This window comes from Streptopelia decaocto (genome assembly GCF_964273445.1).
Source record: "Streptopelia decaocto genome assembly, contig: HAP1_SCAFFOLD_896, whole genome shotgun sequence".
NCBI lineage: Eukaryota > Metazoa > Chordata > Aves > Columbiformes > Columbidae > Streptopelia > Streptopelia decaocto.
In genome coordinates this window covers 1-51,316 of record NW_028117148.1, presented here as the reverse complement: position 1 = coordinate 51,316, position 51,316 = coordinate 1, and the positions used below count along the sequence as shown (strand labels likewise).

The window sequence follows — 51,316 nt, the reverse complement described above, 5'->3', positions numbered from 1 at the left end:
CTTCCCTTGACCCCCCGAAGCCGTCGCGGGGACCCCCCGGCTCCCCCACAATCCCCTGGGGGGTTCCCCCCCCAAATTTTTGGGGGTATCCCCCATATTTTTGGGGGGGTCCCCCCCATTTTTGGGGGTTTCTCCGGGCGCGCAGCCGCCCCTGAAGTTCCCGCAGCTCCTGGTCCTGCTGCGCCCGTAACGTCACCACCTCCCGAATGTGCCTTTTTGGGGGGGTTTTGGGGGTTCAAGGGGGGGTCCCCCAAAATTAGGGACCCCCCCAACCCTCCCCCCGCCCCCCCAAAACTTACTTTTCCCGTAATTTGCGTAATTCCGCCCGTAAATCTTCATCTTCGGGGTCCGTGTCCCCGTCGCTGCTCATGGGGGACGATGGGGACCCAGGGGGGGGGACACCCCAAAATCCACCCCCCCCGCTTTCACTTTCCGAACTGGGGTCCCCCCAGTCGCTTCGGGGGGGGGTGCTTAATTTGGGGTTCGTTAGCGGCTGGGGGGGAGGGATAAATATGAATGGGGGGGATTTGGGGGTAACTGGGAGTAATTTGGGGGTCCTGGGGGGGGTCTGGGGTCCCTGGGGGGGAGTTGGGGTCCCTGGGGGGGGCTTTGGGGATCCTGGGAGGGGTGTGGGGTCCTGGGGGGGGATTTTGGGGGCCCTGGGGGGGAGTTGGGGTCCCTAGGGGGGTGTCCCCCCAAAAACCCACCTGGCAGTGCTGGGGGGGGTCCCCGAGTTCCGCCGTGTCCCCTATTGGGGGGGGACACAGGGTGTGAGTGGGGGGGTGAAAAATGGGGGTGATAAATGGGGGGGTAGAAATGGGGGGGCTAAAGATGGGGGGGGCTAAAATGGGGGGGTATAATTGGAGGTGATAATTTGGGATAAAATGGGGGGGGGGCTATAAATGGGGAATTAAAATGGGATAAAATGGGGGGGCTATAAATGGGGGATAAAAATGGGATAAAATGGGGGGGCTATAAATGGGGGATAAAAATGGGATAAAATGGGGGGGGCTATAAATGGGGGGGCTATAAATGGGGGGGTGACAGTACCTGTTCTGGGGGGGCTCCCCATGGCGGGGGGGGGCAGGCGCAGGCGCTGGGCCCAGCGGCGGATCCGGCGGCCCCACGGCCTCTTGTCACCGGGGGCGGGACAGGGACAGGCCGGGGGGGGCACCTGTGGAAAGGGGGGGGGGGTCAGCGGCACCCCCAAAAATGGGGGGGACACCGGGGACTTGGGGACAATGGGAGTTGGGGTATCAAGGTCTTGGGGTTGGGGACATCAAGGGTTGGGGACATCAAGGTCTTGGGGTTGGGGACATCAAAGGTGGGGGACATCAAGGTCTTGGGGTTGGGGACATCAAGGTCTTGGGAACAACAAGGCTTGGGGACACGAAGGTCCTGGGTTGGGGACATCAAGGGTTGGGGACAACAAAGTTCTGGGGTTGGGGACAGCAAGGGTGGGGGACATCAAGGTCTTGGGGTTGGGGACATCAAGGGTTGGGAACAACAAGGCTTGGGGACATCAAGGTCTTGGGGTTGGGGACATCAAGGTTTGGGGACATCAAGGTCTTGGGGTTGGGGACATCAAGGGTTGGGGGTTGGGGACACCAAGGTTTGGGGACACCAAGGTCTTGGGGTTGGGGACACCAAGGTCTTGGGGTTGGGGACATTAAGGTCTTGGGTGTTGGGGACATCAAGGTCTTGGGGACATCGAGGTTTGAGGACATCAAGGTCCTGGGGTTGGGGACACCAGGGTTTGAGTGTTGGGGACACCAAGGTTGGGGGACATCAAGGTCTTGAGGTTGGGGACATCAAGGGTTGGGTGTTGGGGACATCAAGGTCTTGGGGTCGGGGACATCAAGGGTTGGGGACATTAAGATCTTGAGTTTGGGGACATCAAGGTCTTGGGGACATCAAGGTTTGGAGACACCAAGGTCCTGGGGTTGGGGACACCAAGGGTTGGGTGTTGGGGACACCAAGGGTTGGGGACACCAAGGTCTTGGGGTTGGGGACATCAAGGTCTTGGGGACATCAAGGTTTGGAGACACCAAGGTCCTGGGGTTGGGGACATCAAGGTCTTGGGGTTGGGGACACCAGGGTTTGGGTGTTGGGGACATCAAGGTCTTGGGGACATCGAGGTTTGAGGACATCAAGGTCTTGGGGTTGGGGACATCAAGGGTTGGGGACATTAAGATCTTGAGTTTGGGGACATCAAGGTCTTGGGGACATCAAGGTCTTGGGGACATCAAGGTCCTGGGGTTGGGGACATCAGGGTCTTGGGGTTGGGGACATCAGGGCCTTGGGGTTGGGGACATCAAGGTCTTGGGGACATCGAGGTTTGAGGACACCAAGGTCCTGGGGTTGGGGACATCAAGGTCTTGGGGTTGGGGACATCAAGGGTTGGGGACACCAAGGTCCTGGGGTTGGGGACATCAGGGTCTTGGGGTTGGGGACACCAGGGTTTGGGTGTTGGGGACATCAAGGTCTTGGGGACATCGAGGTTTGAGGACACCAAGGTCCTGGGGTTGGGGACATCAAGGTCTTGGGGTTGGGGACATCAAGGGTTGGGGACACCAAGGTTTGGGGACACCATGTCCTGGGGTTGGGGACAGTCACCTCTGGTCCTGTGGGGGTGTCCTGCTCCCCAGCTCCGGTGACAATTGTCCCTTGTCCCTGAGCTTTGGGGACAACGGTCTCTGCTCCTTGGTGGCCATCGAGCTCTTGAGCTTTGGGGACAAGGACATCGGGTTGGGCAGGTCCCTCCTGCTCCCCAGAGCTGGTGACAATTGTCCCCTGGTCACAGGCTTTGGGGACAATCATCTCCTGTCCCCCAGGGCCACCAAGCTCTTGGGCTTCGGGGACAATTGTCTCTTGTCCCTTGGGTGCGTCCAGGTCACCGGGTTTGGGGACAATCGTCTCCTGGTCTTGAGGGCCACCCAGGTCACCGGGTTTGGTGACAATCGCCTCTTGTCCTCCAGGGGCAGCAGGGTCTTGGGGACCGGTGACAACCATCCCTGGTCCTTCAGGGACGTCACCACCATGCGATGTCCCCAAGGTCCTCTGGGTGGGTTGGGGTCCCCCAGGACCTACAAGGAGATGCCACCACCACATGGGGGAGGTGACACCAGCGTCCCCTCCACGTGGGGGAGGTGACACCAGTGTCCCCGTGTCCCCTTTTCAGGTGACCCACCGGTGACATCGCGGTTCCTGATGGTCTGGTTGATACAAAACCTCCAGCGCCCCACAGGTGACAACTGGGGGGGACATTCTGGGGAGGGGGAGGGGGGCGGGGTCAGGGTGGGCGGGGTCAGAGTGGGCGTGGCCACCCCGCCCCACCTGTCACCACTCACCGCCACCAACTTGCTCCAAAGGTGCCACCTACAAGGAGACACATGGGGGGGACGTGGTCAAATTGTGGACCCAGGCGTCCGGGGGTGGGGGGACACACTCACATGGAGGTGGGGAAGGGACCCAGGCATCCGGGGTGGGGGGACACACTCACATGGAGGTGGGGAAGGGACCCAGGCGTCCGGGGTGGGGACACACACACATGGAGGTGGGGAAGGGACCCAGGCGTCCGGGGTGGGGACACACTCACATGGAGGTGGGGAAGGGACCCAGGCGTCCGGGGGTGGGGGGACACACACACATGGAGGTGGGGAAGGGACCCAGGCGTCCGGGGTGGGGACACACACACATGGAGGTGGGGAAGGGACCCAGGCGTCCGGGGTGGGGACACACACACATGGAGGTGGGGAAGGGACCCAGGCGTCCGGGGTGGGGACACACACACATGGAGGTGGGGAAGGGACCCAGGCGTCCGGGGGTGGGGGGACACACACACAGGGAGGTGGGGAAGGGACCCAGGCGTCCGGGGGTGGGGGGACACACTCACATGGAGGTGGGGAAAGGGACCCAGGCGTCCGGGGTGGGGACACACACACATGGAGGTGGGGAAAGGGACCCAGGCGTCCGGGGTGGGGACTCACACACATATGGAGGTGGGGAAGGGACCCAGGCGTCCGGGGTGGGGACACACACACATGGAGGTGGGGAAGGGACCCAGGCATCCGGGGTGGGGACACACACACACACATGGAGGTAGGGAAGGGACCCAGGCGTCCGGGGGTGGGGAAGGGACCCAGGTGTCCGGGGGTGGGCGTGGCACCTGGGTGTCCACGTGGGGGCCACCGAGGAGCCCCCTTGCCCGGGTGACAATGGCCTTGAGCTCCTCCACGAACTTCTCCCGCTCAGCCTCCAGCACGAAGTTGTCCTCAACCTTCACGGGGACAAGTTTAGGGGGGTGACATTAATTGTGGGCGGGGTTTGGGGGCAGGGGGAGGAGTTTTGGGCTTCGGGGGACACGGGGGTGTCACCATGTAACACGCGATGTCCTCAGGGGCGTCCCCATCGGCGTCGAACTTGAACGTCACCATCTTGCTGTCGTGGGTCTCCAGTTGACACTCGACCGTGTTGTCCCCGGGGGACGAGACCTATGGGGTTGGGGACATGAGTTATGGGGCGTCACCACGTGTCCCCTCCCCAAAGTGTCCCCACCCTCCCAAATTGTCCCCTCCCACCTGGAGGACGGTGAGTTGGAAGCGAGGAACCTTCTCGGGGCGCGGGCAGGACGGGCGGCGTAGTCGGCAGCGCTCGGGTTTGGCGTCGGGGACAATGGCGGTGGCCTCGGGGACAATGGTGGTGGCCTCGGGGACGTGGAGGTGGGACACGGGGTCTGCGGGTTCGGTGGGGGGTGGCATCCCTGGCGTTGGTGGCATCCCTGGGGGTGGTGGCATCATGGATGGAGGTGGCACCATCATGGTTGGTGGCATCTCGGATGGAGGTGGCATCGCTGGAGCTGGTGACATCCCTGGGGGTGGTGGCATCATGGATGGAGGTGGCACCATCATGGTTGGTGGCATCTCGGATGGAGGTGGCATCGCTGGAGCTGGTGACATCCCTGGGGCTGGTGACATCCCTGGGGCTGGTGGCATCCCTGGGGCTGGTGGCATCATTGGGGCTGGTGGCATCCCTGGGGCTGGTGGCATCATGGATGGAGGTGGCACCACCAGAGTTGGTGGCATCTCTTGGGCTGGTGGCATCCCTGGGGCTGGTGGCATCCCTGGGGCTGGTGGCATCATGGATGGAGGTGGCATCACTGGGGCTGGTGGCATCACTGGGGCTGGTGGCACCACCATGGTTGGTGGCATCACGGATGGAGGTGGCACCTCCAGGGTTGGTGGCATCTCTTGAACTGGTGGCATCACTGGGGTTGGGGACACCCCTGGGGCTGGTGGCATCATGGATGGAGGTGGCACCATCATGGTTGGTGGCATCTCGGATGGAGGTGGCATCGCTGGAGCTGGTGACATCCCTGGGGCCGGTGGCATCAAGGATGGAGGTGGCACCACCAGGGTTGGTGGCATCTCTTGAGCTGGTGGCACCACCACGGTTGGTGGCATCACAGATGGAGGTGACATCCCTAGGGCTGGTGGCATCATGGATGGTGGTGGCACCACCAGGGCTGGTGGCATCTCTTGGGCTGGTGGCATCTCAGATGGAGTTGGCATCACTGGAGCTGGTGACATCCCTGGGGCTGGTGGCACCACCATGCTTGGTGGCATCATGGATGGAGGTGGCACCACTAGGGTTGGTGGCATCTCTTGGGCTGGTGGCATCACCAGGGTTGGTGACATCCCTGGGGCTGGTGGCACCACCATGGTTGGTGGCATCTCGGATGGAGGTGGCATCGCTGGAGCTGGTGACAACCCTGGAGCTGGTGGCATCTCGGGCGGAGGTGGCACCATCATGCTTGGTGGCATCTCCTGGGCTGGTGGCATTGCCATGGTTGGCGGTGGCATCACAAGGGCTGCTGGTGGCATCTCTGGAGCTGGTGGCATCCCCAGAGCTGGTGGCATCAATGCCCACGGTGGCATCTCCATGGCTGGTGGCATCTCCATGGCTGGTGGCACCTCTGCACCTGGTGGCATCTCAACTCCTGGTGGCACCTCCATGGCCGGTGCCATCTCCAGTGCTGGTGCCACCACCCCTTGTCCCCACATCACCCCGACCCCCATCATCTCCCCATCGCCCACCGCGGTGGTGGCACCTCCGCTGACATCCCCCGACGTCCCATCTCGGGGGGGTCCCGCCGTCCCCAAGCCACCACCCCCAACCTGCACGGTGGCCTCGGTGACATCGGCGGTGGCCCCGTTCTCATCCGCTGTTGAGGAACAACCCAACGATGAGCGAGTTGGCGGGGCGGGGAGGTGACGTTTTGGGGACGGGGTCTCACCGGGGGGACGTCCCGGCGGTTGGTGGCCCCGCTGGTCGCCCTCGGGGTCCTCGGCGTTGGGTCGCGCTCGGTTCTTCTCCCTCATCTTCCTCACCAGGGTCAGGCGGTCGCGGATGGATTTGGCCACGGCTTTGGAGTCGCTCTCGTGGAAGAACCCCGACTTCACCTGGGTCGGGAGGGCAAATACGGGGGGGCCCGGCAACGTGAGGGACCCACATGAGGGCTGATGATGAATTTTGGGGTGTCCTTGGCTTTGGAAGGGGTTCAAGACCAATTTGATGGATCAACTGTTGGGTTCAAGATGAATTTTGGGGTGTCCTTGGCTTTGGAAGAGGCTCAAGATCAATTTGAGGGACCAACCATTGGGTTCAAGATGAATTTTGGGGTGTCCTTGGCTTGTTAAGGGGCTCAAGCTCAATTTGAGGGACAAATCGTTGGATTCAAGATGAATTTTGGGGTGTCCTTGGCTTTGGAAGAGGCTCAAGATCAATTTGAGGGACCAACCATTGGGTTCAAGGTGAATTTTGGGGTGTTCTTGGTTTTTAATGGGGTTCAAGACCAATTTGAGGGACCAGCCATTGGGTTGATGATGAATTTTGGGGTGTCATTGACTATGTAAGAGGTTCAAGATCAATTTGAGGGACCAAGCGTTGGGTTCAAGAGGAATTTTGGGGTGTCCTTGGCTTGTTAAGGGGCTCAAGATCAATTTGAGGGACAAATCGTTGGATTCAAGATGAATTTTGGGGTGTTATTGGCTTTTTAAGTGGTTCAAGATCAATTCAAGGGACCAACTGTTGGGTTCAAGATGAATTTTGGGGTGTTATTGGCTTTTTAAGTGGTTCAAGATCAATTCGAGGGACCAACCTTTGGGTTCAAGATGAATTTTAGGGTGTTCTTGGCTTTGGAAGAGGTTCAAGATCAATTTGAGGGACCAACCATTGGGTTCAAGACCAATTTGAGGGACCAACCATTGGGTTCAAGATGAAATTTGGGGTGTTCTTGGTTTTTTATGGGGTTCAGGATTGATTTGAGGGACCAACCATTGGGTTGATGATGAATTTTGGGGTGTTCTTTACTTTGGAAGAGGTTCAAGATCAATTTGAGGGACCAACCATTGGGTTCAAGATGAATTTTGGGGTGTCCTTGGTTTTTTAAGTGGTTCAAGGCCAATTTGAGGGACCAACTGTTGGATTGATGATGAAATTTGGGGTGTCATTGACTATCTAAGAGGTTCAAGATCAATTTGAGGGACCAAGAGTTGGGTTGATGATGAATTTTGGGGTGTTCTTTACTTTGGAAGAGGTTCAAGATCAATTTGAGGGACCAACCATTGGGTTCAAGACCAATTTGAGGGACCAACCATTGGGTTCAAGATGAATTTTGGGGTTTTCTTTGTTTTTTATGGGGTTCAAGACCAATTTGAGGGACCAACCATTGGGTTCAAGATGAATTTTGGGGTGTTCTTGGTTTTTTAAGTGGTTCAGGATCAATTTGAGGGACCAACCATTGGGTTGATGATGAATTTTGGGGTGTTCTTGGCTTTGGAAGAGGTTCAAGGCCAATTTGAGGGACCAACTGTTGGATTGATGATGAAATTTGGGGTGTCATTGACTATCTAAGAGGTTCAAGATCAATTTGACGGACCAAGCGTTGGGTTGATGATGAATTTTGGGGTGTCATTGACTACCTAAGAGGTTCAAGACCAATTTGAGGGACCAACCATTGGGTTCAACATGAATTTTGGGGTGTTCTTGGTTTTTTATAGGGTTCAAGACCAATTTGAGGGACCAACCATTGGGTTGATGGTGAATTTTGGGGTGTCCTTGGTTTTTTAAAGGGTTCAAGACCAATATGAGGGACTAGCTGTTGGGTTCAAGACCAATTTGAGGGACCAACTGTTGGGTTCAAGATGAATTTTGGGGTGTTCTTGGTTTTTTATGGGGTTCAAGACCAATTTGAGGGACCAACTGTTGGCTTCAAGATGAATTTTGGGGTGTCCTTGTCTTTTTAAGAGGTTCAAGACCAATTTGAGGGACCAACTGTTGGCTTCAAGATGAATTTTGGGGTGTTCTTGTCTTTTTAAGAGGTTCAAGGCCAATTTGAGGGACCAGCCGTTGGGTTCAAGATGAACTTTGAAGGTTCCTCAACCTCGTTGAGCCCCAAACCCACCGGAACCCCCATCCCGCGCCGTATTCGCGTCTCACCATCTCCATGGCCACCTCCTCGGGGACGTCGACGTCCAGGTTGAACTTGAACTCGATGGCCTCGTTGTCCTTGTGCTTGCCCTTGAGCTTCCTGGGGTCCTCCACCCAGAGGCGCAGCGCCAGGGCGGCTCCGTCGCCCCGGTCGGGCTCGGCCAGCGCCACGCGCAGCCCCGTGTCCTCCGAGAAGAACACGTGGCCCAGCAGGTCGCGGATGGACAGCCTGGGACACGTTCAAATGGAGGGTTTGGGTTTAAAATGGAGAGTTTGGGGTTCAAAATGGAGGGTTTGGGGTTTAGAATGGAGGATTTGGGGTTTAAAATGGAGGATTTGGGGTTTAAAATGGAGGTTTAAAATTTTCCTAAATTTCAAAAATTTCCAACATTTCCAACAATTTTTCCAAAATTTTCCTAAATTTCCAAAATAGCCTAAATTTTCCCAAATTTTTCAAAATTTCCTAAATTTTCCAAAATATCCTAAGTTTTCCAAAATATCCTAAATTTTCCAAATTTTCAAAATTTCCTAAATTTTCCAAAATATCCTAAGTTTTCCAAAATATCCTAAATTTTCCCAAGTTTTCCTAATTTCCCAATTTTTTCCAAAATTTTCCTAAATTTCCTAATTTTTCAAAAATTTTCCAAAATTTTCCTAATTTCCCAGTTTTCCCAAATTTTTCCTAATTTCCCAATTTTCCCAAATTTTTCCTAAATTTCCCAATTTTTCCTGAATTTTCCAAAATGTTCCAAAATGTTCCTAAATTTTCCTAAATTTCCCAATTTTCTAAAATTTTCCTAAATTTCCAAAATTTTCCTAAATTTCCCAATTTTTCCAAAATTTTCCTAAATTTTCCTAAATTTCCCAATTTTTCAAAAATTTTCCCAAATTTTCCTAAATTTCCAACATTTTCCTAATTTCCCAATTTTCCCCAAATTTTCAAAAATTTCCCAATTTTTCCTGAATTTTCCAAAATTTTCCTAAATTTCCCAATTTTTCTAAATTTTTCCAAAATTTTCCTAAATTTCCAAAATTTTCCTAAATTTCCCATTTTTTCCAAAATTTTCCTAAATTTTCCTAAATTTCCCAATTTTCCAAAAATATCCTAAATTTCCCAATTTTTCCAAAATTTCCCAATTTTTCCTGAATTTTCCAAAATTTTCCCAAATTTCCCAATTTTCCAAAATTTTCCAAAATATCCTAAATTTTCCCAAATTTTCCTAAATTTCCTAAATTTTCCAAAATTTTCCTAATTTCCCAATTTTTCCAAATTTTTCCTAATTTCCCAATTTCCCCAATTTTTCCAAAATTTCCTAAATTTTCCCAAATTTTCCTAATTTCCCAATTTTCCCACATTTTCCTAATTTCCCAATTTTCCCAAAATTTTCCAAAATTTCCCAATTTTCCCTAAATTGTCCAAAATGTCCCCAGATGTCCCAGGACCCCGCTGCGCACCGCTCGTCCTTGTTCTGCCGGATGCAGCCCTCGATGATCTCCTTCACCTCGGGGTCCGTCACCTTCTCGAAGCTGGCGGGTTTGATGCCCTGCGAGGAGGAGGAGGAGGAGGAGGAGGGTGCTGACCCGGCGCCGCAGCCGCAGCCGCAGCCGGAGCCGCGCGGTACCCACGCTGGTGACTTTGCGGTAGATCTGCGCGGCGTTGCGGCACTCGGCGTAGGGGTACTCGGAGGTGCCCATCTCCAACATGCACATCCCGAAGGCGTAGACGTCCACCGACGCGTCGTAACGCTCCTCGTACATCTCGGGAGCCATGAACTCCGGCGTCCCTGCGGGCGGCAACGGCCCGCGGGTGACAGTAACCCACAGGGTGGTGGCAACGACCCCCGAGGTGGTGACAATAACCCACAGGGTGGTGACAACGACCCACTGGTGACAATAACCCCTGGGGTGGTGGCAACGACCCACTAGGAGGTGACAATAACCCATGGGGTGGTGACAACGAGCCACGGGTGACAATAACCCACGGGGTGGTGGAAACAACCCACGGGGTGGTGACAATAACCCATGGGGTGGTGACAACGAGCCACGGGTGACAATAACCCACGGGGTGGTGGAAACAACCCACGGGGTGGTGACAATAACCCATGGGGTGGTGACAACGAGCCACGGGTGACAATAGCCCACGGGGTGGTGGAAACAACCCACGGGGTGGTGACAATAACCCATGGGGTGGTGGCAACGACCCACTGGTGACAATAACCCATAGGGTGGTGACAGGAACCCGCAGGTTGGTGAAAATAACCCATGGGGTGGTGACAATAACCCACTGGTGACAATAGCCCACAGGGTGGTGGAAACGACCCACAAGGTAGTGACAATAACCCACGGGGTAGTGACAACAACCCCTGGGATAGTGCCAATAACCAATGGGGTGGTGACAACAACCAATGGGGTGGTGACAACAATCTACTGGTGACAGTAACCCACAGGGTGGTGACAACAACCCACGGGGTGGTGACAATAACCCATGGGTGACAATATCCACGGGGTGGTGAGAACAACCCCTGGGGTGGTGACAACCATCTATTGGTGACAATAACCCATGGGGTGGTGACAACAAGCCACTGGTGACAGTAACCCATGGGGTGGTGACAACAACCCACGGGGTGGTGACAACAATCTACTGGTGACAATAACCCACGAGGTGGTGACAACAACCCGCGGGGTGGTGACAACAACCCACTGATAACAACAACCCACAGAATGGTGACAACAACCCATGGGGTGGTCATAACAACCCACTGGTGACAACCCACAGGGTGGTGACAACAACCCACGGGGTGGTGACAACAACCCACAGGATGGTGACAACAACCCACAGGATGGTGACAACAATCTACTGGTGACAACCCACAGGATGGTGACAACAACCCACTGCTGACAACCCACAGGGTGGTGACAACAACCCGCGGGGTGGCGCCAACAACCCACTGGTGACAACCCCCGTTGATTGGTCACCGCGAGTGCCGCCGCCGGCCCCTCACCGATGACGCTCTTGGCGAACGACGTCCGCATCAAGGTGGCCAGGCCCAGGTCGCCGATCTTCACCGAGCCGGTGGGGCCGGTGATGAAGATGTTGTCGCACTTGAGGTCGCGGTGGATGATGGGCGGCGTGCGCGTGTGCAGGAACTGCAGCCCCTTCAGGATCTGCCGGCACCAGCTCCGCAACACCTTGGGCTTCATCACCTTGAACCTCTTGAGATACCTACGGCGTGGTGGGAACCCATGGAGACGTCGGCGTTTCTTCTCCTCCGGGTGCCACCCCGTGGCGTGACAATAACCCACAGGGTGGCGGAAACAACCCACAAGGTGGTGACAATAACCCATGGGGTGGTGACAACGACCCACTGGTGACAATAACCCATAGAGTGGTGGAAACAACCCAAAAGGTGGTGACAATAACCCATGGGGTGGTGACAACGACCCACTGGTGACAATAACCCATAGAGTGGTGGAAACAACCCAAAAGGTGGTGACAATAACCCATGGGGTGGTGACAACGACCCACTGGTGACAATAACCCATAGAGTGGTGGAAACAACCCACGAGGTGGTGACAATAACCCATGGGGTGGTGACAACGACCCACTGGTGACAATAACCCATAGAGTGGTGGAAACAACCCACAAGGTGGTGACAATAACCCATGGGGTGGTGACAATGACCCACTGGTGACAATAACCCATAGAGTGGTGGAAACAACCCACAAGGTGGTGACAATAACCCATGGGGTGGTGACAACGACCCACTGGTGACAATAACCCATAGAGTGGTGGAAACAACCCACGAGGTGGTGACAATAACCCATAGAGTGGTGGAAACAACCCACAAGGTGGTGACAATAACCCATGGGGTGGTGACAACGACCCACTGGTGACAATAACCCATAGAGTGGTGGAAACAACCCACAAGGTGGTGACAATAACCCATGGGGTGGTGACAACGACCCACTGGTGACAATAACCCACAGGGTGGTGGAAACAACCCACGAGGTGGTGACAATAACCCATGGGGTGGTGACAACGACCCACTGGTGACAATAACCCATAGAGTGGTGGAAACAACCCACGAGGTGGTGACAATAACTCATAGAGTGGTGGAAACAACCCAAAAGGTGGTGACAATAACCCATGGGGTGGTGACAACAACCCACTGGTGACAATAACCCATAGAGTGGTGGAAACAACCCACGAGGTGGTGACAATAACCCATAGAGTGGTGGAAACAACCCACGAGGTGGTGACAATAACCCATAGAGTGGTGGAAACAACCCACGAGGTGGTGACAATAACCCATAGAGTGGTGGAAACAACCCACTGGTGACAATAACCCATAGGGTGGTGGAAACAACCCACAAGGTGGTGACAATAACCCACGGGGTGGTGGAAACAACCCACGAGGTGGTGACAATAACCCATGGGGTGGTGACAACGACCCACTGGTGACAATAACCCATAGAGTGGTGGAAACAACCCACGAGGTGGTGACAATAACCCATGGGGTGGTGACAACGACCCACTGGTGACAATAACCCATAGAGTGGTGGAAACAACCCACGAGGTGGTGACAATAACTCATAGAGTGGTGGAAACAACCCACAAGGTGGTGACAATAACCCATGGGGTGGTGACAACGACCCACTGGTGACAATAACCCATAGGGTGGTGGAAACAACCCACGAGGTGGTGACAATAACCCATAGAGTGGTGGAAACAACCCACAAGGTGGTGACAATAACCCATAGAGTGGTGGAAACAACCCACGAGGTGGTGACAATAACCCATAGAGTGGTGGAAACAACCCACGAGGTGGTGACAATAACCCATGGGGTGGTGACAACAACCCACTGGTGACAATAACCCATAGAGTGGTGGAAACAACCCACGAGGTGGTGACAATAACCCATGGGGTGGTGGAAACAACCCACGAGGTGGTGACAATAACCCATAGAGTGGTGGAAACAACCCACGAGGTGGTGACAATAACCCATAGAGTGGTGGAAACAACCCACTGGTGACAATAACCCATAGGGTGGTGGAAACAACCCACAAGGTGGTGACAATAACCCACGGGGTGGTGGAAACAACCCACGAGGTGGTGACAATAACCCATGGGGTGGTGACAACGACCCACTGGTGACAATAACCCATAGAGTGGTGGAAACAACCCATGAGGTGGTGACAATAACCCATGGGGTGGTGACAACGACCCACTGGTGACAATAACCCATAGGGTGGTCATAACAACCCACGAGGTGGTGACAATAACCCATAGAGTGGTGGAAACAACCCACGAGGTGGTGACAATAACCCATGGGGTGATGACAACGACCCACTGGTGACAATAACCCATAGAGTCGTGGAAACAACCCACGAGGTGGTGACAATAACCCATAGAGTGGTGGAAACAACCCACAAGGTGGTGACAATAACCCATGGGGTGGTGACAACGACCCACTGGTGACAATAACCCATAGAGTGGTGGAAACAACCCACGAGGTGGTGACAATAACCCATGGGGTGGTGACAACGACCCACTGGTGACAATAACCCATAGAGTGGTGGAAACAACCCACGAGGTGGTGACAATAACCCATAGAGTGGTGGAAACAACCCACGAGGTGGTGACAATAACCCATGGGGTGGTGGAAACAACCCACGAGGTGGTGACAATAACCCATGGGGTGGTGACAACGACCCACTGGTGACAATAACCCATAGAGTGGTGGAAACAACCCACGAGGTGGTGACAATAACCCATGGGGTGGTGACAACGACCCACTGGTGACAATAACCCATAGAGTGGTGGAAACAACCCACGAGGTGGTGACAATAACCCACAGGGTGGTGGAAACAACCCACGAGGTGGTGACAATAACCCATAGAGTGGTGGAAACAACCCACGAGGTGGTGACAATAACCCATGGGGTGGTGACAACGACCCACTGGTGACAATAACCCATGGGGTGGTGGAAACAACCCACGAGGTGGTGACAATAACCCATAGAGTGGTGGAAACAACCCACAAGGTGGTGACAATAACCCACGGGGTGGTGGAAACAACCCACGAGGTGGTGACAATAACCCATAGAGTGGTGGAAACAACCCATGAGGTGGTGACAATAACCCATGGGGTGGTGACAACGACCCACTGGTGACAATAACCCATAGAGTGGTGGAAACAACCCATGAGGTGGTGACAATAACCCATGGGGTGGTGACAACGACCCACTGGTGACAATAACCCATAGAGTGGTGGAAACAACCCACGAGGTGGTGACAATAACCCATGGGGTGGTGACAACGACCCACTGGTGACAATAACCCACAGGGTGGTGGAAACAACCCACGAGGTGGTGACAATAACCCATGGGGTGGTGACAACGACCCACTGGTGACAATAACCCACAGGGTGGTGGAAACAACCCACGAGGTGGTGACAATAACCCATGGGGTGGTGACAACGACCCACTGGTGACAATAACCCACAGGGTGGTGGAAACAACCCACGAGGTGGTGACAATAACCCATGGGGTGGTGACAACGACCCACTGGTGACAATAACCCATAGGGTGGTCATAACAACCCACGAGGTGGTGACAATAACCCATAGAGTGGTGGAAACAACCCAAAAGGTGGTGACAATAACCCATGGGGTGGTGACAACGACCCACTGGTGACAATAACCCATGGGGTGGTGACAACGACCCACTGGTGACAATAACCCATAGAGTGGTGGAAACAACCCACGAGGTGGTGACAATAACCCATGGGGTGGTGGAAACAACCCACGAGGTGGTGACAATAACCCATAGAGTGGTGGAAACAACCCACGAGGTGGTGACAATAACCCATGGGGTGGTGACAACGACCCACTGGTGACAATAACCCATAGAGTGGTGGAAACAACCCACGAGGTGGTGACAATAACCCATGGGGTGGTGACAACAACCCACTGGTGACAATAACCCATGGGGTGGTGGAAACAACCCACGAGGTGGTGACAATAACCCATAGAGTGGTGGAAACAACCCACGAGGTGGTGACAATAACCCACGGGGTGGTGGAAACAACCCACGAGGTGGTGACAATAACCCATAGAGTGGTGGAAACAACCCACACGGTGGTGACAATAACCCATGGGGTGGTGGAAACAACCCACGAGGTGGTGACAATAACCCATGGGGTGGTGGAAACAACCCACAAGGTGGTGACAATAACCCATGGGGTGGTGACAACGACCCACTGGTGACAATAACCCACAGAGTGGTGGAAACAACCCACGAGGTGGTGACAATAACCCATGGGGTGGTCACCCCGCCGCCCCGCGGCGTCACCTACGTCTTGAGGGTGCCCGAGGTCATGAGCTCGGTGACGAGGACGATGCATTTCTTGCCCTTGAGGGTGGACTCCCAGGAGTCGTAGAAGCGCACGATGTTGGGGTGCTGGAGCCCCTTCAGCATCTCGGCCTCCTCCTTGAAGCGCTGCTGCTCCGCCTTGCTCAGCTTGCGGTCCTGGGGGGGGACGCGTTGTTAGGGGGTGAGTTTGGGGGCAAAGGGAGAAATTTGGGGGGTTTGGGGAGGGGAACGTGAGGTTGAGGGTCAATTTGAGGGACCAAAGGTTGGGTTGGTGATGAATTTTGGGGTGTCGTTGACTTCAGAAGTTGTTCAAGATGGATTTAAGGGAGCAACCGTTGGGTTGATGATGAATTTTGGGGTGTCGTTGACTTCAGAAGTTGTTCAAGATGGATTTAAGGGAGCAACCGTTGGGTTGATGATGAATTTTGGGGTGTCACTGACTTCAGAAGAAGCTCAAGATCAATTTGAGGGACCAAAATTTGGCTTGATGATGAGTTTTGGGGTCTTCTTGATGTTGGAAGAGGCTCAAGATCAATTTGAGGGACCAACCATTGGGTTCAAGATCAATTTTGGGGTGTCATTGACTATGTAAGAGGTTCAAGATCAATTCAAGGGACCAACCATTGGGTTGATGATGAATTTTGGGGTGTCATTGACTATCTAAGAGGTTCAAAATCAATTCAAGGGACCAACCATTGGGTTGCTGATGAATTTTGGGGTGTCATTGACTTCAGAAGAAGTTCAAGATGGATTTAAGGGACCAAAATTTGGTTTGATGATGAGTTTTTGGGTCTTCTTGACGTTGGAAGTGGCTCAAGATCGACTTGAGGGACCAACCATTGGGTTGATGATGAATTTTGGGGTGTCATTGACTTTGGAAGAGGCTCAAGATCAACTTGAGGGACCAACCGTTGGGTTCAAGATCAATTTGAGGGACCAACCATTGGGTTTAAGATGAATTCTGGGGTGTCATTGACTTCAGAAGAAGCTCAAGATGGATTTAAGGGACCAGCCATTGGGTTCAAGATGAATTTTGGGGTGTCATTGACTATCTAAGAGGTTCAAGACCCATTTGAGGGATCAACTGTTGGGTTCAAGATGGATTTTGGGGTGTCACTGACTTCAGAAGAAGCTCAAGATCAATTTGAGGGACCAACCATTGGGTTGATGATGAAATTTGGGGTGTCATTGACTATCTAAGAGGTTCAAGACCAATTTGAGGGACCAACCATTGAGTTGCTGATGAATTTTGGGGTGTCATTGACTTCAGAAGAAGTTCAAGATGGATTTAAGGGACCAAAATTTGGTTTGATGATGAGTTTTTGGGTCTTCTTGACGTTGGAAGTGGCTCAAGATCGACTTGAGGGACCAACCATTGGGTTGATGATGAATTTTGGGGTGTCATTGACTTTGGAAGAGGCTCAAGATCAACTTGAGGGACCAACCGTTGGGTTCAAGATCAATTTGAGGGACCAACCATTGGGTTTAAGATGAATTCTGGGGTGTCATTGACTTCAGAAGAAGCTCAAGATGGATTTAAGGGACCAGCCATTGGGTTCAAGATGAATTTTGGGGTGTCATTGACTATCTAAGAGGTTCAAGACCCATTTGAGGGATCAACTGTTGGGTTGCTGATGAATTTTGGGGTGTCATTGACTATCTAAGAGGTTCAAGACCAAATTGAGGGACCAACTGTTGGGTTGATGACGAACTTTGGGGTGTCATTAACTTTGGAAGAGGCTCAAAAGCCAATTCCTACACCCCAACCCTCCCCCTCACGCCTCATTTTGGGGTCTCCTCACCCCGCGCCCCATTTTTCCCCCTTCCCCCCCAAATTTGGGGGCTCACCTGCAACTCGCACCACGCGACCTCCACCCACGTGTCGGTGTCGAAGCCCTTGAAGACGCTTTTGAAGGCTCCTCGACCCAACTCCACGTCGAACTTGAGGAACCGTCCCCCCGGCGACGTGGCCACGGCCTTCATCTCCTCCTCCTCCTCCTCCCCCCCAGCTTTGGGGTCCCCCCGACCCCCCAAATCCCCCCGAAACTCCGCGTTTTCCCCGAATTTGCCCGTTTTCCCGCCGCCGTTGGGTGGTTCCTCTTCATCGTCGTCGTTGGCCAACGGCTCCAGGCTCTTGCGGACGAAGCGGTTTTGGGGGGGGGACGCGGGGACGTTGGGGTCCCCCATGGTTGGGGTTCCCCCCCCTGTTGATTTTGGGGTCACCCCCCACCCTCAATTACTGTAATTTTGGGGGGCCCCCACCCAAAATAATAAGGGCACTAAGAGGGCAATTTGGGGACTTTATGGGATGGGGAACCCAGGCGTCCGGGAGGGACCCAGGAGTTCGGGAGGGACCCAGGAGTCCGGGAGGGGACCCAGGCGTCCGGGAGGGGACCCAGGCGTCCGGGAGGGGACCCAGGCGTCCGGGGGGGGACCCAGGCGTCCGGGGGTGGGAACCAGAAGTCCGGGAGGGACCCAGGAGTTCAGGAGGGACCCAGGCGTCCGGGAGGGGACCAGGAGTCCGGAGGGGGGACCCAGGCGTCCGGGGGTGGATTTTGGGGGGATGTCGTGTCCCCCCCCTCAGTGTCACCCGCCCCCTATAGGGGGACCTGTAGGGGGGGGCAAAGAGGCTTCATTAAGGGGAGATGTGCTAATTAATTAGGGGAGGGGCTGATTAATTAGGGGAAGGCGTTCATTAATTAAGCCCCCACCCCCTATATATCCCACATCCCCTACAGCGGTCATATACACTTAAAGCCCCTATAGCCCCGGGGGACCCTATAGCCCCCACATACCACCCACCCCCTATAGCCCCCATACATCTCCCCACCCCCTATAGTCCCTATACATCCCCCTGCCCCCTATGGCACCTATACGTCTCCCCACCCCCTATAGTCCCTATACATCCCCCTGCTCCCTATGGCCCCTATACATCCTCCCGCCCCCTATAGCCCCCATACATCCCCCCAGCCCCTATGGCCCCTGCATCCCCCGCGTGCCCGCGCCCCCTATAGCCCCCACATGCCCCACAGCCCCCACGGGCCCCCGTAGCTCCCTATAGCCCCCATACATCCCCTATACATCCCCCATACATCCCCCCGCCCCTCCCCGCTCACCCGCGTCACGTGGCCGCCGCCGCCGCGCGCGGGCTGCCGGGAGCTGTAGTCCGCTCCGCCCACTCCCCCTCCACGAGGCCACGCCCCCTCCCTCCCAAGCCGCGCCTCCTCCCTCCACGAGGCCACGCCCCCTCCCTCCCAAGCCGCGCCTCCTCCCTCCACGAGGCCACGCCCCCTCCTCTCAGAGGCCACGCCCCCTCCCTCCCAAGCCGCGCCTCTTCCCTCCACGAGGCCACGCCCCCTCCTCTCAGAGGCCACGCCCCCTCCCTCCCAAGCCGCGCCTCCTCCCTCCACGAGGCCACGCCCCCTCACCCCAAGCCTCGCCTCCTCCCTCCACGAGGCCACGCCCCCTCCTCTCAGAGGCCGCGCCCCCAGCCCCCAGGTCGATCGGCGCTCGGTATCGATCGGCGCTCGCTATCGATCGGCGCTCGGTATCGATCGCTCGCTCGGTATCGATCGCTCGCTCGGCGCTCGATCGCTCGCTCGGCGCTCGATCGCTCGGTCGCTCGGCGCTCGGCTGCGCGGGCTGCGGCGGCGCCGCGATGGCGGCGGGCGGGCTGGGGGACCCAGGGCTGTTCGCGCAGGGAGTGCGGGCGGTGCTGGGCGGATGGGCCGCGCTGCAGGTGCGGGGGGGGCACGGGGGACACCGCGGGGGGGGAACCGGGGACACATCGTGGGGGGAGCGGGGACACCGGGGGGGGGGCACGGGGGACAGCGGGGGACAGCGGGGACATCGTGGGGGGGGGGATGGGGACACTGGGGGGGGTCGGGGATAGCGGGGGGGGGACGGGGATAGAGGGTGGGGGGAACGGGGACATATGGGGGGGGTACGGGGACACCGGGGGGGGTCGGGGACATCGGGGGGGGGGCGTGGTTATGGGAGGGGGAGTTAGGGAGCGGGGCCACGGGGGGCGTGGTTATGGGAGAGAGGGAGTTGGGGGCGGGGCCACGGGGGGCGTGGTTATGGGAGGGGGAGTTGGGGGGGGCACGGGAGGGGGGCGTGGATATGGGAGAGAGGGAGTTAGGGGGCGGGGCCACGGGAGGGGGCGTGGTTATGGGAGAGAGGGAGTTAGGGGGTGGGGCCATGTGAGGGGGCGTGTTTATGGGATAGAGGGAGTTAGGGGGTGGGGCCACGGGAGGGGGCGTGGTTATGGGATAGAGGGAGTTAGGGGGTGGGGCCACGGGAGGGGGCGTGGTTATGGGAGAGGGGGAGTTAGGAGGCGGGGCCATGGGAGGGAGGGGCCACACAGGGCCGGTTATAGGAGAGAACAAGGGGAGGGGTCATGAGGTAAGGGGTGGGGCCACGTGGGGGCGGGGTCAGGGAAAGAATGAGGGGGTGGGGCCACATGGGGTGGAGCCATGGGGGCAAGGGGGTGAGGCCACATGGGGCGGGGCCATGGGGAGAACCAAGGGGCGGGGCCACATGGGGGCAGGGTCATGGAAAGAACAAGGGGGCGGGGCCTTGGGGGTAAGGGGTGGCCCATATGGGGGCGGGGCCATAGGGAGAGATAACAAGGGGGCGGGGCCATGAGGGAGAGAACAAGGGGAGGGGCCATGTGGGGGTGGAGCTGTTGGGGGAGCAAGGGGGCGGGGCCACATCTGGGTGGAGCCATGAGAGGATAAGGGGGCAGGGCCACAAAGTGGGAGGAGCCCCAGGGCAGCCCCACCCTCTCTGGAGGGTCAGGGGGCGGGGCCTCACTGAAAGGGGCGTGTCCTCCCTTGGCCCCTCCCCCAGCTGGCAGTAGCTCAGGGATTCGGGGGCCCCCAGAGCCCCGAAAAAGCCGCCTGGTTGGCGGGAGCGCTGCAGGACTTTTTTACCCAAAATGGTGAGTTTTGGGGGATTCCCCCCCCTTTACCCCCCCCGCCGGACGCCTGGGTCCCTTCTGGGGTTTGCGGGGGTGACCACGCCCCTTTTTTTGGCTCCGCCCCCCCAGCGGACCTGCAGGAGGAGGAGGTGGAGGACTTTCTGGCCGAGGTGATGGACAATGAGTTCGACACGGCCGTGGAGGACGGCAGCTTGCGGCAGGTGGGCTCCCAGTATACACCAGTATGGACCAGTATAGACCAGTACACCCCCAATGCCCTCCCAGTACAGCCCAGTTACCCCTCCAGTCCCTCCCAGTACAGCCCATTTACCCCCCCAGTGCCCTATCAGCGTCCTCTGGTGACCCTTGTTGTCTCACATCACCTACTATTATCTCCCAGTATAAACCAGTATAGACCAGTATATACCAGTACGCTCCCAGTGGCTTCCCAGACCCCTCCAGTCCCTCCCAGTTCAACCCAGTTACCCGCTCAGTGTCCCATCAGCATCCTCTGATCACCCTTGTCCCCTCACAGCACCTCCTGGTAGCTCCCAGTGTAAACCAGTATAGACCAGTACACCCCCAGTTGCTTCTCAGACCCCTCCCAGTACAAACCAGTTACCCCCTAGTGTCCCATCAACATCCTCTGGTGACCCTTGTTGCCTCATATCATCTCCTAGTAGCTCCCAGTATAAACCAGTATGGACCAGTATATACCAGTACACCCCCAGTGCCCTCCCAGACCCGTCCCAGTACAAACCAGTTACCCCGCACTGTCCTATCACCATCCTCTGGTGACCCTTGTCCCCTCACAGCACCCTCCAGTGGCTCCCAGTATAGACCAGTGTGAGCCAGTATGGCCCTCGCAGCCTCCCACCCTCCTCCCAGTTCATCCCAGTCCCTCCCAGTTCATCCCAGTCCCCCCCAGTCCATCCCAGTCCCCCCCAGTCCATCCCAGTCCATCCCAGTCCCTCCTCCCAGTCCATCCCAGTCCATCCCAGTCCCCCCCAGTCCCCCCCAGTCCATCCCAGTCCCCCCCAGTCCCTCCCAGTCCCCCCGGTCCCTCCCAGTTCATCCCAATCCCCCCCAGTCCCCCCCAGTTGCCCCCCAGTCCCTCCCAGTCCCCCCCGTCCATCCCAGTCCATCCCAGTCCCCCCCAGTCCCTCCCAGCCCCCCCAGTTGACGCAGCACCCCCCGCAGGTGAGCCGGGAGCTGCTGACGCTCTGGGCGCGCCGGGGGGACGCGAGGGGGGTGGGGGAGGCGCTGGGGGCGTTGTCCCGACGAGGCCCCGCCCTCCGTGCCGCCCTGGCCGCCGCCCACCCCCTGGATGACTCCACCCACCCCTTGGATGACTCCGCCCACCCACTGGATGGCTCCACCCACCCACTGGTTGACTCCACCCACCCACTGGTTGACCCTGCCCGCCAACTGGATGGCTCCGCCCACCCCTTGGTTGACCCCGCCCACCGCCTAGATGGCTCCACCCACCCATTGGCTGGCCAAGCCCTGCCCACCCTGCTGGCCACGCCCCCCAGGGAGGGGGGGGAGGAGAGCGAGGAGGAGGTAAGGGGGGTGATGTCATTGTGATGTCATCAAAATGATCAGGGATCTGGTGATGTCACGTTGGGGGGTGGGGGAATGGTGGTGATGTCATAGGAGGTGGTGATGATGTCATTAGAGGGGGAGGAGCCATATTGGGGGGACACACCCCTAAAATGGGGGGCGGGGCAGTGATGATGTCATCAGTCCAGGGAGGGGCCAGTGATGATGTCATTAAGAGAGACATGGGGGGGGGGGGGTCACGGATTTGGGGGGGGTGGGGGCAGTGATGACATCACCAAATGGGGGGGGGGGAATGAGACCCCCATGGGGTGGGGGGTGGTCATCACTGACATCACCGATGACATCACCAATTAATTACACCAACAATGACATCACTAATGACATCATCATCCCCCCCCCAGGCCATGGAGTGTGGGACCCCCCCACCCCCCCCAGATGGTTGGACCCTCGTGCGGAGGCGGCGCCGATGAGGGGGGAGGGGAAGGGGGCGGGGTCACCCCCCAAGCCCCCCAAATTGGGGGAGGGGCGGGGAATAAAGGCCCCCCCTCCAATTTTGGGGGGAAATTGGGGGGAAAATGTGTCATGTGATTTTCTTTTGAGGGGACCCTATAGAATCCATATGGCCCCATACAGACTCCTGTGGCCCTATAGGGACTCCTTGGCCATATAGAATCCATATGGCCCCACAGACACCCCTATGGCGCTATAGAGACTACCTGGCTCTATAGAATCCATATGGCTCCATAGAGACCCCTATGGCCCTATAGGGACCCACCTGGCCCTATAGAATCTACAGGTACCCCCCTGGCCCCAGAGGAACCCTCAACACCCTATAGAGACCCCCCAGCCCTATAGAATCTATATGGCCCCATAGGGACTCCCTGCAATCTATAAGGCTTCCCCCTGGTCCTATAGAATCTATATGGTCCATTAGAGACCCATGCAACTCCATAGGGGCGCCCTTGGCCTTATATAGGTCTTTGACCCTATAGTATCTATATGGTGCACTAGAGCCCCCCCCATAACTCCATAGGGACCCCTCCAGCCCTATAGAGGTCCCCTGACCCTATAGAATCCATACAGTGCATTAGACCCCCCCCATAATGCCATGGGGACGCCCCCCAGTCCTATAGAGTCCCCCTTACCCTATAGAATCTATATGGTGCACTAGAGTCACCCCCTATAACTCCACAGGGACCCCCCCTCGGTCCTATAGAGGCCCCCTGACCCTATAGAATCTATATGGTGCGCTGGAGTCCCCCATAACTCCATAGGGATCCCCCCTCGGTCCTATAGAGGCCCCCTGACCCTATAGAATCTATATGGTGCCCTGGAGTCCCCCATAACTCCATAGGGACCCTATAGGGCTCTGCGCTCGTTCGTCTCCACGGCAACGAGTGGGCGGGGCCACTCCCCCGCGCACCCCCATTGGCTGCCCCTTCGCGGCGCCGCGCGGCGATTGGTCACCGACACACCAAAGGGGGCGGGGGAAGGGGGGGGGGGTGAGCCTGGCGGTTAGCGGTCGCTGATTGGCCAGGGCCGCGGGGAGGGGGGAGGTGAGCCTGGCGGTTAGCGGTCGCTGATTGGCCACCGCCGCGCTGGGCGGGGCGAGGCGAGGAGACGCGGGAAGAAGCGGCGGCGATGGCGGGCCCGCTGGAGCGCGCGCGGGGGTGAGGGCGCGAAACACCCGCGTTCCCGCGCGCGGGAAGCGCCGCGTTCCCACGGTCCCCCAGACCCCATTCATATCCCTGGGGGGGGGTCCCCATTCATGTTCCACGCGTGTCCCCAGGCTGCTGGGGGCCCTGGAGGCCGCGCTGTCCCCGCCGGGGGAGGACGGGGACGTCCCCCCCCAAGTCCTGGTCGAGCATCTGCTGGTGAGACCCGCGGCTGCCCCACAATCCCCCCGACCCCCCCAGATTTGCCCCTGACCCCCCCCGGTTTTGCCCCCCAGGACAGACGGCGGAAGCGGAAGCTGCTCCTGACGCAGCTGCGGGTGCTGCAGCGACTCCTGCAGGTTCTGCAGTGCCCGGACACCCCCCCCGCCCTGCCCGACCTGCGTGAGTCCCCCCGAACGCCTGGGTCCCCCCCGAACGCCTGGGTCCCTCCCGAACACCAGGATCTCCCCCGGAACGCCTGGGTCCCTCTCCCCCGGAACTCCTGGGTCCCTCCCCCGAACGCCTGGGTCCCCTCCCGAACTCCTGGGTCCCTCCTGAATTCCAGGGTCCCCCCCGAACGCCTGGGTCCCTCCCGAACACCAAGATCCCTCCCCCGAACTCCTGGGTCCCTCCCCCGAACTCCTGGGTCCCTCCTGAATTCCAGGATCTCCCCCCGAACGCCTGGGTCCCCCCTCCCCGAACTCCTGGGTCCCCCCCCCCCCCCGAACGCCTGGGTCCCCCCCGAACGCCTGGGTCCCCCCCCCAAACTCCTGGGTCCCCCCCCCAAACTCCTGGGTCCCCCCCCCCGAACTCCAGGGTCCCCCCCGAACGCCTGGGTCCCTGCAGGCGCGGCGCAGGCGCAGGCGCGGAGCAGCTGGCGGGAGCTGAAGTTGGGGTACGGGGGGGCCCTGGAGACCCTGGGGGGGGCCCTGCCCCCCACCCTCGCCCGAATGGGGGAGGGGCGGCGCCTGCGGAGGCGGCTGCAGGAGGCGGTGACAACGGTAATGGGGGGGGGAGGCACCCATGGGTGCTGGGGGGTCTGTGGGTGCCGGGGGGTCTATGGGTGCTGGGGGGTCTATGGGTGGGGGGTCTATGGGTGCTGGGGGGGATCTATGGGTGCTGGGGGTCTATGGGTTCTGGGGGGTTTATGGGCGGGGGGTCCCATGGGTGCTGGGGGGTTTATGGGTGCTGGGGGGCTCTATGGGTGGGGGTCTATGGGTGCTGGGGGGGGTCTGTGGGTGCTGGGGGCTCTATGGGTGGGGGTCTATGGGTGGGGGGTCTGTGGGTGCTGGGGGGTCTATGGGTTGGGGGTCCCATGGGTGCTGGGGGGGTCTATGGGTGCTGGGGGGGGTCCCATGTCTCTGCCCCTCCCCCCAGCACCTTCAGGCACAGCTGCGCGAGACCCTGGAGAGACGGCAACAGGTGAGACCCCTCCCCCCCCCCAAAAAAAGGGACCCAGGCATCCGGGAGTCTCCCCTCCCCATGGGTGGGTGTGTTTCCCCTTCCCTCCCTCCCTCCCTCCTTCTGCCATGAGGGGACCCAGGCGTCCGGGTTGGGGGACCCAGGCGTCCGGGCGCAGGTGCGGCGGTGGCTGGAGGAGCTGAGGAGGCAGCGGGACGCCCAGCAGGGGGCGCTGCGGAGGCTGCGGGGGGCGGAGCTCAGGTGAGTGGGCGGGGCTTGGGGAGTGGGCGGGGTTTAGATGGGCAGGGGTAGGGCTTGGGGAGGGGGCGGAGCTTATGGAGTTGACCCAGGAGTTCGGGAGGGGACCCAGGAGTTCTGGGGGGGACCCAGGAGTTTGGGAGGGGACCCAGGCGTTCGGGAGGGACCCAGGCGTCCGGGCCGCAGGGGCGGGGCCGGTTGTCGCCTCTACCAGATGCTGTCGGGGGTTGGGCCGCTGGAGCTGCCAGAACAACGCCCCCTGCTGGTGGAACCGCACAGGTGAGGACCCAGGCGTCCGGGAGGGACCCAGGCGTCCGGCTGTCACGCTTTAACCTTTCCCCTCTCTCCCTATAGGGTCCTGGAAGCTTAAAGGACCCCGGGAAACTCCAGCTGATTGGTGGAGAGTGCGACAAGGGGTGGGCGGAGCCCGGACGCCTGGGTCCCCTAAAATGGGGGATGGGCCAAATTTCTTCAATAAAAGCCATAAAAAGATGAAAATTACATTTGTTGGGGGGGGACCCAGGCGTCCGGGACCTTTAACTCCCCCCACCCTCCAAAGGGACCCAGGCGTCTGGGCCCTTCCCCCCACCCTCCAAAGGGACCCAGGCGTCCGGCCCCCCCCACCCCCCCATTATAAAACAAAAAGGACCCAGGCGTCCGGCTGCACAAACACTTTAATTACAACAACAACTCGGGAGCTTTTGGGGGGAAGGGAAGTCGCTTCTCCCGGACGCCTGGGTCCCTCCCGGACGCCGGGGTCCCCCCCCGGACGCCTGGGTCCCTTACGGGGGGGGGTCGTTTCGGGGTCTGCGGGGTTGGTTGCGTTCGGGGTGCAGTAAAATGACGTAAACTTTGGGGGCGTAGAGGAGCCCCAGGGGGACGGAGGCCGAGAGCGTCATGGACACCGTCAGCGTGGCCGTCTGCACGTGCACCTGGGGACAGCGGGGGGGCAGTGTCACCTCCCCCCTATCGGGGTGTCCCCAACCTCCTCGTGTCCCCGGACCCCCATATTGGGGTGTCTGATACGTCCTAATGTCCCCAGACCCCCATATTGGGGTGTCCCCAACCTCCTCGTGTCCCCAAACCCCCATATTGGGGTGTCTGATACGTCCTAATGTCCCCAAACCCCCATATTGGGGTGTCCCCAACCTCCTCGTGTCCCCAAAGCCCCATATTGGGGTGTCCCCAACCTCCTCATGTCCCCAGACCCCCATATTGGGGTGTCCCCAACCTCCTCATGTCCCCAGACCCCCATATTGGGGTGTCTGATAGGTCCTAATGTCCCCAAACCCCCATATTGGGGTGTCCACAACTTCCTCGTGTCCCCAGACCCCCATATCGGGGTGTCCCCAACCTCCTCGTGTCCCCAGACCCCCATATTGGGGTGTCCCCAACCTCCTGGTGTCCCCAAACCCCCATATTTGGGTGGCCAATAGGTCCTGGTGTCCCCAAGTGTCACCTCCCCCATATCGGGGTGTCCCCAACCTCCTCGTGTCCCCAAACCCCCATATTGGGGTGTCTGATAGGTCCTAATGTCCCCAAACCCCCATATTGGGGTGTCCCCAACCTCCTCGTGTCCCCAACCCCCCATATCGGGGTGTCCCCAACCTCCTCATGTCCCCAAACCCCCATATTGGGGTGTCTAATAGGTCCTAATGTCCCCAAACCCCCATATTTGGGTGTCTAATAGGTCCTGATGTCCCCAAACCCCCGTTTCTTGAGTGTCCCCAACCTCTTGATGTCACCTCCAACATCTTGGGATGTCCCCAACCTGGTGTTCCCCAAGTGTCACCTCCCCCTTACTGGGGTGTCCCCAACCTCCTGGTGTCCCCAAACCCCCATATTTGGGTGTCTAATAGGTCCTAATGTCCCCAAACCCCCATATTTGGGTGTCCCCAACCTCTTGATGTCACCTCCAACATCTTGGGGTGTCCCCAACCTCCTGGTGTCCCCCAAAGTCCCCAAGTCCCCCCAAACTCTTGGCTCCCCCCAAACCACCATCTCCTGGTTGTCCCCAAACCTCCTGGTTGTCCCCAAACCTCCATCTCCTGGTTGTCCCCAAACTCTTGGTGTCCCCAAACCTCCTGGTGACCCCAAACTCTTGACGTCCCCAAACCTCCTGGTTGTCCCCAAACCTCCATCTCCTGGTTGTCCCCAAACTCTTGGTGTCCCCAAACCTCCTGGTGTCCCCAAACCTCCTGGTGACCCCAAACTCTTGGTTGCCCCCAAACTCTTGGCGTCCCCAAACCTCCTGGTGACCCCCAACTCTTGTTTGTCCCCAAACCTCCTGGTTGTCCCCAAACTCCTGGTGTCCCCAAACTCTTGGGTGTCCCCAAAGTCCCATGTCCCCCATCTCCTGGATCTCCCCAAACCTCTTGGTGTCCCCAACCTCTTGGTGTCCCCAAACCTCCTGGTTGTCCCCAAACCTCCATCTCCTGGTGACCCCAAACTCTTGTTTGTCCCCAAACCTCTTGGTTGTCCCCAACCTCTTGGCTCCCCCCAAATCTCCATCTCCTGGTTGTCCCCAAACCACCTGGTGACCCCAAATCTCCATCTCCTGGTTGTCCCCAAACCTCCTGGTGACCCCAAACTCTTGGTGTCCCCAAACCTCCTGGTGTCCCCAAACCTCCATCTCCTGGTTGTCCCCAAACCACCTGGTGACCCCAAATCTCCATCTCCTGGTTGTCCCCAAACCACCTGGTGACCCCAAATCTCCATCTCCTGGTTGTCCCCAAACCTCCTGGTGACCCCAAACCTCCTGGTGACCCCAAACTCTTGATGTCCCCAAACCTCCTGGTGACCCCAAACCTCTTATCTCCCCCCAAACCTCCACCACCCGCTTGTCCCCAAACTCTTCCCCCCCCCCAACCCCCCACCCCCTCCCGATGTCCCCAACGTCCCCAATGTCCCCTCACCCTCTCGGCCGACCGCGCTGCCCCGAAGAAGATGGGCCCGAAGGCCAACCAGACCACGCACGTGGTGTACATGGCGAACCCGATGGGTTTGGCCTCGTTGAAGGTCTCGGGGACCCCCCTGGCCTTGACCGCGTAGACCGTACAGGTCACCATGAGCAGGAGAGCGTAGGCCAAGCAGGCCAAGGTCCCCCCTTCGGCCATGTCGCAGCGCAGGACCCCCCGCGCGTCCTCGGGGTCGGGGGTCCGGCCCATGTCGTAGTCCACGAGCGCGTGGGGCGGGCGCAGGACGAGCCAAAGGGCCACGGCCACCAGCTGGAGGCCGCTCAAGGTGAAGGTGATGGCCAGTTGGGACGTGGGGCTGATGAAGCGCGGCGGCGTCACCGAGCGTTTGCCTAAGGGGGGGACACAGGGTGGAGACCTCAACCGGTGTCCGGCAAACGTGACTTTGGGCCTTCGAACCCGTCTTTTGGTCTTTAAACTCAACTTTGGGCCTTCAGACCCAACTTTGGGCCTTCAGACTCAACTTTGGGTCTTTAAACTCAACTTTTGGTCTTCAGACTCAACTTTTGGCCTTCAAACTCAATATTTGATCATCAAACCGAATATTTGGCCTTCGAACCCAACTTTGGGCCTTCAGACCCAACTTTGGGCCTTCAGACCCAACTTTGGGCCTTCAGACTCAACTTTGGGTCTTTAAACTCAACTTTTGGTCTTCAGACTCAACTTTTGGTCTTTAAACTCAACTTTGGGCCTTCAGACCCAACTTTGGGCCTTCAGACCCAACTTTGGGCCTTCAAACCCAACTTTTGGTCTTTAAACTCAACTTTGGGCCTTCAAACCCAACTTTGGGTCTTTAAACTCAACTTTGGGCCTTCAAACCCAACTTTGGGTCTTCAACCCAACGTTGGGCATTTGAACCCGACTTTGGGCCTTTGAACCCAACTTTTGGTCTTCAGACCCAACTTTGGGTCTTTAAACTCAACTTTGGGTCTTCAAACCCAACGTTTGGCCATCAAACCCAACGTTTGGTCTTCAAACTCAATATTTGATCATCAAACCCGACTTTGGGCCTTCGAACTCAATATTTGATCATCAAACCCAACGTTGGGCCTTTGAACCCAACGTTGGGCCTTTGAACCCGACTTTGGGCCTTCAAACCCAACTTTTGGTCTTTAAAATCAACTTTGGGCCTTCAAACCCAACTTTGGGTCTTCAACCCAACGTTGGGCATTTGAACCCGACTTTGGGCCTTTGAACCCAACTTTTGGTCTTCAGACCCAACTTTGGGTCTTTAAACTCAACTTTGGGCCTTCAAACCCAACGTTTGGCCATCAAACCCAACGTTTGGTCTTCAAACTCAATATTTGATCATCAAACCCGACTTTGGGCCTTCGAACTCAATATTTGATCATCAAACCCAACGTTGGGCCTTTGAACCCAACGTTGGGCCTTTGAACCCGACTTTGGGCCTTCGAACTCAACTTTTGGTCTTTAAACCCAACTTTGGGTCTTCAAACCCGACTTTTGGTCTTTAAACTCAACTTTGGGCCTTCAAACCCAACTTTGGGTCTTCAACCCAACGTTGGGCATTTGAATCCGACTTTGGGCCTTTGAACCCAACATTTGGTCTTTAAACTCAACTTTGGGCCTTCAGACCCAACTTTTGGGTCTTTAAACTCAACTTTGGGCCTTCAAACCCAACTTTTGGTCTTTAAACTCAACTTTGGGCCTTCAAACCCAACTTTTGGTCTTTAAACTCAACTTTGGGCCTTCGAACCCAACTTTGGGCCTTCGAACCCAACTTTGGGCCTTTGTACCCGACTGTTGGCCTTCAAACCCAACGTTTGGTCTTCAAACTCAATATTTGATCATCAAACCCGACTTTGGGTCTTCAAACCCAACTCCTGATCTTCAAACCCAACTCCTGATCTTCAAACCCAACTTTAGGTCTTCAAACCCAATGTTTGGTCTTCAAACCCAACTCCTGATCCTCAAACCCAACTTTCGACCTTTAAACCCAACTTCTGATCTTCAAACGCAACTTACGACCTTCAAACCCAACTTACGACCTTCAAACCCAACTTACGACCTTCAAACCCAACTTACGACCTTCAAACCCAACTCTGGGTCTTCAAACCCAACTTACGACCTTCAAACCCAACTTCTGATCTACAAACCCAACATTGGACCCTCAAACCCAACATTGGACCCTCAAACCCAACTTTGGGCCTTCAAACCCAACTTTGGGTCTTCAAACCCAACTTTAGGTCTTCAAACCCAATGTTTGGTCTTCAAACCCAACTCCTGATCCTCAAACCCAACTTTCGACCTTCAAACCCAACTTCTGATCTTCAAACGCAACTTACAACCTTCAAACCCAACTTACGACCTTCAAACCCAACTTACAACCTTCAAACCCAACTCTGGGTCTTCAAACCCAACTTACGACCTTCAAACCCAACTTCTGATCTACAAACCCAACATTGGACCCTCAAACCCAACATTGGACCCTCAAACCCAACTTTGGGCCTTCAAACCCAACTTTGGGTCTTCAAACCCAACTCCTGATCTTCAAACCCAACTTTGGGTCTTCAAACCCAACTTTAGGTCTTCAAACCCAATGTTTGGTCTTCAAACCCAACTCCTGATCCTCAAACCCAACTTTCGGTCTTCAAACCCAACATTGGACCCTCAAACCCAACCTTTGATCTTCAAACCCAACTTACAACCTTCAAACCCAACTCCTGATCTTCAAACCCAACTTCGGGTCTTCATACCCAACGTTTGGTCTTCAGACCCAACTTCTGACCCCCAAACCCAACTTCTGCCCCCCAAACCCACCTCTTGCCCCCCAACCCCACCTCTCCCCCCCACCCCCATCCCACCCCGCCCCCTCCTCACCCTGCTCGAAGATCCGGTAGATGCGGTTGGTCTTGGTGAGCAGCGCGGCGTAGCTCAGCGTCATCCCCGCCCCCAGGAAGAGCCTCCTGACGGCACACACGGCCACCCCCGGCTCGGCCACCATGACGAACGTGATCCCGTAGACCATGGCGATCCCGGCCAACAACACGTAGCTCAGCTCCCGCCCCGACGCCTTCACGATGGGCGTCTCGTGGTGCTTCACGAAGGTCACCAGCACCACGGCCGTGGCCACCAGCCCCAAGGTGGCCAACGCCAAGGGGACGGCGGCCAACGGGTCGCCCCAACGCAGGCGGAGGACGGGGGTGGGGCGGCAGGAGGTGTGGTCGGGGGTGGGGCGGAGGTGGGCGGGGCAAGGGTGACACGTGTGGACGTCGGAGCGGTACAGGTACCCCCTGCAGGGCTCGCAGTGCCAACAGCACGGGACGCCCTTGACCGGCGTCTTCTTCTCGCCGCGGCCGCAGGGGAGGCTGCAGACCGAGGGGGGCGGGGACGAGCTGTTGGTGCCCCAGTCGAGGGATTCGGCCTATGGGAGAAGGGGTGGGGGGTGAGGACACGCCCACCCAGAGGATGAGCCCACTGGTTGGCTACGGAGGGCCCGGTTGGTCATTGAGATCCTAGTTGACCATTGAGGTCCCAGTTGACCATTAAGGTCCCAGTTGACCATTGAGGTCCCACCAGTTGACCATTGAGGGTCCACCAGTTGACTGGGGAGGTCCCTGTTGATCATTGAAGGTCCCACCAGTTGACCATTGAGGTCGCAGTTGACCATTGGGTCCCACCAATTGACCATTGAGGTGCCACCAGTTGACCATTGGGTCCCACCAGTTGACCATTGAGGTCCCAGTTGACCATTGAGATCCCAGTTGACCATTGGGTCCCACCAATTGACCATTGAGGGTCTACCAGTTGACTATTGAGATCCCAGGTGACCATTGGGTCCCACCAGTTGACCATTGAGGTCCCACCAGTTGACCACTGAGGGTCTACCAGTTGACTGGGGAGGTCCCAGTTGACCATTGGGTCCCACCAGTTGACCGTTGAGGTCCCAGTTGACCATTGAGATCCCAGTTGACCCCTGAGGTCCCAGTTGGCCATTGGGTCCCAGTTGACCATTGGGTCCCACCAGTTGACCATTGAGGGTCTACCAGTTGACCATTGAGGGTCTACCAGTTGACCATGGAGGTCCCAGTTGACCATTGAGGTCCCACCAGTTGACCATTGAGGTCCCACCAGTTGACCACTGAGGGTCTACCAGTTGACCATTGAGATCCCAGTTGACCATTGGGTCCCACCAGTTGACCATTGAGGTCCCAGTTGACCATTGAGATCCCAGTTGACCATTGGGTCCCACCAATTGACCACTGAGATCCCAGTTGACCATTGAGATCCCGGTTGACCATTGAGATCCCAGTTGACCATTGGGTCCCACCAATTGACCATTGAGATCCCAGTTGACCATTGAGATCCTAGTTGACCATTGGGTCCCAGTTGACCATTGGGTCCCACCAGTTGACCATGGAGGTCCCAGTTGGCCATGGAGGTCCCAGTTGGCCACGGAGGTCCCACCAGTTGACCATTGAGGGTCTACCAGTTGACCATTGAGATCCTAGTTGACCATTGAAGGTCCCACGAGTTGACCACTGAGGGTCTACCAGTTGACCGTTGAGATCCCAGCTGACCATGAAGGTCCCAGCAGTTGACCATTGAGGGACTACCAGTTGACCATTGAGATCCCAGTTGACCATTGGGTCCCACCAATTGACCATTGAGATCCCAGTTGACCAATGAGATCCCAGTTGACCATTGGGTCCCACCAGTTGACCATTGAGGTGCCACCAGTTGACCATGAAGGTCTCACCAGTTGCCCGAGGGGGCTCCCAGTTGGTCGTGGTGGGTACTAGTTGACCATTAAGGTCCCAGTTGACCATTGGGTCCCACCAACTGACCATTGAGGGTGCACCAGTTGACCATGGTGGGTCCCAGTTGGCCATGAGATCCCAGTTGACCATGAAGGTCCCACCAGTTGACCATTGGGGTCCTACCAGTTGACCATTTAGGGTCTACCAGTTGACTATGGAGGTCCCAGTTGACCATTAAGGTCCCAGTTGACCATTGGGGTCCCACCAGTTGACCATTGGGTCCCATCAGCTGACCATTGAGGTCCCAGTTGACCATTGAGATCCCAGTTGACCATTGAGGTCCCACCAGTTGACTATGGAGGCCCCAGTTGACCATGAAGGTCCCACCAGTTGACCATTGAGATCCCAGTTGACCATTGAGGTCCCACCAGTTGACTATGGAGGTCCCAGTTGACCATTGGGTCCCACCAGTTGACCATTGAGTCCCTCCCAGTCCTTCCCAGTCTATCCCAGCCCCTCTCCCAGTATAAACCAGTGCTCCCAGTCTCACCCAGAGCCGCAGCCCCTCCACCCACTGCCCCACGGCCCTATAGGAGCCGCTGCCGTTGCCGCCCTGGAACTGGAAGATGTCGTAGCGCCCGGGGGCGTCCCCGTTCTCGTTGAACGTCACCGGCGTCCCCGCGCTGCCTGAAACCAGTATAGACCAGTATAGACCAGTATAAACCAGTACGGACCAGTACGGACCAGAAAACCCAGCAAAAAGCACGAAAAAACACGAAAAACCAGTATAAACCAGTATAAACCAGTAAGATCTCCGGTGCCTCCCAGTATGCTCTCCAGTGCCTTCCATTCCCTCCCAGTATATCCCAGTAAGCGCTCCATTGCCTCCCAGTCCCTTCCCAGTCCCTCCCAGTATATCCCAATATGCTCTCCAGTGCCTCCCAGCTCCCTCCCAGTCTATCCCAGTATATCCCAGTATGGTCTCCAGTCCCTCCCAGTCCCACCCAGTATAACCCAGCATGGCCTCCTGAGTCTCCCAGTGCCTCCCAGTATCTCCCAGTATGGTCTCCAGTCACCTCCCAGTCCCTCCCAGTACATCCCAGTATGGTCTCCAGTCCCTCCCAGTCCCCACCCACTCCCTCCCAGTACATCCCAGTATAACCCAGTATGGTCTCCAGTCCTTCCCAGTCACCTTCCAGTGCCTCCCAGTATATCCCAGTATGGTCTCCAGTGTCTCCCAGTCCTTCCTAGTATATCCCAGTATCCTCTCCAGTACCTCCCAGTACATCCCAGTATACCCCATTATGCCCTCCCACTCCTCCCAGTGCCCCCCAGTATATCCCAGTATGGTGTCCAGTCACCTCCCAGTCCCTCCCAGTACATCCCAATATGGTCTCCAGTGCCTCCCAGTATATCCCAGTATGGTCTCCAGTCCTTCCCAGTCACCTCCCAGTCCCTCCCAGTATGGTCTCCATTGCTTCCCAGTCCCTCCCAGTATAACCCAGTATGGCCTCCCCTGTCTCCCAGAGCCCCCCAGAGCCCCCCAACCCCCTCCCAGAGCCCCCCACTCCCCTCCCAATCCCCGCCCAGTCCCTCCCAGTATATCCCAGTATGACTTTTCCCCCCTCCCATCGCCTCCCAGTCCCTCCCAGTCCCTCCCAGTCTCCCCAGTACCATTGAAGGCCACTCTGCGGATGTGCTGGAGCAGTTTCCGCCCATCGGGGGGGTCCATTTTGGGGCACAGACCCCCCCCCGGACAGGCCTCCCCCATTAAACTGTGCAGCCCATGGGCCATGGCCAAGACGGCGTCGATGACGAATTGGACCTTCCCCTCTTGCGTGTAGGGTGAATCGCGCCCGATCCGCTCCCGACCTGCCCCACAGGGACCCATAAGTGTGGGGCGGGACCCACAAGTCGGTGGGGGACACAGAAGTTTGGGGGGGGACCCATAGGTTTGGGGGGGGACCCATAAGTTCCAATTCAATTGGGTTGGGTTGATGTTGACGACACAGATGGGATCCAAATGGGCCATTGGGGTGTATTGAATGACATTCTACCCCACACTTATGGGGCAAGGATCAATAGGTTGGGCTTCAGAGACACTTATGGGACCCATAAGTTGACGGGGGACCCGTAAGTTTGGGGGGAGACCCATAAGTTTGGGGGGGACCCATAAGTTTCAATGCAATTGGGTTGGGTTGATGTTGACGACACAGGCAGGATCTAAATGGGCCATTGAGATGAATTGAAGAAGGTTCTGCCCCACACTTGGGGGTCAGGGAGACATTAGTTGGGCATCAGGGACTCATAAGGGACCCATAAGTGTGGGGTGGGACCCACAAGTCGGTGGGGGACACAGAAGTTTGGGGGGGGAACCCATAAGTTCCAATTCAATTGGGTTGGGTTGATGTTGACGACACAGATGGGATCTAAATGGGCCATTGGGGTGTATTGAATGACATTCTACCCCACACTTATGGGGCAAGGATCAATAGGTTGGGGTCCAGGGACACTTAAGGGACCCATAAGTTGATGGGGGACCCATAAGTTTGGGGGGAGACCCATAAGTTTGGGGGGGGACCCATAAGTTCCAATTCAATTGGGTTGGGTTGAAGTTGACGACTCAGACAGGATCTAAATGGGCCATTGAGATGAATTGAAGAAGGTTCTGCCCCACACTTGGGGGTCAGGGAGACATTAGTTGGGCATCTGGGACTCATAAGGGACCCACAAGTTGATGGGGGACCCAAAAGTTTGGGGGGAGACCCATAAGTTTGGGGGGGACCCATAAGTTCCAATTCAATTGGGTTGGGTTGATGTTGACGACACAGATGGGATCTAAATGGGCCATTGGGGTGTATTGAATGACATTCTACCCCGCACTTATGGGGCAAGGATCAATAGGTTGGGCTTCAGAGACACTTATGGGACCCATAAGTTGATGGGGGACCCGTAAGTTTGGGGGGAGACCCATAAGTTTGGAGGGAGACCCATAAGTTCCAATTCATTTGGGTTGGGTTGATGTTGACGACACAGATGGGATCTAAATGGGCCATTGGGATGTATTGAATGACATTCTACCCCACACTTATGGGGCAAGGATCAATAGGTTGGGGTCCAGGGACACTTAAGGGACCCATAAGTTGATGGGGGACCCATAAGTTTGGGGGGAGACCCATAAGTTTGGGGGGGGACCCATAAGTTCCAATTCAATTGGGTTGGGTTGAAGTTGACGACACAGGCAGGATCTAAATGGGCCATTGAGATGAACTGAAGAAGGTTCTGCCCCACACTTGGGGGTCAGGGAGACATTAGTTGGGCATCAGGGACTCATAAGGGACCCATAAGTGTGGGGCGGGACCCACAAGTCGGTGGGGGACACAGAAGTTTGGGGGGGGGACCCATAAGTTCCCATTCAATTGGGTTGGGTTGATGTTGACGACACAGATGGGATCTAAATGGGCCATTGGGATGTATTGAATGACATTCTACCCCACACTTATGGGGCAAGGATCAATAGGTTGGGCTTCAGAGACACTTATGGGACCCATAAGTTGACGGGGGACCCATAAGTTTGGGGGGCACCCATAAGTTCCAGTTCAATAGGGTTGGGTTGATGTTGACGACTCAGACAGGATCTAAATGGGCCATTGAGATGAATTGAAGAAGGTTCTGCCCCACACTTGGGGGTCAGGGAGACATTAGTTGGGCATCAGGGACTCATAAGGGACCCACAAGTTGATGGGGGACCCAAAAGTTTGGGGGGGGACCCATACGTTTGGGGGGGGACCCATAAGTTCCAATTCAATTGGGTTGGGTTGATGTTGACGACACAGATGGGATCCAAATGGGCCATTGGGGTGTATTGAATGACATTCTACCCCACACTTATGGGGCAAGGATCAATAGGTTGGGCTTCAGAGACACTTATGGGACCCATAAGTTGATCGGGGACCCATAAGTTTGGGGGGAGACCCATAAGTTTGGGGGGAGACCCATAAGTTCCAATTCAATTGGGTTGGGTTGAAGTTGACGACACAGATGGGATCTAAATGGGCCATTGAGTTGAACTGAAGAAGGTTCTGCCCCACACTTGGGGGTCAGGGAGACATTAGTTGGGCACCAGGGACTCATAAGGGACCCATAAGTGTGGGGTGGGACCCACAAGTTGATGGGGGACACAGAAGTTTGGGGGGGCACCCATAAGTTCCAGTTCAATTGGGTTGGGTTGATGTTGATGACACAGATGGGATTTAAATGGGCCATTGGGGTGTATTGAATGACATTCTACCCCACACTTATGGGGCAAGGATCAATAGGTTGGGGTCAAGGGACACATAAGGGACCCACAAGTTGATGGGGGACCCATAAGTTTGGGGGGAGACCCATAAGTTTGGGGGGGGACCCATAAGTTCCCATTCAATTGGGTTGGGTTGATGTTGACGACACAGATGGGATCTAAATGGGCCATTAGGGTCAATTAGCGAAGGTTCTGCCCCACACTTATGGGGCAAGGATCAATAGGTTGGGGTCCAGGGACACATAAAGGACTCATAAGGGACCCATAAGTATGGGGTGGGACCCATAAGTCCCAATTCAATATGGTTGGGGGGCACCCAAGGGTTGATGTTGGCGACACAAGTGAGGCCTAAATGGACCATAGGGATGAATTGAAGGATCTTCTGCCCCACACTTATGGGGCAGAGACCCCTAAGTTAGGCCTCAGGGACCCATAAGAGCCCCATAAGTTGTGGGGCCACCCCCGGGCGAATCTGTGGGGACTCACCCGTGCATTTGCGGATGGGGCCAGCGGGGCCGCCGTGGGGCTGCCCCACATCGCTATGGGGCAGGCGGCAGTTGAAATCCTCCTCCCAGAACTCGTGGAACCAGAGGTTGCGCCGGTTGTTCTCCAACGAGCGTGACGTGAAGTACTCGTCGAAACCTGTGGGGCGGCCCCATAGATCTGTGGGGCTGCCCCATAGATCCGTGGGGCTGCCCCATAGATCCGTGGGGCGACCCATACGGGGTGACCCATACGGGTGATGGGATCGTCTCCCCACTCATTTGGGGCCTATTGGGACCCCCCCCAAGGGTCCTATGGGTCAATCTATGGGGCTGCCCCACAGATCTGTGACTCTGCCCCATAGATCTATGGGGCTGGCCCCATAGAAGATGACATGGGATGGTAACACAAGACCCTCCCCACACCCATTTGGGGCCTATTGGGACCCCCCGAGGGTCCTATGGGTCAATCTATGGGGCTGCCCCATAGATCCACGACTCTGCCCCACAGATCTATGGGTCTGGCCCCATAACCAGTTGTCCCAGAAGGGTGACAGGACCCTCTCCCCACTCATTTGGGTCCTATTGGGACCCCCAGGAGGGCTCTATGGGGCTGCCCCATAGATCTATGGGTCTGGCCCCCTAACCAGGTGACACAAGACCCTCCCCAAATGCCTCCCCCCACCCACTTGGGACCTTCTGGGACCCCCCGAGGGTTCTATGGGTCAATCTATGGGGCTGCCCCATAGATCCACGACTCTGCCCCACAGATCTATGGGTCTGGCCCCATAACCAGGTGACACAAGACCCTCCCCTCACCCCTTTGGGACCTTCTGGGACCCCCCCCCCGATGGTTCTATGGGTCAATCTATGGGGCTGCCCCATAGATCCGTGACCCTGCCCCATAGATCTATGGGGCTGCCCCATAGCGGGACTCACCGGGGACGCTGAGGCGCTTGGGCAGGATGGTGATGGCCCCACGCGCCGCGTCCTCCAGCCCCACAACTGGTCCCGGTTTCGCCCCCCAACTGTCGGATCCGACCCACGAGAAGTGGCCCGAGAGGTTGGCGGCGGCCACGGCCTCCAGGAGGCGCCTGTACTGGGGACACTGGGGTTACTGGGAGGCACTGGAGACCATACTGGGATGTACTGGGATCTACTGGGAGGGACTGGGAGGGACTGGGAGGCACTGGGAGGGACTAGGAGGGACGGGAGACCATACTGGGTTATACTGGGAGGGACTGGGAGGGACGGGAGACCATACTGGGATATACTGGGATATACTGGGAGGCACTGGGAGGGACTGGGAGGGACTGGAGACCAGACTGGGATGTACTGGGAGGGACTGGAGACCATACTGGGTTATACTGGGAGGGACTGGGAAGTGACTGGGAGGGACTGGAGACCATACTGGGATGTACTGGGATATACTGGGAGGGACTGGGAGGGACTGGAGAGCATATTGGGATATACTGGGAGGGACTGGGAGGGACTGGAGAGCATACTGGGATGTACTGGGAGGGACTGGAGAGCATACTGGGATCTACTGGGAGGGACTGGGAGGGACTGGGAGGGATGGGAGACCATACTGGGATATACTGGGATATACTGGGACGGACTGGGAGGGACTGGAGACCATACTGGGTTATACTGGGAGGGACTGGGAGGGACGGGAGACCATACTGGGATATACCGGGATATACTGGGAGGGACTGGGAAGGACTGGAGACCATACTGGGATGTACTGGGAGGGACTGGGATCAAATGGGAGGGACTGGGAGGGATGGGAGACCATACTGGGGTGTACTGGGATATACTGGGAGGGACTGGGAGGGACTGGAGACCATACTGGGATGTACTGGGAGGGACTGGAGACCATACTGGGTTATACTGGGAGGGACTGGGAAGTGACTGGGAGGGACTGGAGACCATACTGGGATGTACTGGGATATACTGGGAGGGACTGGGAAGGACTGGAGACCATACTGGGATGTACTGGGAGGCACTGGGAGGGACTAGGAGGGACGGGAGACCATACTGGGTTATACTGGGAGGGACTGGGAGGGACGGGAGACCATACTGGGATATACTGGGATATACTGGGAGGGACTGGGAAGGACTGGAGACCATACTGGGATGTACTGGGAGGGACTGGGATCAAATGGGAGGGACTGGGAGGGATGGGAGACCATACTGGGATATACTGGGATCTACTGGGAGGGACTGGGAGGGACTGGAGACCATACTGGGATGTACTGGGATGTGCTGGGATCTACTGGGAGGGACTGGGAGGGACGGGAGACCATACTGGAATATACTGGGATATACTGGGAGGCACTGGGAGGGACTGGGAGGGACTGGAGACCAGACTGGGATGTACTGGGAGGGACTGGAGACCATACTGGGTTATACTGGGAGGGACTGGGAGGGACTGGGAGGGACTGGAGACCATACTGGGATGTACTGGGATATACTGGGAGGGACTGGGAAGGACTGGAGACCATACTGGGATATACTGGGATATACTGGGAGGCACTGGGAGGGACTAGGAGGGACAGAGGACCATACTGGGATATACTGGGATATACTGGGAGGGACTGGGAGGGACTGGAGACCATACTGGGATATACTGGGAGGGACTGGGAAGTGACTGGGAGAGACGGGAGACCATACTGGGATATACTGGGAGGGACTGGGATCAAATGGGAGGGACTGGCCTGTACCGCTCTATAATGGTTTATACTGGTCTATCTGCTCTATACTGGTCCATACTGGTTTATAGTGGTCCATACTGGTTTATACTGGTCTAACCAGATATCACTCTCATTGGTGACCAGCACCACCCCCTGTGCCGTCGACGTCTCCCATACTGGTCTAGCTGGTCCGTATTTCTCTATACTGGTCCATACTGGTCTATACTGGTTTATACTAGTTTATACTAGTCTATACTGGTCTATACTGCTCTATCTGGTCTATACTGGTCCATACTGGTTTATACTGGTCTATACTGGTCTAACCAGATATCATTCTCATTGGTGACCAGCACCACCCCCTGTGCCGTCAACGTCTCCCATACTGGTCTATCTGGTCCGTACTTCTCTATACTGGTCCATAGTGGTTCCTACCGCTCCATACTGGTCTATACTGGTCTATACTGGTCTATACTGGTCCATACTGGTCTATACTGGTCTCACCGGATGTCGTCCTCGTTGGCGAACAGCACCACCCCCCGCGCCGTCGACGTCTCCATCAGCCTCCCGACCACTTTGGTGAACTCCTCGGGCGCCGGTTCCCGCGGGATCTTGATGGACTGGGCGATGCAGAGCCCGCCTGCCCCAGTATAAACCAGTACAAACCAGTATAAACCAGTATAAACCAGTACAAACCAGTCTAAACCAGTATAAACCAGTACAAACCAGTACAAACCAGTACAAACCAGTACAAACCAGTAGGCGCCAGTACCAGCCCCCTAGAGCCCAGTTATGAAGCTGTGGTAGGTGAGGGGTCAACAGTGTCCCCACTCCCAGTGCCTCCCAGTGCCTCCCAGTCCCCCCCAGTCCCTCCCAGTCCATCCCAGTCCCTCCCAGTCCATCCCAGTCCATCCCAGTGTCTTCCAATGCCTCCCAGTTAATCCCAGTGCCTCCCAGTCCCTCCCAGTCCCCCCCCAGTCCCTTCTTGGTCCCTCCCAGTCCATCCCAGTCCCCCCCGTTCCCTCCCAATCCCTCCCAATCCCTCCCAGTCTCTCCCAGTCCCTCCCAGTACCACCCAGTCCATTCCATTCCCACCCAGTCCATCCCAGTCCCTCCCAGTCCCCCCCAGTCCCTCCCAATCCCTCCCAATCCATCCCATTCCCTCCCAGTCCCTCCCAGTCCCTTCCCATTCCCTCCCAGTCCCTCCCAGTCCCTCCCAGTCCCCCCCCACTCCATCCCAATCCCTTCCAATCCATCCCATTCCCTCCCAGTCCCCCCCAGTTCCTCCCAGTCCATCCCATTCCCTCCTAGTACTTCCCAATCCCTCCCAATCCCTCTCAGTCCATCACAGTCCCTCCCAGTCCCCCCCAGTCCCTCCCAATCCCTCCCAATCCATCCCATTCCCTCCCAGTCCCTCCCAGTCCCTCCCAGTCCCTTCCCATTCCCTCCCAGTCCCTCCCAGTCTCCCCCAACCCCCTCCCAGTCCCTCCCAGTCCCCCCCCACTCCATCCCAATCCCTTCCAGTCCATCCCATTCCCTCCCAGTCCCTCCCACTCCCCCCCAGTCCCTCCCATTCCCTCCCAGTCCCTCCCAGTTCACCCACCGGCCTCGCGGGAGCTCTGCACAAAGGCCTCGACCCCGCTCTCCCCGTAACTCCCCTCGGAGGCCACGGTGGCCACGTAACTCCAGCCCAGGGCCCGTACGACCCCCACCATGGCCCGGGCCTGGCACGAGTCGGGGGGCACCACCCGCGAGAAGAACTCGTAGCGCCGGGGGTCGCTCAGCTCGGGGGCCGTGGAGGCGTAGCTGATCTGGGGGATCTGGGGACGATTGGGGACAATGGGGGTGTTGGGGACAATGGGGGTGTTGGGGGTGTTGGGGGCAATGGGGGTGTTGGGGGCAATGGGGGTGTTGGGGGCAATGGGGGCAATGGGGACAATTGAGTCATTGGGGATAATGGGGTCAATAGGTACAATGGGGTCATTGTGGACAATGGTGTCATTGGGGGTGTTGGGCGCATTGGGGCGTTGGGGTCAATGGGGTCAATGGGGTCAATGGGGACATTGGGGTCAATGGGGTCATTGGGTCAATGGGGTCAATGAGGGCATTGGGGACAGTGGGGGCGTTGGGGACAATGGGGACATTGGGGTCAATGGGGACATTGGGGACAATGAGGGCATTGGTGACAATGAGGGCATTGGGGGGTTGGGGGCATTGGGGTCAATTGGGTCATTGGGGTCAATGGGGACATTGGGGTCAATAGGGACATTGGGGTCAATGGGGACATTGGGGTCAATGGGGTCAATGGGGACACTGGGGTCAATGGGGTCAATTGGGACACTGGGGTCAATGGGGACACTGGGGTCAATGGGGTCAATTGGGTCATCGGGGGCAATGAAGGCATTGGGGACAATGGGGTCATTGGGGGTGTTGGGGACAATGGGGTCATTGGGGGTGTTGGGGTCAATTGGGTCAATGGGGGCATTGGGGATAATGGGGTCAATGGGGATAACGGGGTCAATGGGGACAATGGGGTCAATTGGGTCACTGGGGTCAATGGGGACACTGGGGTCAATGGGGACATTGAGGTCAGTGGGGTCAATTGGGTCATTGGGGATAATGGGGTCAATGGGGACACTGGGGTCAATGGGGTCATTGGGGTCAATGGGGACATTGGGGTCAATGGGGTCAATGGCGTCAATGGGGACATTGGGGTCAATGGGAACATTGGGGTCAATGGGGTCAATTGGGTCAATGGGGTCAATGAGGGCGTTGGGGACAATGGGGGCGTTGGGGACAATGGGGTCAATTGGATCATTGGGGTCAATTGGGTCATTGGGGACATTAGGGTCAATGGGGACATTGGGGGTGTTGGGGTCAATTGGGTCATTGGAGATAATGGTGTCAATTGGGTCATTGGGGTCAACGGGGACATTGGGGTCAACGGGGACATTGGGGGCAATGGGGACATTGGGGATAAGGAGGTCAATGGGGTCACTGGGGTCAATTGGGTCAATGGGGACATTGGGGTCAATTGGGTCAATTGGGGTCAATGGGGACATTGGGGTCAATTGGGTCATTGGGGTCAATGGGGACATTAGGGTCAATGGGGTCAATGAGGGCATTGGGGTCAATGGGGTCATTGGGGGCATTGGGGACAATTGGGTCGTTGGGGACAATGGGGTCAATGGGGACATTGGGGTCAATGGGAACATTTGGGTCAATGGGAACATTGGGGTCAATGGGGACATTGGGGTCAATGGGGTCATTGGGGTCAATGGGACATTGGGGTCAATGGGGACATTGGGGTCAACGGGAACATTGGGGTCAACGGGGTCAATGGGGACATTGGGGTCAATGGGGACATTGGGGTCAATTGGGACATTGGGGATAAGGAGGTCAATGGGGTCACTGGCGTCAATTGGGTCAATGGGGACATTGGGGTCAATTGGGTCAATTGGGGTCAATGGGGACATTGGGGTCAATTGGGTCATTGGGGTCAATGGGGACATTAGGGTCAATGGGGTCAATGAGGGCATTGGGGTCAATGGGGTCATTGGGGGCATTGGGGACAATTGGGTCGTTGGGGACAATGGGGTCAATGGGGACATTGGGGTCAATGGGGACATTGGGGTCAATGGGAACATTGGGGTCAACGGGGTCAATGGGGACATTGGGGTCAATGGGGACATTTGGGTCAATGGGGACATTGGGGTCAATGGGGACATTGGGGTCAATTGGGACATGGGGACATGGGGACAGGGGGATATGGGGACAGGGGGACATGGGGACATGGGGACAGGGGGATATTGGGATATGGGGCAGGGGGACATGGGGACAAGTGGACACCCCCCCCATGCCCCCAAAACTCACCGCAAAGAGCCTCAACACATTGGCCACCATGATGGACACCGAACTCGCCGAGGCTCCGATCACCCCCACCAACCTCTCGGGTGGTTCGCGCCGGGGGGGGGACCCATCGGGACACGTCCCTTGTCCCCCCGTCCCCGCGGCGGCCGTGACGAAGTTACTAACGAAGGCCAACGCTTGTTCCAGGGCGTAAGTGTCCCGAGAACACGTGTCCAGGATCCGCGCCCCCAAAGTGACGTTGGGGAGCAGCCGGGGGTCCCCGTTGACCCGGTCCAGGGCGTACAGCATGGCCTCCAATCGGTGGATCCCTTGCTCTTTGCGCACCCCCCCGCACGGCACCCCCGGGGGGCCCCGAGCGTGGACGGGGAACAGCCCCCCCAAAGTTAAGTCGCCCTCCAAGCGGATGGCGTGGGGCTGGGTGGGGGCCGGGGGGCCGCCGTGGGGCCGGGGGAGGGTGAGGGTGATGGTGAGGAGGGCGAGGAGGCGCATGGCTGGGGGGGGACATGGAGTTAGGGGGGAGGAGTTATGGGGTGGGACCCTATGGGGGTGGGGACCCAATGGGGAACTCAATGGGGGGACCCAATGTTGGTGGGAACCCAATGGGAACTCAATGGGGGACACTCTATTGGGTGGGAACCCAATGGGGGGACCCAATGGGGGTAGGAACCCAACAGGGAATCAATGGGGGGACCCAATGGGGGTGGGAACCCAATGGGAACTCAATGGGGGACACTCTATGGGGTGGGAACCCAATGGGGAACCCAATGGGGGACACTCTATGAGGTGGGAACCCAATGGGGAACTCAATGGGGGGACAACCTAACAGGTGGGAACTCAATGGGGGGACACTATATGGGGTGGGAACCCAATGGGGAACTCAATGGGGGACCCAATGAGGGTGGGAACCCAATGGGAACTCAATTGGGGACACTCTATGGGGTGGGAACCCAATGGGGAACTCAATGGGGGACACTCTATGGGGTGGGAACCCAATGGGAACTCAATGGGGGGCACTCTATGGGGTGGGAACCCAATGGGAACTCAATGGGGGGACAACCTATGGGGTGGGAACCCAATGGGGAATCAATGGCGGGACAACCTATGGGGTGGGAACCCAATGGGAACTCAATGGGGGAGAAGCTATGGGGTGGGAATCCAATGGGAGGACCCAATGGGGGTGGGAACCCAATGGGGAACCCAATGGGGGGACACTCTATGGGGTGGGAACCCAATGGGGAATCAATGGGGGACACTCTATGGGGTGGGAACCCAATGGGGAATCAATGGGGGACACTCTATGGGGTGGGAACCCAATGGGAACTCAATGGGGACACTCTATGGGGTGGGAACCCAATGGGGAACTCAATGGGGGACACTCTATGGGGTGGGAACCCAATGGGAACTCAATGGGGGACACTCTATGGGGTGGGAACCCAATGGGAACTCAATGGGGGGACCCAATGAGGGTGGGAACCCAATGGGGAACTCAATGGGGGACACTCTATGGGGTGGGAACCCAATGGGGAACTCAATGGGGGACACTCTATGGGGTGGGAACCCAATGGGAACTCAATGGGGGACACTCTATGGGGTGGGAACCCAATGGGGGTGGGAACCCAATGGGGAATCAATGGGGGACACTCTATGGGGTGGGAACCCAATGGGGAATCAATGGGGGACACTCTATGGGGTGGGAACCCAATGGGGAACTCAATGGGGGGACCCAATGGGGGTGGGAACCCAATGGGGAACTCAATGGGGGACACCCTATGGGGTGGGAACCCAATGGGGAACTCAATGGGGGGACAACCTAAGAGGTGGGAACTCAATGGGGGGACACTATATGGGGTGGGAACCCAATGGGGAACTCAATGGGGGACCCAATGAGGGTGGGAACCCAATGGGGAAGTCAATGGGGGACCCAATGAGGGTGGGAACCCAATGGGAACTCAATTGGGGAGAAGCTACGGGGTGGGAACCCAATAGGAGGACCCAATGGGGGTAGGAACCCAATGGGGGACACTCTATGGGGTGGGAACCTAATGGGAATTCAATGGGGGACCCAATGAGGGTGGGAACCCAATGGGAACTCAATGGGGGACACTCTATGGGGTGGGAACCCAATGGGGGGACCCAATGGGGGTAGGAACCCAATAGGGAATCAATGGGAGGACCCAATGAGGGTGGGAACCCAATGGGGAACCCAATGGGGGACTCTCTATGGGGTGGGAACCCAATGGAGAACTCAATGGGGGTGGAAACCCAATGGGGAACTCAATGGGGGACACTCTACTGGGTGGGAACCCAATGGGGAACTCAATGGGGGTGGGAACCCAAAGGGGAACTCAATGGGGGTGGGAAACCAATGGGGAACTCAATGGGGGGACACTCTATGGGGTGGGAACCCAATGGGGAACTCAATGGGGGTGGGAAACCAATGGGGAACTCAATGGGGGGACCCAATGAGGGTGGGAACCCAATGGGGAACTCAATGGGGGAGAAGCTATGGGGTGGGAACCCAATGGGAGGACCCAATGGGGGTGGGAACCCAATGGGGGACACTCTATGGGGTGGGAACCCAATGAGAACTCAATGGAGGACACTCTATGGGGTGGGAACCCAATGGGGAACTCAGTGGGAGGACTCAATGAGGGTGGGAACCCAATGGGAACTCAAAGGGGGACACTCTATGGGGTGGGAACCCAATGGGAACTCAAAGGGGGACACTCTATGGGGTGGGAACCCAATGGGGAATCAATGGGGGACACTCTATGGGGTGGGAACCCAATGGGGGGACCCAATGGGGGTAGGAACCCAATAGGGAATCAATGGGAGGACCCAATGAGGGTGGGAACCCAATGGGGAACCGAATAGGGAACTCAATGGGGGTGGGAACCCAATGGGGAATCAATGGGGGACACTCTATGGGGTGGGAACCCAATGGGGAATCGATGGGGGGACCCAATGAGGGTGGGAACTCAATGGGGAACTCAATGGGGGACACTCTATGGGGTGGGAACCCAATGGGAACTCAATGGGGGACACTCTATGGGGTGGGAACCCAATGGGGAATCAATGGGGGACACTCTATGGGGTGGGAACCCAATGGGGAATCAATGGGGGACACTCTATGGGGTGGGAACCCAATGGGGAATCAATGGGGGACACTCTATGGGGTGGGAACCCAATGGGGAATCGATGGGGGGACCCAATGAGGGTGGGAACTCAATGGGGAACTCAATGGGGGACACTCTATGGGGTGGGAACCCAATGGGAACTCAATGGGGGACACTCTATGGGGTGGGAACCCAATGGGGAATCAATGGGGGACACTCTATGGGGTGGGAACCCAATGGGGAATCAATGGGGGACACTCTATGGGGTGGGAACCCAATGGGGAATCAATGGGGGACACTCTATGGGGTGGGAACCCAATGGGAACTCAATGGGGGGACCCAATGGGGGTGGGAACCCAATGGGGAACTCAATGGGGGGACCCAATGGGGGTGGGAACCCAATGGGGAACTCAATGGGGGGACCCAATGGGGGTGGGAACCCAATGGGGAATCAATGGGGGACACTTTATGGGGTGGGAACCCAATGGGAACTCAATGGGGGACACTCTATGCGGTGGGAACCCAATGGGGAACTCAATGGGGGGACCCAATGGGGGTGGGAACCCAATGGGAACTCAATGGGGGACACTCTATGGGGTGGGAACCCAATGGGGAATCAATGGGGGACACTCTATGGGGTGGGAACCCAATGGGGAATCAATGGGGGACACTCTATGGGGTGGGAACCCAATGGGGAACTCAATGGGGGGACCCAATGGGGGTGGGAACCCAATGGGAACTCAATGGGGGACACTCTACTGGGTGGGAACCCAATGGGGAACTCAATGGGGGGACCCAATGGGGGTGGGAACCCAATGGGGAACTCAATGGGGGACACTCTATGGGGTGGGAACCCAATGGGGGGGGGCACCCAATGTGGGGTGGGGGGAACTCTATGGGTCCCCCTATAGGATAAGGGTGAGGACTTGGGGGTCACTCGGACGCCTGGGTCCCCCCTCCCGGACGCCTGGGTCCCCTCCCGAACGCCTGGGTCCCCTCCCGAACGCCTGGGACCCCCCTGTCCCGCTCACCTGGGTCCCTCCCGGACGCCTGGGTCCCTCCCGAACGCCTGGGTCCCCTCCCGAACCCTGGGACCCCCCTGTCCCGCTCACCTGGGTCCCTCCCGGACGCCTGGGTCCCTCCCCGAATTCCTGGGTCCCTCTCGAACGCCTGGGTCCCTCCCGAACGCCTGGGTCCCCTCCCGAACCCTGGGACCCCCCTGTCCCGCTCACCTGGGTCCCTCCCGGACGCCTGGGTCCCTCCCGAACGCCTGGGTCCCCTCCCGAATGCCTGGGTCCCCTGAGAGCCACCAGCTCCCCCCTCCTCTCTCCCCCCCCCCTCCCTCCCTCCCCGGACGCCTGGGTCCCCTGAGAGCCAGATGCTCAGGGGATAGAATGGGGGGGAGGGGGCGGGGGGGGGGGCCCGGACGCCTGGGTCCCCCCCCCTCCCCACCTCCCGAACTCCTGGGTCCTTCCCGGACGCCTGGGTCCCCCCTCATTTATCTGAGCCGAACTCCCATAATCCCCCAGCGCCCCCCCCCCCAATTAAAAGCAGCTGTTAATTATGGGGGGGGGGTCGGGAATTAAAGGGGGGGGGGCCCTAATCCCCCCCAGATGCCGGATTATGGGGGGTGGGGGGAGGGGATAATCCCGCTGCTCAGCTACAGCCGGAGGGACCCAGGCGTTCGGGGGGGGACCCAGGCGTCCGGGTCCCCATCCCCCCTAAGCATCTGGAGGGGACCCAGGCGTCCGGGTGGACCCAGGCGTCCGGGAGAGGGGAGGGGGGCAGCTGGTGGCTCTTAGGGGACCCAGGAGTCCGGGAGGGACCCAGGCGTCCGGGTCCCCCCCCACACTCTCCCCACTAAGCATCTGGAGGGGACCCAGGCGTTCGGGAGGGACCCAGGCGTCCGGGCCCCCCCACCCCGTGTATTCAGCGACCACTACGGCCACGCCCCCGCCTCTTAAACCCCCCAACCACGCCCCTTTCTCTTGATTGGCTCCCACCGCCGTAGCCACGCCCCCTCACCTCCTCCTTGCCCGGGTTGTTTTACGACACCGCCGCGGCGGCGCTTTACGGCAGCGAGACACGCCGTGCGCCGGGTGAGTTTTGGGGGGATTTGGGGGATTTTGGGGGTTTTTGGGGTCCCTATGGGGGTCTGTGGGTCTGGGAGGGTCTCTATGGGTCCCTATGGGGGTTTTGGGGGTCCCTATGGGGGTCTATGGGTCTCTATGTGTCACTATGGGGGTCCCTATGGGGTTTTGGGGGGTCCCTATGGGGGTCTATGGATCCCTATGGGGGTCTATGGGTCTCTAATGTGTCACTATGAGGGTCCCTATGGGGGTTTTGGGGGTCCCTATGGGGGTCTATGGGTCCCTATGGGGTTTTGGGGTCCCTATGGGGGTCTATGTGTCTCTATGTGTCACTATGGGGGTCCCTATGGGGGTCTATGGATCCCTATGGGGGTCTATGGGTCTCTGTGTGTCACTATGGGGGTCCCTATGGGGCTTTTGGGGGTCCCTATGGGGGTCTATGGGTCCCTATGGGGGTCTATGTGTCTCTATGTGTCATTATGGGGGTCCCTATGGGGGTTTTGGGGGTCCCTATGGGGGTCTGTGGGTCTCTATGTGTCACTATGGGGGTCCATATGGGGCTCTATGGGTCCCTATGGGGCTTTTGGGGTCCCTATGGGGGTCTATGGGTCTCTATGTGTCACTATGGGGTTCCCTATGGGGGTTTTGGGGTTCCCTATGGGGGTCTATGGGTCTCTATGTGTCACTATGGGGGTCACTATGGGGGTCCCTATGGGGGTCTATGGGTCCCTCTGGGGTTTTGGGGTCCCTATGGTGGTCTATGGCTCTCTATGTGTCACTATGGGGGTGTCTATGGAGGTCTATGGGTCCCTATGGGGGTTTTGGGGGTCCCTATGGCGGTCTATGGGTCTCTATGTGTCATTATGGGGGTCCCTATGGGCGTCTATGGGTCCCTATGGGGCTTTTGGGGTCCCTATGGGGGTCTATGGGTCTCTATGTGTCACTATGGGGGTCCCTATGGGGCTCTATGGGTCCCTATGGGGCTTTGGGGTCCCTATGGGGGTCTATGGGTCTCTATGTGTCACTATGGGGGTCCCTATGGGGGTCTATGGGTCCCTATGGGGCTTTTGGGGGGTCTATGGGTCTCTATGTGTCACTATGGGGGTCCCTATGGGGGTCTATGGGTCCCTATGGGGCTTTTGGGGGGTCTATGGGTCTCTATGTGTCACTATGGGGGTCCCTATGGGGGTCTATGGGTCCCTATGGGCTTTTGGGGGGTCTATGGGTCTCTATGTGTCACTATGGGGGTCCCTATGGGGGTCTATGGGTCTCTATGTGTCACTATGGGGGTCCCTATGGGGCTCTATGGGTCCCTATGGGGCTTTTGGGGTCCCTATGGCGGTCTATGGGTCTCTATGTGTCACTATGGGGGTCCCTATGGGGGTCTATGGGTCCCTATGGGGGTCTATG

General features: G+C 57.5%; 3 protein-coding genes across 8 annotated transcripts; 2 read left to right on the top strand and 1 right to left on the bottom strand.

Moving 5' to 3' along the window:
• The first annotated feature begins 19,439 nt into the window (after positions 1-19,439).
• LOC309451859 (pre-rRNA-processing protein TSR2 homolog) lies at positions 19,440-22,906 on the top strand. The gene is made up of 5 exons (XM_082076567.1): positions 19,440-19,603; positions 20,716-20,806; positions 20,915-21,006; positions 21,986-22,348; positions 22,750-22,906. Exons 1-5 carry the CDS (start codon positions 19,523-19,525, stop codon positions 22,816-22,818), a joined length of 696 nt encoding a protein of 231 aa, XP_081932693.1. The 5' UTR covers positions 19,440-19,522; the 3' UTR covers positions 22,819-22,906.
• A 1,044-nt stretch (positions 22,907-23,950) lies between these two features.
• On the top strand, positions 23,951-26,160 carry LOC309451858 (outer kinetochore KNL1 complex subunit ZWINT-like). 3 transcript variants are annotated; one of them, XM_082076565.1, is made up of 8 exons: positions 23,951-24,018; positions 24,138-24,222; positions 24,300-24,405; positions 24,850-25,004; positions 25,381-25,425; positions 25,583-25,665; positions 25,849-25,941; positions 26,017-26,160. In XM_082076565.1, the coding sequence occupies exons 1-8, from the start codon at positions 23,990-23,992 to the stop codon at positions 26,030-26,032; spliced, it is 612 nt and encodes a 203-aa protein (XP_081932691.1). In that variant the 5' UTR covers positions 23,951-23,989; the 3' UTR covers positions 26,033-26,160. The 3 variants fall into 3 exon arrangements, with proteins under 3 accessions (XP_081932691.1, XP_081932690.1, XP_081932692.1); XM_082076564.1 differs by lacking the exon at positions 25,583-25,665; XM_082076566.1 differs by lacking the exon at positions 25,849-25,941.
• A 168-nt stretch (positions 26,161-26,328) lies between these two features.
• Positions 26,329-49,055, bottom strand: LOC309451860 (metabotropic glutamate receptor 6-like). Of its 4 annotated transcripts, none has more exons than XM_082076568.1 (11): positions 48,929-49,055; positions 44,704-45,191; positions 42,434-42,650; positions 41,335-41,470; positions 39,080-39,234; positions 38,145-38,300; positions 35,033-35,230; positions 33,909-34,045; positions 31,479-32,022; positions 28,578-28,969; positions 26,329-26,594 (listed from the first exon to the last, which is right to left on the bottom strand). In XM_082076568.1, exons 2-11 carry the CDS (start codon positions 45,187-45,189, stop codon positions 26,445-26,447), a joined length of 2,571 nt encoding a protein of 856 aa, XP_081932694.1. In that variant the 5' UTR covers positions 45,190-45,191; positions 48,929-49,055; the 3' UTR covers positions 26,329-26,444. The 4 variants fall into 4 exon arrangements, with proteins under 4 accessions (XP_081932694.1, XP_081932696.1, XP_081932697.1 ...); XM_082076569.1 differs by having other exon boundaries at positions 26,443-26,594; positions 28,639-28,969; XM_082076570.1 differs by lacking the exons at positions 33,909-34,045; positions 35,033-35,230.
• Between the last annotated feature and the right edge of the window lie 2,261 nt (positions 49,056-51,316).

Excerpts from the sequence above, each read along its gene's own strand:
- LOC309451860 (XM_082076568.1), bottom strand. The coding sequence starts at position 45,189 with ATGCGCCTCCTCGCCCTCCTCACCATCACCCTCACCCTCCCCCGGCCC. Across the intron at positions 34,046-35,032 it reads CCGCAGAGTGGCCTTCAATG|GCAGCGCGGGGACGCCGGTG; the intron begins GTACTGGGGAGA and ends TACTGGTTTCAG. Across the intron at positions 26,595-28,577 it reads CAGCGCGGTCGGCCGAGAGG|GTGCACGTGCAGACGGCCAC; the intron begins GTGAGGGGACAT and ends CGCTGTCCCCAG.
- LOC309451858 (XM_082076564.1), top strand. The coding sequence starts at position 23,990 with ATGGCGGGCCCGCTGGAGCGCGCGCGGGG. Across the intron at positions 25,426-25,848 it reads CCCTGGAGAGACGGCAACAG|GGGCGGGGCCGGTTGTCGCC; the intron begins GTGAGACCCCTC and ends TCCGGGCCGCAG. Across the intron at positions 25,942-26,016 it reads CTGCTGGTGGAACCGCACAG|GGTCCTGGAAGCTTAAAGGA; the intron begins GTGAGGACCCAG and ends CTCTCCCTATAG.
- LOC309451859 (XM_082076567.1), top strand. The coding sequence starts at position 19,523 with ATGGCGGCGGGCGGGCTGGGGGACCCAGGGCTGTTCGCGCAGGGAGTG. Across the intron at positions 19,604-20,715 it reads GCGGATGGGCCGCGCTGCAG|CTGGCAGTAGCTCAGGGATT; the intron begins GTGCGGGGGGGG and ends CCCCTCCCCCAG. Across the intron at positions 22,349-22,749 it reads GGGAGGAGAGCGAGGAGGAG|GCCATGGAGTGTGGGACCCC; the intron begins GTAAGGGGGGTG and ends TCCCCCCCCCAG.